The sequence below is a fragment of the Quercus lobata genome, chromosome 4 (assembly GCF_001633185.2).
Source record: "Quercus lobata isolate SW786 chromosome 4, ValleyOak3.0 Primary Assembly, whole genome shotgun sequence".
NCBI classification, from domain to species: domain Eukaryota; kingdom Viridiplantae; phylum Streptophyta; class Magnoliopsida; order Fagales; family Fagaceae; genus Quercus; species Quercus lobata.
In genome coordinates this window covers 9,568,618-9,640,706 of record NC_044907.1, presented here as the reverse complement: position 1 = coordinate 9,640,706, position 72,089 = coordinate 9,568,618, and the positions used below count along the sequence as shown (strand labels likewise).

General features: G+C 35.5%; 6 protein-coding genes, 1 non-coding gene and 2 pseudogenes across 7 annotated transcripts; 7 read left to right on the top strand and 2 right to left on the bottom strand.

Annotated features, from left to right (window-relative positions):
* The first annotated feature begins 2,786 nt into the window (after positions 1–2,786).
* Positions 2,787–4,941, top strand: LOC115983366 (probable L-type lectin-domain containing receptor kinase S.5). Its single transcript, XM_031106006.1, has one exon. It carries the CDS (start codon positions 2,962–2,964, stop codon positions 4,939–4,941), a length of 1,980 nt encoding a protein of 659 aa, XP_030961866.1. The 5' UTR covers positions 2,787–2,961.
* A 10,651-nt stretch (positions 4,942–15,592) lies between these two features.
* On the top strand, positions 15,593–26,710 carry LOC115984552 (annotated as a pseudogene).
* Positions 26,711–29,531: 2,821 nt separating this feature from the next.
* Positions 29,532–33,187, top strand: LOC115987658. The gene is made up of 5 exons (XM_031111249.1): positions 29,532–29,909; positions 30,785–30,862; positions 31,788–31,887; positions 32,178–32,320; positions 32,796–33,187. The coding sequence occupies exons 1-5, from the start codon at positions 29,574–29,576 to the stop codon at positions 33,003–33,005; spliced, it is 867 nt and encodes a 288-aa protein (XP_030967109.1). The 5' UTR covers positions 29,532–29,573; the 3' UTR covers positions 33,006–33,187.
* A 1,175-nt stretch (positions 33,188–34,362) lies between these two features.
* Positions 34,363–34,434, bottom strand: TRNAG-UCC. The gene has a single exon. It is a non-coding gene; the product is annotated as a tRNA-Gly (tRNA).
* A 3,927-nt stretch (positions 34,435–38,361) lies between these two features.
* Positions 38,362–41,493, top strand: LOC115984550 (receptor-like protein EIX2). The gene has a single exon (XM_031107585.1). It carries the CDS (start codon positions 38,362–38,364, stop codon positions 41,491–41,493), a length of 3,132 nt encoding a protein of 1,043 aa, XP_030963445.1.
* A 5,232-nt stretch (positions 41,494–46,725) lies between these two features.
* Positions 46,726–48,084, top strand: LOC115984549 (putative F-box protein At5g55150). Its single transcript, XM_031107584.1, has one exon. It carries the CDS (start codon positions 46,726–46,728, stop codon positions 48,082–48,084), a length of 1,359 nt encoding a protein of 452 aa, XP_030963444.1.
* A 1,514-nt stretch (positions 48,085–49,598) lies between these two features.
* Positions 49,599–50,921, bottom strand: LOC115984548 (annotated as a pseudogene).
* An 8,543-nt stretch (positions 50,922–59,464) lies between these two features.
* LOC115984547 (mediator of RNA polymerase II transcription subunit 15-like) lies at positions 59,465–61,117 on the top strand. Its single transcript, XM_031107583.1, has 3 exons — positions 59,465–59,926; positions 60,155–60,493; positions 60,704–61,117. The coding sequence occupies exons 1-3, from the start codon at positions 59,465–59,467 to the stop codon at positions 61,115–61,117; spliced, it is 1,215 nt and encodes a 404-aa protein (XP_030963443.1).
* Positions 61,118–68,643: 7,526 nt separating this feature from the next.
* On the top strand, positions 68,644–70,622 carry LOC115987887 (F-box protein At2g17690-like). The gene is made up of 2 exons (XM_031111500.1): positions 68,644–68,703; positions 69,119–70,622. The coding sequence occupies exon 2, from the start codon at positions 69,128–69,130 to the stop codon at positions 70,466–70,468; it is 1,341 nt and encodes a 446-aa protein (XP_030967360.1). The 5' UTR covers positions 68,644–68,703; positions 69,119–69,127; the 3' UTR covers positions 70,469–70,622.
* Positions 70,623–72,089: the final 1,467 nt, after the last annotated feature.

Sequence of the window (72,089 nt, the reverse complement as noted above, 5' to 3'; positions counted from 1 at the left end):
CTGATATTAGCTCTTTATCGTCAATTATTTTGTAATGGATTTTGACATAAAAATAATTAATAGTGAATTAATTATAATTATGATATAAAATAAATATAACAAGAAGAAATGCAATAAAAAATACACCTAAAAGGAAAATTTAACCCCCCCCCCTCCAAAAAAAAAAAATCAAATATATAAAGAGTGGGGGAGGTTGCAAGTCAACTATTGCCTTATGAATTCTTTGGCGGGCTAGGTCAATTACCCCCCAACTCTGCTTTTGCCCTTGACTCCCATAGTGGGGGAGTTTAAACCCCTCTCTCCTAAATTCCAAATACTTTTTACTTGGGTGGTATCAATTGAACCATAAAGTTCTTAACAAGATTAATGGTTGATAATGCCTATCAATTGATTTTTAAAAAAATGAATTAAAAAATATTTTGTTTAATTGGGGGAAGATGCAATAGGGTACTGTATTGATAATTTTGGCTAACATTTTAATTAAATAGTTTGTCTATCGAATATCGATTGATAAGTCACATGACACATAAAAAAAAAAATTTATAATAACATCTATAATCTAATTATTTGTTTTAAAACAGATCTAAAATACAACTTAAAATAGAGATTAAAAAAAAACATTATTATCATTATTTAAAAAATATAGGAGGAACTTTGCTCGTGACAGAAAATTCATGTAACCCACTCTTGTTGAGAAGATTTGGGTCAGACTTACCATTTGACCAATGACTTTTAAATATATAGAAGTCCATATGATTATGTCATACAACAGCCTATCTTCTTGTGTGGTGTATTAGTCATATTACCTCTGTTACTGCATGCCGTGCTTAGTGGATAGGGTGTTATTATGGTCATGTCTAGGTGAAAGATCTCAACTCAGGTTACTTTGCTTCCCATTTTTCGTTCATTAAAAAAATAGTCATATTATTGTAATAGTTACTTAAGGCGACATGTTATAAAACTGCACTTTCAAAAAAAAAAAAAAATTGAGAAAGATACAAATGCTGCTAATCTTCTAGCTTAAACCCTTTTACCCCTAGACCCCCAAATATTTTATGCATGTGCATATGCCAATTAAGTTAGAAGACTCTTAGTAACTCAATTTTTTTTTAGGTGCAAAAATTTCAAATTATCTCATTTTCAAAAATTCTAAAAATAAGTGGTACCAAACAAGCTTGTAACTCTGGTGACATTGCTTTCAACAATTCAATATGGTATCTAGTTGATTCTGCTAGAGGAGAGAGCTATGACCAAATTACTATGCATGATTAATTTCATGTTCTTAATTGTTTTTTAAGATGTAATTGCAACAGACAGAATAAAGTGTCACGTTGATACTTAAATAGTAAAAGTTCATGTACTAAAAACACAGAAATAAACTCATTCTGTCTAGAATTTTGGAAAACCTGAACTATATTCTATTCAAAATAGAGCTTAAGGAGATAATGTGATTGAAGTAAGCAACAAAGTAGTTGGAAACATTACCACCAATTAGGTCTCTTATTTTGTGATTAAATCTGGGTCTCACTGCTTATAAGTTATAACCATGCCTATAAAGATCTCACACCTGAAAATACCTCAAAGTATATCTGTAGCAAAGGAAATTTTTTAAATTTATTACCAATTTTAGTATAAAAGATTTACAAATTAGTGTGACTATGAATATAATTGATGTCACAATAACAATAAAATAAATAATTTTGTTAATTAATTTTTTAAGGATTGAGTTCAAGTTACACCTGGTGTAATTCTTAAGTAATATTATATCACTCAATATTTTTTAATTGGATGCGAATTTGGACAAATCCATCATTAAAATACATTATCTTCATATATTCTCTATGCTTGCATATTTTCAAGGTGATCAAAGATTAACAACCATGTCATTAATCAATTATTATTATTTTTAGATGCAATTGATCAATTATTTAAATTCAAATTTTTGTAGTTTAAAATAATGCATAAAAGACGAGTTTATGGATCGAATAGTAAATACCCTCTCCGTCTCAATTTGTTTATCTTGTTTGAAAAGTCAAACTTTTTAAAGGAATATCATTTATTGTCTTGTCTGCCTCATTAAAATGTATAAGTTTACAAAATTACCCTTAAATAAATTTATCGGCTTTTGAAAAAAAAATATTCTTAATGAGGCAACTAAAAAGGTGCCCAATTAGATTGATTTTGTTAGTTTTCTTTTCAAATAGTAACATTAGTAAATTAGTAAATTAATGATTTTTATTTTTAGAAATAGGACAATATATTGGGACATCTCAAAATGGAATAAATGACAAACAAACTGAAACAGAGGGAGTAACATCCAATTGACATGAAAATTGGTAAGAATGTTAAAAATATATAAAACACATAATTCAATGATGAGATTTTCAAAATATTAATTCTATAACAAGTTATTAGGTGATGTAACATTATTCATTTGCATTTTACAAATTGGCGTGACAATGATGGTGTCATATTAATAGCATGATAAGTAAGTTTAAAAGTTTATACATCAGTTTGTAGACCCATATGGTAAGTTTTTCAATAGTTGAAACTTCACTATTTGACAAATCAAATTGTAAAACTTACGTAATTTGTAGTATTTCTAATGTCGTTCATCTTTGAGAGTGAAACATAAAGATTAAAAAAAGACCACCAAGATGGCAAGATGTCACGACTTCATATATGACCACTTCCATTCCATGATTCCATGCTGCTTGAAAGTCATGATTTTCAAAATTTTCCAGCGTTGAACAACATTTAAAACTAATTGTAGAAAGTACAGGTTAATTGCTCTGTTTTAGAACTGTAACACCTTATATCTTCTGTAAACACTACACAATATTTTCTTAAACAAGTTCTGAAACCTTGCCTTCATTTTTCTGAATCAGTGTTCTTAACCTTTACAGAAAAATTGAAATCCTGACACCTATTAAAACCATTTTTGTGTTTTCCATAGGGAGAATGTGCTTTTCACAGGTAGTTTGGTCCCTTTTGTTAGCAGTCCTCTTGGGTGGAGCTCTTACTCAAGTAGGATGCTTAGATTTTAATTTTTCAACCTTCAAAAAAGAAGACGACCATAATCTAATTATCACTAAGGGCACTACAATTTTATTGAATGCAATCCAAGTTACACCAGATGTTGCTAATGATCCTATCACAAATTATTCTGGACGTATCTTTTACAACAAGCCATTCAGATTGTGGAGCAAGAGCAAAAAGATCACAGCATCTTTCAATACCACCTTTGATCTTAAAATCACTCCAGATTTGTCTTCAAAGCAGTCTCCAGTAGGCGAAGGCATGGCCTTTATTTTAGCTGCAGATACCACTCTTCCACAGAAAAGCGAAGGACAGTGGCTCGGGATTGTAAATGCAAGCACCAATGGATCCCATCAAGCAAAAATAGTGGCAGTAGAATTTGACACTAGAAAGAGCTACGAAGAAGATATCGATGATAAACATGTTGGCTTGGATGTAAATAGCATCCACTCAATCGAACAAGTATCTTTAACCAAGTATGGGATCAATCTTTCTAAACCATATTTGAATAGTTCAATAAAGGCAAGGGTTCAGTATGGTGGCAAAGTGATGAATGTCTCTGCTAAGACTAATAAAACAAGTGAGTACAAGCTAATTTTTTCTCTGCCTCTTGAGCTCTGTAGCTATCTTCCAGAGAAGGTTTATGTGGGATTCTCAGCTTCAACCGGCAATGCCATTCAAACAAACTGCTTAAGATCGTGGGAATTCCATGGTTCAAAAATTGCTGATGAAGAGATGTTGTGGGTATGGATCACAGTTCCAGCAGTGCTTATTGTATTTAGCATGATTGTGTTTTACTTTTATTGGCAGAGGAGACACAGAGTGCAACCAGAGGATGCATATCCAAGGATAGAAGACCAGATTCAAGGGTCCTCTATGGCTCCACAAAAATTCAAATTCAAAGATTTGAGAAAGGCAACTCGTAACTTCAACCCCAAAAACAAGCTTGGAAAAGGTGGCTTTGGAACAGTCTATAAGGGATTCTTAGCAAATAAGGAGGTAGCTGTCAAGAGAGTCTCAAAGGATTCAAGTCAAGGCAAACAAGAATTCATAGCAGAAGTCACAACAATTGGTAGCCTCCACCACAGGAATCTTGTGAGACTGATTGGCTGGTGTTATGAAAGGCGTGAGCTTCTTCTTGTGTACGAGTTCATGCCAAATTGTAGCCTAGACAGGTTCATATATGGCAATGAGGAACTAGGCATGGAGGAACCTACACTCGGATGGGAAAGAAGGCACACCATAATTTATGGGGTAGCTCAGGCATTGGATCATCTTCATAATGGGTGTGAAAAGAGGGTGCTTCATCGAGACATAAAAGCCAGCAACATCATGCTGGACTCAGAGTTCAACGCAAAGTTGGGAGACTTTGGACTATCTCGTACCCTTCAACAAAGCGAAAATACTCACCACACAACAGAAGTCATTGCTGGAACACTAGGTTATATGGCTCCAGAAACTTTTCTTACTGGTAGGGCAACTGTTGAAACAGATGTCTATGCATTTGGTGTTCTTGTATTGGAAGTTGTCAGTGGAAGGAAGCCTGGAAATCAGAATGAGCAAAGTGACTACAACAACAACATTGTGCATTGGCTATGGGATCTTCACAGGCAGGAAAGGATACTTGATGCCATTGATTCGAGATTGACCAAGGAATTTGACGAGGAAGGAATGCTGAGCATGCTTGTTTTGGCATTGGCTTGTTGCCATCCAAATCCACACCAGAGACCCTCCATGAGAACAGTTTTGCAGGTACTTACAGGGGAAGTACCTCCACCACTGGTGCCCCCTGAAAGACCTGCTTTTGTGTGGCCAGCCATGCCTCCTTCATTCAATGAGGATGCTGAAAACTTTTCCAGTGGAAGCCAACTTAGTCCATTCACAAAACCGACTGGGAGATGATTCTTGCCAAGAGCTAGAATTGAAATTTATGTGCATTAGTTTTTGGGAAAAATGTCAATGATTATCTACTAGTTAGTTTATTTATGGAGATGTTACCTCTCAAGGTTTATCTTAGGATTATCTTTGTTCAGTCTGGATATGCTATCTCTTAGGATTTTTCTTCTCAAATAGGTGTTATCTTTATTGAAAATCTCAATCTCATAATTTTGAATTTATATTTCAAATTAATAATACTAACAAAGTTGTGGAATACACTAAATGCCTAGCACAAATGAGAGCCAAAAAGAAATTGTGCATGGATAGTACAAAGCAATATAATTAAACATAGGAGAATTGAAAAGCAAAGCAGAAGACAAGTGTTTTTATATATCTATAATTCTTTATATTATAACAAATATATATCTACAAAAGAGTACTGATATTGATAAATCACATTATATCATATACTATACTATATAATAAAAATTGTGCTTACAAGTTATGGTTGCCCCAAGTGTTTTCACCAATTGCAATTTTTTAAATAAAAACAAATAGCTTATTTGTTCTTATCAACAATTGCTTTATCACTTCATGCGAGTTAGTGATGCAGCGTGGGCGTGTAGAAGCAGAATCTGTAACACACAATTACTACAACTCTTCCACAAAACCTAAGTTCTACAAGAACACTAGGCTAGTAGGCAAAATAATAGAGAAAACCTCTCTAACAAGCTTTTATTAATCAACACATAACATCAATAATAAACCCCTCTATAAAGAGTATTTATAGGAATAGAATTTCTCCTACTCCTTTTAGGAAAAGACATAATAAACCTACACCTACTTGAAAAAGGAAAAACAATTTAACTTGGAAAAGAAAAACAATTAAAACCCTAATTCAACTATGAAAAAAGAAAACAACATAAAATATTAAAATATTTTATTCTTCCTTAACGTATCTGCATCATTCTCTCGGGGTTGGGGAAAACTCGTCCTCGAGTTTTGTAGCAATCTTCCACGATCAATTGGAACCCCGAATAATCCTTTCCATCCTATTCTTCTGTGCAATACAAGACGAATCAATATGCTACTTATTAATCTTTTCTCACTCATAATAAATCTTGATGTACGGATTTTTATTCTTGACCTCTTTTGCAACGGTGGGATATATGAAGCAAGTACTAGAAAAGAATCCATGCACACATCCATAAACTTCATATTGCCTACTCCACAAAGATTACTTAATATCACTTGTTCACGCCTCTTGTTGACCTCTATCAATTCTTGTTCAATAAAATCCTCCCAGAAGGGATCAATAACATTTTCCATTAATCTTTCCAAATTGATGTTAACTGTATTACCAAAAAAATTTGAGAGAAGCTCATCAACCCCAATGAAATCATAGTGTCTAATGTGTTAAAGTTCAAGCTTTAATAGATTGAAACTTTGTTCATCAATTGAGAACTCGTCTACTACTGAACAAACTGATTGTACCAACCTATGATTGTAATCAGTAAAATCAATAACCTTTTGTCTTTGAACGTCGAAAGTCTCATCAATGGTGTGAGTTATGGGCTCATCTTGTACGTATATGACTTTATTTTTATCAAGCTCAATCTTGTCTTCTTGGCTAAAATCTTCAGGATAGTCATCATAAATTGGTGGAGAATCCCAATTTATTACACAGACTCTTTCAATGTATTCATCCTCCTTTTTGATATCGTAGTCCTCCTCCTCGACATCAAAATACTCCTCCTCCTCCACATAACATGGATTTGGATGGCAGTTTTGAGGTTGGTTTTCAACGGCTAAGGCGGCGAGCTGCTTTGAAAGTGTATCAAACCACTCCTCTGTTCGTTGAAAGAATGCCTCTAATTGCGCATCGTGTGCAACCTCATCGCATTCATACACGTCATCTATGGCAACAAGTCTTCCCCCACATGCTCCTCTTTGTGCCATGGTAGGAACCTAACCTGGCTCTGATACCAATTGATGTAGCGTGGGCGTGTAAAAACAGAATCTGTAACACACAATTACTACAACTCTTCCACAGAACCTAAGTTCTACAAGAACACTAGGCTAGTAGGCAAAATAATAGAGAAAACCTCTCTAACAAGCTTTTATTAATCAACACATAACATCAATAATAAACCCCTCTATAAAGAGTATTTATAGGAATAGAATTTCTCCTACTCCTTTTAGGAAAAGACATAATAAACCTACGCCTACTTGAAAAAGGAAAAACAATTTAACTTGGAAAAGAAAAACAATTAAAACCCTAATTCAACTATGAAAAAAGAAAACAACATAAAATATTAAAATATTTTATTTTTCCTTAACGTATCTGCATCAGTTAGACTTCCAAAATTGGGAGAAGAAAACAAGCAACGTGCATGCCAAACCATGGATAAGATAAGCTTGTTTAACTTGGATTAGGACTATCAAGTAACAAGTACTAGTATTTTAATAAAATTAGGCATATGTTTGAATTAACTTTATAAAAATGAAAATTTAAAAAGCGTATATATATATATATATATATATATATATTGTTTGTTTTTGCTCATTATTCGCCCCCAAAACGCTATTTGACACCAATATTCACACTTTCATACAAACGGACATACGTAGCCAATAAACCAAGTTCATGCACCCTATCGGTTGAATAGAGAGCAAGCAAAATCCAACACTTTAGGTTTATTCTTTGTATAAAAATCCATCATATTATTATAAAATTGAAAAATTAAAATATTTTTTTCCTAAAATACTGTGGAGATGTATGCTTTCAATTTATTTCTACTGCTTATAAATTTGGATACCTTATGATTTGTTAATTTAGGGCTTTTTGAATGGTGATTGTTATAAGTTTGTTTATATATATATATATATATAATTGAGTTAGCCTGTTATATGTTGATACTAATTTGATGCTTAGATATTAATTCAGATAGATATCTTAGTATGTTCTTGGGAGAACTTGAAGGAAAATATAGTGCAAGGATTGTGCCAAATGAAATTATTGTTATTTATTTGGGGTAGTTGAAACAAGAACTTGATATATATTTATTTATATAATCTCTCGAAATTTGTTATTTATAATTCATTGGTTATAATTTAGATTTATTTGCCTCACATAAAATTAAAAAATTTTAATGAGAAATTGAAAGAAAAAAAAGGGCATTTTTTTTTTTTTTTATCTTATGTTTTATGTTCTACATCATATTATCTATTTTATACCCTCTTTTTTTGGCATGATTTGGCATGGAGTTGATGTGTGTGCGTGTGTTTTGTCTTGGGTTGGTTGAGGAAATTGTGGGGTTATGCTATTTTAAATGGATTGTTGTGAATGCTTTTACTATCTCAAGTGTTAAAATGCCCCTTACAAGTTCAAAAACTTCAATTTAATTATAATATTGAAATGCTTTGTTTAATATATATAATATATATATATATATATATATATATTATATAAAAACTGAAACGTAGCATTTATCGTTGTTACGTTTTAGTTGAACTACATCAGTAGATACGTTATTATCATTTTTTGTTTTCAATTTTTCTTATATATATTTTTAAACATTTTCTCATTTAAGATGACTTAAAAACTCCATCATTTAAAAATTAAAATATCTTTTAACCATTATTTTTGTTATTAATTTTCCAAAACTCTCCCTCCCTTTTACCTTTTCATCTTCCCACTACCTTTTACCTTAATATCATTCTTTCTTTACCTTTTTATCATTCTTTATATTGACTCTTCTTATTCTCAACATCTTACTATAAATTTGACATTTATTTTTTCATTCTATACATAGTTTTCTCACACAAAAAGGTTACTTCTCTCTCTTTCTCAATTTGTTTTTCAATTTTTTTGTTCGATTTTTTTTTATTGCATACATACTTTAAATTGATGAATTTTTGTGTTAATTAGAATTCTACTTTACTAATCCCAACATTGAAGCATTGAAAAAAACTGTCTTGAACTTATATTGAATACAGTTAATACAAATTTTGTAACATTTTCTAATTTTTTTTATAGCCGACCCACACAACTACGCTCATCCATACATAAATAATACACTAAATGTCTACTAAACCAATCAAATGTTTGAATAATTACTAACTTTACTATCTTTTTTTCTTAAATCACTAACTTTATAACAAAAAGTTATTAAATAATAATAATAATAATAACACACACACACACACACACACACATATATATATTGTAGGGACACGATTTTTGTTAACCCGGTCCTGGACGATCAGGCCTTGGCCCAAGAAGCCCCACACAATGAAATTTGTAGAGTATGGGCTGAAGAACTCGGTTCCAGTTGACTCAGACGGTTCGTTGCATGTTCTTAGTGGATGTAGAAACGTAAATCAAGAAAATGTACGTGAAAGTGGAAGTTTTATTCATGGACATGCTTTCATACAATCACTTCTTCCTTTTTCTCCCTTCTCTCCTTCCCTTTTTTCCCGTCCCCTTTTCTGGGGGACTCTTACATATGATATAGGCCCTCTCTTATCATCTGGGCCCTACACCTGTTGATCATCCAAACCCCCACTTGAGCACCTGTTCCATTAGACGCCCTTACCAGTTCTTTGTGAGTTGCAGTGACTAAGGTAACACTGTTCAGGGATCTTCTCCTCATTAATGCGGCCAGAAGAGTAGTTGTGGTGCATTTAATGTGGTGGTGACAGCCTTTACTGGGATATTTTGAGCCTTCTTTCTTTTTATGCGTTTGGAGCGAGGGCTACAGTAACTGGGATGCATCATTGATCTGGACTTTGGGATGTCCGAGGAGGAATTACTCCTCGGACGTGTTTTCTTTGCCCAGTTGGCTTGGGCAGGGATTACGGGCCGTGCGTCTCTTCGGAAAGGATCGTCCTCGGACGGGCCCAAGGCCTAGCCAACTTGTTATTCTGGGCCGGTCCCTACACACACACACACATATATATATATATATATATATATGACTATATATCTACTAGACTTATCGCACATGCTTTGCACGTGCAATAATGCTATTTTTTATTTTATTTTATTTTATTTTATTTTTAGTTTAGTGTTATAATGCTTAAAAGTGATATATATTTAACCGAGTGTATTTTTTTTTTTTTAAGAATGAGGTAAGGTAGCATGGAATAATATTTAAAAATGAGATAGAGAATCGTAAAAAATTGAATCCCAATGGGACATTTGAATTTATTGATTGAGATAAGAAATGTGATAAATAAAAAAAAAAAAATTTGAGATTTGAACAAAAGAAAAATGATATACATTAGTGTGGATGGATGGGGATTTGTGATAATGGTATAGAATTTGATAACAAAAATTTTATAATGTTTGAAAGAATTAAAAAAAAAAACATAGAAATTTTGTGATAAGAATGAGTAGTTTTTACTTCTTACATGAGGTAGATTATTTTTTTGGAAGAAGTAATTTTGTATTTTTTTTATAAAGATAATTGATGTATTTGAAGTCAACTAGATAACAAATATAGATAAGAATCAAATATTTAAATACAAATAGGTGATGAGAATAACGTTTTTTCTTTTTCTTTTGTACGAGAGATAGTATTACTGTTTTAAAATTTTTTGCTCTTTGTAGAAAAATAATTAAACTGAAAAGTATATTATTTCAACATTTTATATGAAAATATTTTGGTACGCCAAAAATTAAAAACAAAATCAAAGAATCCTAGCATTGATAAATAAGACGTACGGTCAAAGCTTGGTCCTCATTTTGTTTTATTTTTTAAATAATTCTATATGTTTACTCTGGTTAATTCGTGAAGCCGAACAGTGATATTGAGAGTTTGGGTCTCTACGGGCCTGCCCAACCTTGTGGGTTAAAGTTGGACTAAATATTTTGAAGTAGATCAAATCAAGTTGGACTTGTGCAACATTGGGCCTAATATAGCTTGCACCAAAGGGAACAGCCCAGGCTCAAAGTGTTCGCATAAGTGCTTGTATAATTGAAAATTTAATATATTTTAGTGAACCAAAGTTAAAATTTACCCACATCAGGTTATGTAAAATTGGTTAAAAATACACAGTTATTATAGTAATCGTATAAATTTAAACTGACACTATTTATTTTACATTTAGTTTTTTTTTTTTTTATTTCTTTATGTATCCTAACTCCAATGAAGGAAAAGAGTGAATAATAATTGTTGTGTGTGAAAAAAAACTATTAAAAAAATAAAGAAAATTTGATATTTTAATAAATTGCAGTGTAAAATAGATAATATGATATGTGATATTTTGAAAAGTGAATATATAAAATAGATAAAGTAAGTTCAAAATAGACAAAAATGTTTAGATGAGCTTATTTAAATGTTTTTATTATTAATAACATATAAGGTTGTTTTGGATTAAAATATATATATATATATATATATTTTAAAGAATATATTCTTAAAACCACACTACACCCTTAGTGTGATAATTACTTCACAAATATAAGTACTTGTGGGATGTGGGGGGTAAAGGGCAGGATTCAAGTTTTCTAGAGAGAGCTTCACATACATATACACTTAAATTAGGTTAGAATAAAATTTCAATATTTTATATATATATATATATAAAGAATATCTTCCTTAAAAAAAAAAAAAATTGTTTAATAATGTAAAAGTTTTCTTGATCCTAGACTCACCAATTCAACTTGTTTACTCAAGTGAACCTCATCCAAAAAGGCTTGGGCATTGCGTCACCCCCAAGATGTTACATAACTTATATAAAATCCATATTTCTCAATGCTCAAACGAGTCAAACCTAGCTTTCTCTATTCTTCTCTACAATTATAGAAGAGTTTGCTTGCTTTTTGTTTGATCAGCCAAGTGGGTATCATAATTCATAAGGACCATTTTCTCATTCATGGTGGGGAGTATTTGTGGGGTTTATAACTTTATGTATCTCATTCATCTCAAAGTTGGCCAATTCGGGCCTTGTAATGGTCGAGCACATTGAGGAAACATCTCACACAACCAAGCCCAAGCCCAAGAGCGAGGAGGAGAACGTTTTACATTGAAATCTTTTTACGAGACCAACCCCTGCAAAAACGGGTCTGTGCTATTGTTCTACATGAAAACTAGCGTGAACAAATTTTTTTCATGAATTTGTCTCTAACATTTGTCATAGTTTGCAAGGATGTCATCTAATTATAGGACAGAAGTATATTCAGACTTATGTTAGGAGTGTAGGACTATGTAGGATTTGACACACACACACACATATATATATATATATATATTTATATATTTTGTGTGTGTATATAAACATTATAGACATTTGTAATTATTCTTATGCAACAATATGTAATGTTTGGAAAAGTCGTTTATTAAAATACTTTATTTTAATTTTTTTTATTAAGAAAATTAAAATATATAGTACAAAGCTAATAGAGGACGCTAATAATTAAGTGCAGGGCCGGTTGAATGGTGGACCAAGAAATGTAGTCGCCTAAGGCCCCAAGTAAAAAAAATGCCTCCAAATTTTAATCAATAGGGTTATTTATAATCAATAAATAAAATATTTTTTTTTACCAGATGAAAATCAAATAAAAAAATAGAGAAAAATACAACGTCCACAATATTTTTCACAACACTTTTATAACTAATGCTAAGTAGCAGGTTGTTACAGCCTATTGTTGATGACAAAAAAATAATTATAGTGATATTTTCAAATAGAAAACAAAAAGCAGTTTAAAATCTAGGATTTGTTGTAAAAAATATTGTGAATGTTGCACTTCTAAAAAAAAAAGAATAATAATAAGAGTTTAGTTAGCAAACTTTTACTAGGTTTCATCTAAGTCTACTACTAACACCACTATTTTACTTGCCACTGTCAATCTACCACATCAACAAGTATGAAAAATTTTGTCAAATTTTTTCTGTCTATAAAATTTCTAAAAAAAGAAAAAATTATACGTAGTTCATGTTAATTAGTAGTAATTTTGCATCTAAAACAAGATGATCAATTTTTGCCTTAGGCCTCCAAATGCATCAAGCCGCCCCTGATTAAGTGATTAGTTATAAGTGGTAAAAAAATAAAAGTCAGTCTATATAAAATGATTGTGTACCACTTACAGTCAACTACTTCGACAAGTTGTGACAAAAATTGCAATTAAAAACTTCACAAATTGAATTTTCGTGAATGGAAAAAAGAGAAGAAGACAGTGAATTTGTTTCTAAAAAAACCAACTAATATAGAAATATAAAATATAACTATAGATTCCAATGTCATTATATTAACATCCAACACTTGATGTACACCTATAATTTCATGTGCGAAGTAGACATGTAAAATGTGTAATGTACAATAAAGAGTATGTAAAATCAATGCCCTTAGTATTTAGAAGTGAGATTCCAAGTAAATCGTTTTTGCTTACTATAAACACTGTTGTCAATTGCATATTTGGAAGCCCTTGCTAGATTGTTTTATCATATATCTTGAAGTATGGCTTCGAATTCTTATAAAAACAACTTAATCAACAAACAGAGAAGTAATGTGACCATTAAGTAATGAGCCTTCCAATCTCCTATTCTTAAACTAAATATAATATCAAAGCTCCTCAAAACATGTTAGCCAAACTTTATGGTTGCATAACAAATGGTTTTCTACACCAAGGGAGAAATCATCTTATGTATCATTTGCTAAAGAACTAGGAAAATAGAGCACGTAATAAGGCAAAAAAAAATCCACAATCACAAATCCACAATTCTTTTAATCATATATGTAGATAAGTATGGTGATTCGGAATTGATGGAGTACTTTGACTTTTGCATTTATTTAATTTGTATCTTTAAATTGTAGTTCTTAAATATAATGTTTTATACTATCTTATAATGCGTATATTGCAAGATAGGGTAATAGACAAATTATTATTTTTTTTAAAAATCAACCTATTGCAACAAGGTTGTTTGTTGTAAGAAGCTATGACATTTTTCACAAAACCTTTGAAGCAATAAGCTATTGCCACAAAGTTATTTGTTGTAATAAAAAAGTTATTGCATCAACTTGTCTGTTGCAATATTTAGGATTTATTGCATCAAGATTTTTTTGTTGTATAAACTTATTGCCTCGGAGTTTATTACAATGGCTTGCAACAACTTTTTCGTCGTTGCAATAATACCTTATTGCAACGACTTTGTAGTTATTGCAACGATTTTTTCCATTTTAATAGACATTTTTTCTTGTAGTGGTAATACCATTAGAATATATGTACATGCCAGATACATGTTAATATCATCAAATATCGTCAAAGTATATGCTAATGATACTTTTTTTTTTGGATAAATACTAATGATACTTAATATGTACCAATACCTAATACATGTAATACCATCAGAATATATGTACAAATACCTCGTACTAATATCTAATATATGGTAATACCTTGTGGTAATACCAGTAGATATGGTAAAGTAAAACTAAGTAATGTACTAAAATCTGCAACTATAAAATGGTATATAAATGGTCTCCCAAAACATGATGGTATGTGGACTCGTGGATATCAAAACCTGCAAAAGAAAAATGAGACAAAAAATAATAGTTAGATGATACGGGATGATAAACATAATGAATATGCAAGCATAGATTACCGTTCCCAACATACTTTAATGATGATTTGAATGATGAACCGCAATAATGTTTTTACAAACCTTAACATGCTGAATCTTGTTTTCCTATTATCACTATATAAAATATGTTTATGCCATTTTTGGAACAATTTAGTATGCTCATGTGTTAGCACGAAATGGCAAACTTAGGTACTAATCAGACTCAACAATGTGTTTAGATTTTTTTTTTTTTTTTTTGAGAACCATGTGGAAATTGAGTTGGTAAAATAAAAAATTCATAAGACAATACTTTATTAGTTTACTAAATGGGTATTTTATTTTGGATTTGATAGTGACTTTAAAAAGTAGAGCCTATAGTTTCAGAAGTAACAAATTAAATAAAATAAACATTGGAGTTAAAAAAAAAAAAGTATAGCCTATAGTTTCAAAAGTAACAAATTAAACAAATATTTGAGTTAGTGCAATGGTGCTCTTAAAAAAACATGTTTTACGCCCTATAAGTTAAGAGGTATAACAAATTGAACCATTTATTTTATAACTATAAATTAAACATTGGAATTTAAAAAGAAACAAAGTATAGCCTATAGTTTCAATAACAAATTAAATATATATATATATATATATATATATATATTTTGTGTTAGTGCAATGGTGCTCTTAAAAAAAATGTTTTGCACCCTATAAGTTAAGAGGTATGAAAAATCGAACCATGTAATTTCATAACTAATAAATTAAACATTGGAATTAAAAAGAAAAAAGAAAAAAAAAAGAAAAAGAAAGTATAGCCTATAGTTTCAAAAGTAACATGAGTTATAGAATTGTGCTCATAAAAAAAATATGTTTTGCACCATATAAGTTAAGAGGTATAAAAAATTGAACCATGTAATTTCATAACTAATAAATTAAACATAAAAAATTTAAAAGAAACAAAGTATAGCCTATAGTTTCAAAAGTAACACAGTTAAATAATGGTGCTCATAAAAAAAAAAAAAAAGTTTTGAGCTCTTTGTCGTCGCTTTCGACTTCGAGCTCTTCATCGACACTTTTGACTTTGACATCTCCGCCATTTTCTTCTTCTTCTTTGCACCATGCGTAGTTGCCTTGTGGAACTTCAAATCGCAGTGGCACCAATACACCGTCTCGCACCATCGGCATTGCTTGGAGTCCTTGCAATGAAACCGACAGTTGTGGGACTCCATTTCCGAATCCTTGTTGAATTTCATCTCATTGCACCGGTAACATGTGAGTAAATTGCCGTGGTGTGAATGGCCACTGCGCTTCGTCGCCTTCAACCGCTTCGTTGCCTTCGACCGCTTTGTTGGTGGCGCCATGAGCAACTGAGTGAGAGCACAAAGTGAGTATGAGAGTAGTGGGTTGAGTTAGGTCTAAATTTGAAAATTGCAACAATTAAATAATCGGTGTTTCTCAATATATAATATGGCGGGAACTCGGTTCCTTCCAGATGATGACACATGTTGGCATATTTATGGATCTAGTTTTACATCAAGTCTATTGACAACAAGGAATTAAGGCCATAATTTAATCAACAAACAATAAAAATCTCTTTTGCACTTTGAGGGTTAAAAACTCAAGATTCTTTGGAAAGAAAAAGACATAATTTCTATATACTGAGAATGTGTGAGAATTATCTTGTTTTTATTTGGAATACTTGTCACTATTTTTATTAGGTCTAATTGCTGTTAAGATACTTCAAATTTTTTTAAAAAAAAAAAAAAATTTTATTATCAAATTGATCCCGTTACTTTTCTTGTGTGTAAAACGCGTTAATTTTATTAGTTTAATTTTAATGAGTGGATCATTGTTGCGTTCAAGTTTTGCTCCATTTTAAATGTTCTTACTTATCATCTCTATAATTTCTAAAAGCTGGAACATAATATTTATGGTTGATTACGCTCCCGCTAAGTCACATCAGAGTAGAATTTTGATCTAATTTGGTCCAATTAGTCCATTTGGTCCACATCGATCACTTTGACCCATTTTAGTATATTTGGTCTATTCGATCCAATCTAGTCCATTGGGTCAACTTAAACAAATATGGTAAAATATATACTAGTTTTGAGCCATAGCTACCCAATATATGCTTCTTACTCTAAACTCTTCATACTCTGTACCCAGCCAAACTCTCTAATCTCCATGCCATGTGCCCTTGGGAGTTTTGTCAATTTTTGTGTAATTACAACCCAAACCCTCATCATCAATGAGAGCACTAAACTGAATGTTCTCACCCTAAGTAGGCCAGTGGTTTTGAAGTGATCCCCATTGCCCATGGAAAGAAACTGAGAAACGGCACTGTTTTCCCATACTTCTTGTACACAATTTGTTTTACACGGTTCAAAAATAATTGGGACCGTGACTTGATGAGGTCATGATTTTAGTTTTTTTTTGTTTTTTTGGATTGTGTAAAACTGTGTAAAACAGTTTGGTGTGTAATAAACACAGTTCGTCATAAAATGTGTCCTTTATTTGAATATTATAGATAAATATTTATATGATTTTTTTTTTTCCTTTTACTAAAAACGCATGTGTTAAAGGTTTTTATTTTTATTTTATTATTAAAAGTCTATGTTTTATTATTATCTTTGTACCAAAGTGGAATAAGATGTGAAAAATTAATTATAGGATATTTTTTCATATAGAGTTTTTGAAAGAATATATAACTTATTGTCGAGGGAGTGTTCTAGATTTATCTTCATCAATAACTGAAATATATAGCAAATTAGTGTGAATTAGTGTTTTTTTTACTATTGTCATATGGCAAAAAGTAAAACCATGCATTTAAGTTTTAACAACAATTACATAGAATGAATGTATTACTTCATTTTCCTTTTTGAACAAAATATATTATTAATTTCCTTAGATTAGCAATACATTACCATTTTTCTATAAAAGAAAACTCTTATGGAACTATAAATATACACTGTAGTAAAGAACCATGCTCCAAAATCATCATCAAACAAAAGTAGAAATATGAAGGAACAACATGAATAGACCAAAAGCATCTCATCCTCATTATGAGTTTCAACTTTTTTTCTAATTACTTTGTTTTTTTATTTGTCACTTTGCACCATCAAATGCACAACACCAAAATCAAACAGTTGGTTTTGGCTATGCCATTAGATCAGTTAAAATTGATCATTCTGGTAAGTCATTGACTGCTTCTCTAAGCCTCATTCACAGCTCCTCCATCTATATATGGACCTGATATTCAAAATCCCACCCTCACTGCCAGGTAAAGTTTATTTTAAACTGATTCTTCTACTAATAAGATTGCATTTTTGTCGTATGTAAACTTTTCAGGATAAATGGCAGTGAATAAAATGATATTGTAATACTTTAGTTTTGTCACAATAATACAATATACATTTCCAACATTATTGTGTTTTAACTTTTTTGTTTTTAATTAAAAAAAAAAAATCTTTATTTAGTGGAGGTTTCTTGTCCAGTGGCATTACTAATTAAATATCTTATATTCTAAAGTTAAAAAAATTGTATTTTTTTGAATTTATAAGATCTCCAAGTGCTGATTTTGATTATAATAGTTTTTTTTTTAAACGCCCTATAATATAGATAATTTTTTTTAAGTGTTACGTTAATAATTCTTAAAAATATAAGATATATGAGAATTTTTTTTTTTTAAAAAAAATTTTGGATAGGAGATATATGAGAATTAATATATCATAAGGTTATGAATTCTCACATTCTACGAGAAATGTAATATTTGTGGTATTAACATTTGAATTCTATCAAAATCAAACAAATAGACATAAGTTGTTATGAATTCTCGAAAATTAACATTTGATCCCAAATTCATGCATATCAAAAGATACCCTAATCGGACTTTTTTATTGTTTGTGTACTAGCTAAGTTTTTCTTACGTTTAAGATCTTCCATAATTATTAGGAACAAGTCCTTTTCCCAAAAAAAAAAAAAAAAAGAACAAGTCTATCGTGTAATTTCTAAAATCTTAATAATTCATTTTGAATTGAATGAATTGGATTTTACCATGATATTTTTTTTTTGAGATCCAAACAATAAAAATTTCATTAATGGCAATCAAACACGTACAAAAAATGGGCCCAGGGAGGAGCCCACAATTGGGTTGGCTACAGTATATTATAGGAAATTACACATGCAAGCACAGTGAAGCAACGTAGAAAACTAGTTTTGTCCCTGTGTGTCCATGAGCCGCTGGTATTCTTCAAGCAGTCCACTCGCCATGTTTGCAATCACCTTTGGGTTAGTTTGGTAGTGTTGGAAGTAAAATTTGTTTCTCACCGTCCATATCGCCCATGCTGTGACAGCCCATTTCTCCAACTCCTGTTGACTGAGCTTTCTCTGCATTTGCCGAAATAAAATGAAGAAGTCGCTGGCCACGTTGTTGCACTTCTGAGTTCGGCCACTGAACAAAGCCCGCACATTTTGAGCGAATGGGCATTCCCATAGGATATGGTGCACAGTCTCAGTTTGTTAAAGGCAAAGTTCGCACCGTGTATCCACATTCACTCGGCGTTGATGCAGCTTGTCCCTAGTTGGAAGGCAGTTCGAACAAGCCTTCCAGAGGAACATCCTGACCTTCGGCGGCACTTTCAAATTCCATACTTTGTTCCAGGTTGGCCCATCATCCCAAGCAGCAGAGTGCTCCGCCCAAGTTTGCGTACTGGTGCGAAGAGTGACTCGGTAACCAAGAATTTTTAGGCCGCATTTTCAGTCCATACTAGCGTGTATTGGGACTGCAAATGGTCGAGTGGTATTGTTAGGATCTCCTCCCTCGTCCTCTGGCTAAACATGGCTTCAAGCTTCCCTCGGTCCCACTGCTTGGTGTCTTCGTCTATGAGTTCGCAAACTCTCATGTCCAACGCTGCCTTTGTCAGTGGTATTGGCTTGTGTGAGAACCATTTATGAGTGTACACCCCAATTGTTCTGCCATTTCCCATCCGCCACCTTGAGCCTCTAAAGATTATGTCCCTTGCTACCAAAAGGCTTCTCCAAACAAAAGAAGGATTGCTCCCTACATTAGCCATCATGAAGGAGCTATTTGGAAAATATAGAGCCTTGTATACCTTGTAAAATAGCGAGTTGGTGTCATGGATTAGTCTCCATGCTTGCTTGGAAAGCATTGCCAAATTAAAGGAATGGAGGTCACGAAAGCCCATTCCCCCCTCCTTTTTTTGTGTGCAAAGTTTCTTCCAATTTATCCAGTGGATCTTCCTTTCTTCTTTTGTTTGCGTCCACCAATACTTTGCCAACAAAGAGTTGATGTTATCACATGTGGATTTGGGCAATTTGAAAATGCTCATGGCATATGTGGGGATTGCTTGCGCCACCGTTTTAATTAGAACCTCACGGCAAGCCTTTGAAATGAACTTCTCTTTCCACCCCATCACCCGTTTTGTAATATTCTCTTGTAGGTCTTTAAAAGTGGTCACTTTTGATTTTCCACTAGCCATAGGCAAAGCCAAGGTACTTGTCAGTTTGTGTCATTATTTTTCCTCCCAACATCTGCTGGATCAATGTTCTAACTTCCAGCTTTGTATTCTTAATAAAAAACAAGGCCGTCTTTTGGCGATTGACGGCTTGACCCGAGGCTGATTCATATTGGTCCAAAATGTAATAGCTATTGCCATTCACCTACTGTGGTTTTACAGAAAAGGAGGCTGTCATCGGTGAATAGGAGATGGGATAAGCATAACCCATGTTGACTTGATAAGATTCCATGTAACACTCGAGTTTCAGCAGCTTTCCTTAATAATGCCGAGAGGCCTTCAGCACATAGAAGGAATAGATATGGAGATAATGGGTTTCCTTGCCTAATACCCCTAGATTGAGTAATGAAGCCCCTTGGTTCACCATTAATTAGGACGAAATAAGAGGCTGTTGTGGCAGTCTCCATGGCTACTTGCACCCATCTTTGGTCAAATCCCAGTTTGCGCATAATATTCTGCAAAAAATTCCAATCCACTCAGTCATAGGCTTTGCTAATGTCAAGCTTGACCGCCATGTGCCCTTTCTTCTATTTCTCATTCTGTGTAATAGCTCATATGCAACTGTTATGTTATTAGTAATAAGCTGGTTTGGCACAAATGCACTCTAAGATTCAGAAACAACGTTAGGCAAAATATATTTTAATCGATTTGCAATAACCTTGGAAATTATCCGCGAGACAACATTACCCAAGCTAATGGGTCTATAGTCCGCTAAGTGTGTGGGGTCCTTTTTTGGGATTAGGACAATGTGTGTACGGTTCATTTTCTTCAACATATGACCCGAGTGCAAAACTGATAAAACAGCTTCAGTGACATCATGACCTACAATATGCCAGTATTTCTGAAAGAAGAAGAGAGACATACCATCTGACCTCAGCACTTTTGAAGGGTGCATTTGGAAAAGGGCAGTTCGGACTTCATCAGGAGTGTACCACTGGGTGAGTCTGTCATTCATTTGTGGGGTGACACGTCTTTCAACTGATTGTAAAACACCTTCAATATTGTCTGTTAGGGTTGCTGCAAATAGGTCCTAGAAGTATGATTCAACCACCTTGGCAATACCATCCTCCGTAATGCACCACCTACCCTCGCTATCGAATACACCAGGGATATGGTTTTTGCATCGACGTTGGTTGGCTCGATTATGGAAATACTTCGTGTTCTTGTCTCCGGCAAGTAGCCATATTGATCGAGACCTTTGTCGCTAGAATAGCTCATCCTGGTGAATTAGGTTGCTAATGTCGGCTTTGAGTTCTTTGATCGAGCTGATACAGTTTGCATTATTTGCAAGCAAAGCTCCTCCAATAATTTTTGTTTTGCCTGCAATTGCATGTTAGAGGACCCAAAGACCTCACGGCCCCAATCAACTAGAGCAAACTTGCATTTTTTTATTTTTTCGAAAGGCCTCGCCATTGGATTGCCAGGGGTCACCTCAGCCTCCCAAGCCATTTGGATGACATTCACACAGTCAGGGTGAGTGGCCCATCTCTCTTTAAAATGTTGTGTGTGTGTGTGTGTTTTTTTTTTTTTTTTTCCTTTCTTTCTGGCTTGCCTCTGGGATTGTATGGTGATAAGTATTGGTATATGATTAGAATACGCTGCTTGTAGGTGAGTGACATGGCTATGAGGGAACTCATCTCTCCATTCCATCGTGGCACATGCCCTATCCAATCTTTCCTGCACATAATCATTCCTTTCACGACCATTATTCCAAGTAAAGAGATTACCTCAGAAGCCCAAGTCCACCAATCCGCAATGTAGAAGCGCCGTTTGAAAGTGCTACATTGGGGCCAGTGGTTTTGGTAGTCGACCTTGCTTCTCTTGTGATTGCAGGATCTTGCTAAAATCCCCAAAGCAAAGCCAGGGTGCTTAGTGTCTAGAGTGGAGATGTTTCAAGAGTTTCCATGAATCTTGTTTTTGTTGCTTCTCAGGCCATCCGTAAAAACTTGTCAATCTCCATGGGTTTGCCGGGTCATCCATAATAAGTGCATCAATATGATTCAAGGTAAAAGTTTGGACATGCAACTCAATTTCCTCCATCCATAATAATGCGAACCCTCCACTTCGACGAATACTAGGTACCGCAAACATACATCGATATGATAAACCAGCTTGAATCTGTTTCATCTCTGATATGGACTGTTTTGTTTCCATAAGAAACAAGATTTTGGGAACTTTTTCTCTCACAAGGTGAGAGAGCACATCCACTGCACGTTGGTTCCGAAGCCCTCGACAATTCCAACTCATGATTTTCATTGTTCTCGGCAGGGCTATCAGCAGCCTCCACCGTTTTGATAGTGATATTTTCTGGGTTACACTCCATGGCTTTACTTCTCTTCTCATTCTGTTTCAGTTCTTCTTCTAGAGGTAGGTGGTCCTCAGGTTAGTTTCTTTTCAAGTTGCGGCTTGTGGTTCCTCTAGGGTCTGTGTGGGTTTAGGTTGTTGTGTGGCGTATTATTTTATTCCCAGAAGTTTTATTTCCTGAGGTACGTACGTGGCTTATGTTTCTTGCCCATGCTTGGTAGTCTCTCATGTGGCTGGTTTAAGTGAGTTGGGAGTGGGTCACGTGCCTTTTGTTCATCATACTTGACTGGCACATTGATGAGGCTTGGGTCCAACGTATCGGATGCAATAACTCCCGACCCATTAATCTCCATTCCCATGATTTCAGGTTGCTTAGTTGTCTGGGAAACCGGTCATATACCCCTTTCCCATCGTCGGAGGACCAACAAGGTATTGTCGAAACTCCAAGCACCGTTGTTCAGTACCCATGTCAGTTGAAACAGCCCCTCTCCCACGTCCACAATCCGCAAATCATTCCCTAGTTTCCACACCGACTGTAATAGTGCTTTTGCCGCTCTCTGGTTGTATGGACGAGTAGTAAGGAAACGGCCTAATAGGGTGAGGGAACAGTCTTCAATGGTTTACTCTCTACTGGTTGACCGAATGTGCACTACTTCGCCTTCTTCCTCCGTGAGTTGAATGTTTTGTAATCGCTCAATGAAATCTTGGTCCATGTTATGTTTTTGTAAGTCCACTGTTTTTACACAGTGGAAAGGAAAGCTCACCTAAGAGTGAGAGAGAAAGCTCCTACGTAGAGGAGAAGTGGATACCCTGTTTTAACGTATATAGAACAGGGGAAAGGTAAGCTCACCTAAGAGTGAGAGAGAGAGAGTTTTTCTTTACTATGATATTAACATCAAATAAAAAGTTGACTTTTTTATATAAAAAGAGTTGATTATTACTATTTTGCTATCCGTTTAAATTATTGATGTTGTGGTGCTATTTACTATTTTCAAAATGAGTGAATAGAATTTTTGAGGTTCCTATTATTCATAACTAGAAAGAAAGCCTTAACCAATTTCCACTGATCACTTGCTCTACTTCTATGCAGCTTTCAAACAAAAGATAGATTGAGAATCAGAATCACAGATTCTGACCAACAAAGATGGGAGATCCCACAAGACATCATTCCCTTGCCAAACCAAACTCACCATTCACCTTCAGACCTTCTAAAACCACCACCCCAAAGCCTCAATATCTCTGAACCCAACTTTGACCTCATCTTCAACCTCCACAACACCACCCCTTTTGGCTTCACTTTGGCCCGACGTGTCCAATTCTAGCACTTTCTTGGTCTTCAAGGATCAATACCTTCAACTCTCTTCCTCACTTCCACTAAACAGGTTCTCCTTGTATGGCTTGGGAGAACACACAAAGAGCACTTTCAAGTTGATTCCTAATCAGAATTTTATGTTGTAGAATGCTGACATTCCTAGCTCGAGAACCGATATCAACCTCTATGGTTCCCATCCCTTTTTCTTTGATGTCAGGTCGCCTACCACGGATGGAAAGGTGAAAGCTGGAACTAGTCATGGAGTTTTACTACCAAACAGCATTGGCATGGATGTAACATATGGTGGTGATAGAATTACATAAAAATGTCATTGGTGGGGTTCTTGATTTGTACATTTTTGCTGGGCCATTGCCTGAAACTGTGTCCAGCAATATACAGAGCTCATTGGCCGCCCTGCACAAATGCCATATTGGTCATTTGGTAAGTTATTCAATCAAGACTTTCTTTTGTATTGTTGTTCATCACTAAGGTATCCTTCGAAAGTCTGTGGACATAATTTTTGTGCTGCAACTTTGATGTAATCGAGTGTGAGTGGTAAAAGAAAAAGCATAAACCCATGTATAAGTGATTGTCTACTCCTCACAATTGACCACATCATAATTGTGACAAAAATTGTAACATAAAGTTGTGATAATAGAACTATTACAGTTATTGAGTTATTTCTTATTTTTAAGTATACTTCAGATATCCTTAGGCTCTTTGTTGTAATTTTTCATACGCATGCTTTATTGACGTGGCCTTAATTTTGGGTTTGGTTTCCTTTCCTAACAATTTGTTTGTGAGGTTAGACTTGAAGATTTTCACTTTTGGTGTGTCATTCTTGTTACTAATATATAATTATCTTGATTTTAGTTCTTAATTCATGCTTACTTATGTTATATTATGTAAAGGTTTTCATCAATGTCGATACGGCTACAAGAACGTTTCTGAACTTGAAGGAGTGGTTGCTGGGTATGCGAATGCTAATATACCTCTAGAAGTAATGTAGACAGACATAGATTACATGGATCAGTACAAGCTTTACGCACTTGATCCTGTCAACTTTCCAGCTGACCAGATGAAAATTTTTCTCGACACACTTCACCAAAATGGTCAAAAATATGTTCTCATTGTTGATCCTGGTATGTGGTAGTAATTAAATACAATCTTTATTTTCATCAGCAAGAACTTCTACACCTTTGTTCTTCTAGCTTCTTTGGTTGTTGTCACTTATTAAAATATTATTTGCGGTACCATTTTAATTCACTGTATTTTGAAAGTATCTAATAATTACTCATCGTTCACAGGTATTTAAGTAGATCTTACTCATATGTATGAAACATACGAGAGAGGTTTAGAGACTGATATCTATCTAAGATGTGATGGTTCACCTTACGAAGGAAAAGTTTGGCCCAGGCCAGTTTACTTCCCTGATTTTCTAAATCCATTGACTAAATTTTTTGGGGTGCTGAGATCATATGATTCCGAGATGTTGTTCCTGTTGATGGTAATTGGCTAGACATGAATGAGATAGCTAATTTTGATACTGCTCCGGCCACTCCAAATTCTACTCTTGATGACCCTCCTTACAAAATCAACAACTATGGCAGCAAGCGGCCCATCATTAGCAATACTATTCCTCCAGCAGCCTTACACTATGGCAACATTGCAGAGTATAATGTCCATAACTTGTTTGGACTGTTAGAAGCCAAAGCAACTTTTGTTAGTTTTGGAAGGTACACAGCACACTGAACTGGAAACAATGCTGCTAATTGGAATGATATGGCATACTCAATTCTTTCCATTTTAAATTCTGGAATTTTTGGAATTCCAATGGTTGGAGCGGATATATGTGGCTTTCTTGGTAATACAAATGAAGAACTCTGTCAACGTTGGATTCAGGTAACATTTTTAGGCACTTTAAATAATGAAAAATCTCATAAATATTGGACCATTTTGTTTTGGTTTACATAGCATTTGCAATCAACATCTATCTTACAAGTTTTAATTTTTTGCTATACAAAAGGACTACATCTTTCTACATCTAATACCATTTGTCGAATGAAGAAACAAACTTTGAAACTTGAAATTGCTATATATTGAATATACAAGACAACATCATTCACCATGGTAACAATATAGGAGATTATAAAAACTAGTTCTTTAAAGTGTGTGAAATTTGTTAGTATTATGGCTGTGAATATTCAATATAATTTGCCATTTTTTTTCCTTTTATCAAAGCTTATTGAGAAAAAAAAAATGTCCAAGGGCAGCTAAGAGCCTTTTATCCCTTTTCAAGGGATCATTCTGACAAACACTCAAATCCTCAGGAGCTCTATCTTTGGGAATCAGTTGCTGCATCAGCTAGAAAGGCACTTGGACTTCGCTACTATCTGCTCCCTTACTTGTACACTTTGATGTATGAGGCACACACAAAGGGGATCCCGATTGCACGGCCTCTTTTCTTCTCAATCCCTGAGGATGTCAACACTTTTGAAGTTCACTCACAATTCCTACTTGGGAAAGGTGTGTTGGTGTCACCTGTATTGAACCAAGGAGCAGTTTTTGTTGAAGCATATTTTCCTGCAGGGAACTGGTTTGACCTCTTTAACTCCTCAAATTCAGTGAGTGTGGATTCAGGAAAGAACATCACACTTGATGCACCACTTGATCATATAAACATTCATGTTCGGGAAGGCAACATTTTGGCCTTACAAGGAGAGGCCAATACAACCCAAGAAGCAAGGAAGACTGAATTCCAACTCTTGGTGGTAGTTAACAATAGTGGAAATAGCACTGGAGAAGTATTATTGGATAATGGAGTTGATGTGGAGATGGGAAATGAAGGAGGCAATTGGACCCTAGTGAGGTCTAATGGAAGGGTAGTTGGGAATAATGTATTAGTTAGTTCACAGGTTGTGAATGGAGAATTTGCTCTAAGCCAAAAATGGGTCATTACCAATGTGACTTTCATAGGCTTGCAGAAGCCTGGTAATGGAACCAATGGGCAATTTAGTTCTGTAGAGATCACAGAACTATCACTTCCACTCGGACAAGAGTTTAAGCTAGAGAGGAGTATAAGTTGAGCTGAAGCACTTTCAATTTTGTTTCAATGAAAGTACTCCCACTTAAATAAAATGCCTAATAAAAGATGGGCTTCTCAGTGAAAACAAATTTTTTTGACATGTTAAGTCTAAGATATTGCACAATCTACACAAAACATATATACCACTTAAAAAGCAAAAATTACTAGTTCAAAGACTACTCCCGATGTATTAATCTAATGATAATCTTTGTTTAAATTTTTACTTAAGCAAGTGGTCACCATGTAGTTAAGAACTTGAGATGATGATTCTACATGCATCATTTTTGGTCGATTGATTTGGCTCGTTTGCTATTAATGCTTATCTAAAGAAAAGAAAATCCCTTTTCAATCCTCTTCCAAATAAAATCATGCACACTATGTTTACACGTATCAATATTTATAAGGAGAAATCATTCAATCCACTAGTACAACGGTTTTAATAGAATCCAATGATCATGAAATTATTCGGCCTACTAGAGGAGTCTTCCCATCCAAAGATATCATGTCATTTGTTTTAATTAATTGAACCATAATCTTGGTCACCGCATCCCAAAAGAACAATTGTAACTCACATGATTCCTAATAGGAAAATATAGGATTCAATTTTGATTTTTTGGATTTGGACTTAAACAAATTTGACAAAGGTAAGAACCTATTGTTCTTCTTTTGATACGATTTGCCGGTGCCAAATGTGGTGGTGACAGAATGGGTAGTGCCATGGAAATGACTATCTTGATATTGGTTATGACATACAAGGGGGAGATGGAGGAAAGAAAGGCCAATGATAACATCAAAAATTCTAGTACTACATCGCTTTATCACACCCTTATATACCATCATCTTATATAGCTAATTGTTAGCGGTGGAGAAAAAATGGTAATCTGAGTGAAAGTGAAAAATGGTGCGGTTATTATTATAGTTCTAAAATACTCATGATATCATTCATATATTCAGCTCTGATTTTTTGGGATTCTCACTACAAAAAAAAGGTCCTCTAACCACGTTTTTAAAACCTTTTTTTAAGCCCCGTTTTTATAAAACGCGGCCCAAGGCCCCCGCGTTTTGTAGTGTCTCTACCAATCCGATCGAATGGTAAGATGGTGGGGGTGACGAAGTCCTATCATGGACTCCTAGTGAATCTTTTTTTTCTTTTTCTTTTTGTTGGATGGAGTGATAAAGATTTTTTTTTTTTTGGAGTTAAATTTTTTATTTATTTAAAATGTCACAATATTAGTGAATGGGGGACCATTAAATATTGCTGACATTTTGACATACGTGTATTGAATAATTTCTTTCATTTGCCAATTTGGCTTTGACATAATTTTTTTTTTTTTTGAAAAACACACACAAGGTAGAGGGAAAGAGATTCTAAGACAAAAGCACACTACAATTTTACTCAAAAGTCATGATAACTTTTAAGGGAGGGTGGGACAAGTTATACTACACATAACACACTCTCTTAAGCATATGGGACAATTACCCTTTTTTTTTTTTTTTTGAAAAACAAACACACACACACAAAAGGGAGAGGGAAATGAGTTCTAACACAAAGACACACCACAACTCTACTCAAAAGTCATGATAACTTTTAAGAGAGGATGTGACAAGTTATACTACATCTTTCCTTAACTATATCTAGATTTAAAAACATAATTTTGACCATGATAATAGCTTTGTCAATTTCTACTATATGAAACTCTTCTTTGACAGTAGGTTCTTTAACTAATTCAATTAGTAAAGTTTTTTTATGTGTGTGAAACTTCCTCTTGGAGACTTGAACCTTGGCCCTTGCCCTCACACCCCACAAACATTTATACTTGTGAAGTGACCACTGCACCAAGGGTGTGCGGTGGGTAGTAAAGTGTTTTATTTTCAAATAAGAGATCTATGATTCAAACAATGTATACATAAAATAAATTATAATTAGTGTTTTAGTTTAATAATGAAGAAAAATTTTATTAAAAAAAATATTTTAAGCAAATTTTCGATCTCAGTTTTGAAAAGCATAATTTCAATTTTACTAATTAATGTTGGAAACCTAACAAATCAATAAATTAAGCATTCCACGCTCAAATGTAACATCTTCTTCTTTTTTCTTTTTTTTTAATCATTCTCAAAAATAAAAATAAAAAATATAACTTTTTAAGGCCACAAAAGGTGAGAAATTATGAACCAATAACTATTGCTCTTTTATCATCAATCATGACAACAATGTTGCTGGGTCTCTGTTAGTAAAGCTCACCAAGCTTCCCTCCAACAGCACGCACATCACATGCCAATTTCGAAAGCAACCACACAGAAATATTGTCAGATTCCGATCATTGTCTCGTTAAAACCCAGAAAGAAGAAAAATTAAGAAAGAAAAAATTGCAGCACAAACATGTGTTCCAATATGTGTGGACCATCTTCTCCTACTCACGCACCCCACCACGCGTGTCATCCCACTTTCCTTGTCAAATTACTGGGCAAAAATTTGCCAAATATCATGTTTTAAAACTTAAGAAAGTCAATTAATTAGATGAACTATTTTGGAATTTGAGTTTGTGCTGGAACTCGAATTTGACAAATTTGAGTTGAGTTCTAATAAAGATTGATGCATACAGTTTGAAACTCGAGTTTTTCAAGTTCAAGTTCCAGCCCAATCTTAAGTTTAACAAACCCAAGATCCGAAGACAGTTTACACTAATTAACTTTCGCAACATGCTATTTACCAAAAGAAATTTCTAGATACTATTTCAAATTTTGCCCAAATTACCGTTATTACCCGCCATCTATCGGTAAAAAAGAAAGAAAAAATACATAGCTTATTCCCAACCAGGACTTTTCCACTTCAAAATATCTCTCTCTCTCTCTCTCTCTCTTCTATGGCTCTCTTCACTTCCATCTCCACTCCACAACTCTCCGTCTCCGTCTCGATCCACCGCGGCGGCCGCCCTTTAAACAACCGCGGCCGCCTTTTGTATCCCTGTGCTTCTTTGAGCTCCTCACCATCATCATCATCATCACCATCTTCTGAGTCAAAACCATCATCACCAACAAAAGAGAGTACCATACTTTCATCTACCACTACTTCTTCATCAAAACCGTTTGTTGTTGAGCCCTCTAGACCCGCAGACTCGAACCTCAACTACGCCCTTGCAAACCCAAATGGCAGCCCGATCTTCCGGTTTGTGAAGGGTGCTGAGTCCAACATTGAGAGGGTATATTGCTAATTCACCACTCCTTTTTTTTTTACTTGTTTTTTTTTTTTTTCAGTTGAATTCCAATAAATAAAATAAAAAATAAAAAAGAAAGAAAATTTGATCTTAAGGGTAATTGTTTTTAGGAAAAGTTTGTGAATTCATGAAGCCAGTATAGGGTATATAGAAACTAGTAGCCATTTATAAAATTATTGGAATTGGGAAGTGACTGATTTGAATAAGATGTGTGAAAAAAAAGCTGTTTATAGTGTTGGGTTTTTGCAGGTTAGTTGCTTGACTGATTGCTGCTGATAAATGATGTAATGAATATAGTTTTACTGTCTAAAAATAAACAAAAGTTTTGGCAAAGCCGGGGAACAAACTTGATCAGTCACTGTCAGCGTCTCAGCACACCCTTCTTGAATAACTGAGATTATAATGTTATTGTAATTTTAGTTGTATTGGTACATGTTATTGGAATGTCTACCTGTGATAAGTTCTTTGAAGATATGTCCTTATCCTAGTGAATGACTTAAGTTCCCTAATCAGAAATCATTGTAATGCTAGTTGCTGCTCGCTCATATGGTCCTTCACTATGTCAATATAAGTTATCCGATGATATATTAGAATTACTCTACCAAAGATTGAGGTTTGATGTATAATTTTCATATATGGCTTCAGATTATGTGATCAATGAAAGGAAATTTTTTTTCATCAATTTAAATATGCAGAATTGCACACTATAAAAAATCTTTCCCCCCTCTTCTTTTGCCTTTGTTGAGTTTTGATGAAGTATCTATGTCAAACTAGTAGTGAACTTCTTCTATATCTTTTCAGATGTTTTATGCATATTCTAATCTTCTAAAAGCATTTCTTGCTTGTTAACTTCTGAGCAGACAATTTTTGACTTCCGCTTCTTGGCACTTCTGGCTGTTGGAGGCTCATTGGCCGGTTCACTCTTGTGCTTTCTGAATGTACTTTCCTTAACCCTATTCTTCAAAATAAATTACGTGACAAACATTATGTTTTGTCAGCAATTTGTGTAAATTTATTTGCTCTTGAGCTTATGATATACGATGGTGATGGTGATGGTGATGGAGGTTCTGGAATTAATTTGGTAGTAAATCAAATTTTGTTGAAAATATTTCTGTAGATTCTACACTTTTGTATGTCTCTTAAACAAGTCACATAGTCTTAATTGGAAGTTCTTGATGACCAAACATAATGACATATCAGATATCTTATGCCTTCGAAGTAACCAACAGAAGAATAAGCAACTCTATTGATTTATAGACATGAGTAATCAAAACATACGAATGATGCCACTGTGATTCAGCATTCTCGGAATTTGTTGTAGACAACTCTGATTCTTCACTGCTGTTTCATTTACAAACAACATTTCGTCTTTCGTTTCCTCAATTTCATGATTCAAAATTGTGGTAAGTGTAGTAGCAGAAGCAAAGGCAATAAGATTTTTCTATAATGGCCCCTCAAACTAGTTGGGTAAGTGTAGGACACTATTCACCAAAAATCATTGGGAAGTTAACTATTCACCAAAAAATTGTTGGGAATTTTACTTTGTGCATAGAGTTATTATAATTCAAATTCTCTGCTAACAATTCCTTGAATAATCCTAAAAACCTGAATTTGTTGCACACCACAACGATTCATTTCCAAGGCATGATACTAGAGCTGTGTAATATTTTAGGGTTTTCTTATAATTTATAGCAGGGCTTGCATACCCGAAACTTGTCTAATTATGTAAGGATATCCATTCAAGTCATACATAGATATTTAATGAATTGCTGAAATTTAGATGCTATGATGCTAATTGTATCATAACATTGGATGTAATTATGTATTTTGTTGTATATATCTGATTACTTTAAATGTTTTTAGGGTTGCGTTTATATTATAGAGGCATATAAAGTTTACTGGTCAAGCTGCGTCAGAGGGATTCATTCAGGACAGATGGTTCTACGACTAGTTGAAGCTATAGGTTAGATTCGCAGGAATTCCCTTCAGCATAATTTTTGTATTATTACTTTATATTATTGGAAGTATATTCTCCAATTATTTAGTTTGTTTATTGAAGAGTGTGTTTCAACATCATTTGTAACATGAATTATACATGATGTTGTCTTGTTTCTAAAAGTTATGTTGTTCTTTCTGCTGAAGAACTCTTTCCACCCACTTACATTTTGGCACAAGCATTGGTTACTCATCCATTCTTAACAATGTAGCTTTCTTTTGGAAACAAAATGATGTGAGAAAATGCAACTGATGCAGATGTTTATCTTGCTGGGACTGTCATGTTAATATTCGGTATGGGCTTGTATGGACTATTTATCAGTAATGTGCCCTCTGATGTGCCTGCTCCTCTTGATCGTTCCCTTAAAAGCTCTTCTTTGTTTGGAATGTTTGCTCTCAAGGTAATCCTAATTCCCTTTAAACAAAAGCTACTCTATTTGCAATTCTCTTGCCAAGATATTTTCAGCACTTGAATGCATCAGACTCAATGAGATTGGTAACCAGGTGATGTAAAAGTGCTCTTTCCATCCTATTCATCAATACCCATGCTTCTTAACTTTTAATTTCCTGGTTAGAATATTAAATCTGACTAGACTCAATTGCATTATGCTTCATCACATGAGGCAGAACAAATAGATAATTTCATTGTGATTAGAACCCATGGAGGATGATATGCTTAGTTTTCTTAACTGATCACTTTCCAAAACATTTACAATAGAATGTAGAACTTGTGTTTATATACTTACTTACATGCTTTTCTGATCTCCTCCCATTAGAACATATAAGCTTTACCTAGATGGCCTCCCCCCCCCCACATTTTTATAATTGTTCTCTTCCTCTAATTTGAGCTCTTAAATGATTCTTATCAATTTGTAGGAGAGGCCTAAATGGATGAAAATTAGCTCACTTGATGAATTAAAGACAAAAGTGGGACACGTTATTGTCATGATTCTTTTAGTTAAGATGTTTGAGAGGAGCAAGATGGTTACAATCTCCACCGGTATGGATCTGTTAAGTTATTCTGTATGTATTTTCTTATCATCTGCTTCTTTGTACATCCTTCATAATCTGCACAGACCAGAGTAGGGATTTGAGATATTTAATAGGAAAAAAAAATGTAATATTAGTTTATGCCTTGGAGCAGATGTTCTTGTTCCAAAAGAATGCTTATGGAGTTTTTGGAAGCTTCTTCCTGATAATTCTTACAAGAGTTGTATGACTCCTCCGTTTTGTATAGCACTTGGGAAGTATATAATCACATTGTGGATGGTTTTGCAAAAGAACATAGCTGCCGTCTTATGAAATACAATACATAGCTAAAATTATTTCAACAGAAATGAATACGAATTTCATACAACCAACTCAGCAGATGGGCCACTTTTCTTTATTGACCTTAAATTGGTCGGATATATAGGATGAAGTGATTCCTGGAATGCAAATGACTTATCAGAGTACAAATAGACTCAAACTACAGCAAAGAGTACAAGCTTCACAGCAGATATAAATAGAATGCAACATTGAAACTACACCAACATAACTAGCAGTAATCTAACAACAAGAAAAGAAACCAACAAAGCTAGCTACCTTGGCTCGTATTGACGAAGATAGAACTGGGTATGCTAAGATTGCTATATTGTCTCCAAGTTTGTGTAGAGACCTTCAAATCCTGCAACATGAGATTCTATTTCTGATCACTTCCTTTGAATGTTGAAGCATAGACTTCTTCACATTTATGCTAGCAGAGTGACACCGATTCCTTTTCAAATCATATGATGAGAAAGGAGCTCATATACATGTGCATGGCAGTTTCAACATAATAGTGTACCAGCTAAATGGATCTAGTTTAAACTTCAATGATTCAATTTCTTTGATGAAAAATTCGTATCAACTTAAGCCAAATAGCTAGCAGGATTTCTAATCTCGTGTCCAGGTTGCTAGCAAAAAGAATCCTACAAGCACACATGAAGAAAAGTAGGCATTTTCGCTGCTGCAGACTTGCAGTTGTTGCATTGGAAGTGATTATAAAGTAGTAGTAGCACTAGGGAAATACAGACAACTACTTCCCAGCTATTGACTTATGGAAAAATTAGCACAATTAACAATTGACTTATAGTGATTAAAAAAAAAAAAAGTCTTATTGGGTAAAGTATTGTGCATTGCACTAATACAATTTTACTTTCCAGATATTGACTTACGGAAAAATTAGCACTATTAACAATTGGTTTGTGGTGATTTAAAAAAAGGCTTATTGGGTAAAGTATTGTGCATTGAACCAGTACAATTTTACTTTTCCAGATATTGACTTATGGAAAAATTAGCACAATTAACAATTGGTTTATGGAGATTATAAGAAAAAAGCTTATTGGGTAAAGTATTGTGCATTGCACATTTGCACTAGTAGAATTACATAGAGACATAATGAAATTTGGCAAAACAATACCTTTGCGTTTGCCGGGAGTCGAACCCGGGTCTATTGCTTGGAAGGCAATTATCCTAACCGTTGGACTACAAACGCTTGTTGATGGGGAAGCCATAAATTATAAATATCTTTTTTTTTTTGGTTCCAAATAATAGCTTTATCCTATTTTTTTACCATTTCTGAGATCATTATTTCCCCTTTTTGTTACCACTTCTGAGATCATTATTTTTTATTTTTTTACCATTTATGAGCTCAATCTCAATATTGCTCCAATTGCAACCAACCTGTGCATGACACATCAAAATCAAACTTACCATTATAAAGATCTATATGGAATTAATTTGTGTAATGCTAGATGAACATTTTTTTAAAGGACAAACATTAACATTTTCTTGTCAGAGTTATACGCATCTCTGGCTTTTATTATATTTATGGTGCGTCTTAAAAAAAGTATAGATGCATCTATACTTTTTTTAAGATGCACCATATGGAACTTTTGTGGGTGAGGCTTACAATTAAGCTTCTACATATAAGTTAGATATATCAATGGAAAAATATAATATAAAAAAAATTTATAAAATAAGAATTTGGCTTCTCACCATAAGTCAAAGTAGAGATGACAATAAAGTGGGATGGAATAGGGTTATTGGATCAGGGATATTACTTGTTTTTGTCTACTCTATAAGGCAAGATTGGGGCAAGTCGGGTTTGGGGTTAAAAGCATTTTGTAATTTTTAATAAGGTGATTTCAACATTAATTAGGCTACAATGAGAGAGAGAGAGAGAGAGAGAGAGAGAGAGAGAGAGAGAGAGAGAGAGAGAGAGAGAGAGAGAGAGAGAGAGAGAGAGAGATGTTTTGAAAATGTTTATCTTTTTTTTTTTTGTGTAAACTTTTTCTTTGTTTTGAAAATAGTAAACTTTTATTAATACCAGCACTATTGATGAAATATTATTTTATTAGTGTTGGACTTGGTAATTGTTTGGTTTAGCTTATTTTTATTTTAGAGTATAATATACACAGTAATGCCTCACTTTTTTCCTAAGGAGTAAGGAACAACTATACTTTTATTCGATTTATTTTTAAATAAAATAAACTAGTAAACATAAAAATAAGTTATTTTAAATGCACACCTATATTCTCAAATCCCTCTCACAACATTTAGCATTTTTTGACATTTTTATGCCAATCATCCCTAAAACTTATGGGATATGCCATTGTATTAAAATAGTCTAGTTAATCTTTCCAACCATTTTTTATTACACTTCTTCAAAACCTTATTCTCTTGTTAGGATAATTTTCATTTAAAATCAAATGATCTATTTGATAATTCAGATTAAATATTATAAATTCAAAAGTCGAGTATCAAGCTAATTAAAATTTTAAATTTAATTAATTTTATGTACACTATTGAACCCATAAAATATAATATTAATATTAATCTTAAAATGAACATGATCTTTCTCCTATTTAGTTCATCATTTCTAAAACGTATTTTCATTAAGGGTAAATACTTTTTTCTTTTTCTTTTTCTTTTTCTTTTTTTATAATTCAGATAATATTATTAAAAGGGGAGGCCTAAGCCCCAAAGAGGACAAAAACATAAGGAGAAAACCGGCCCATCAACTTTACTACAAAAGACCCACTAGAAAATGAAATAGATGGGTTGGGTTAGGTTAAAGAAAAAGATGCTCCTTATCAAAAAAAAAAAAAAAACGCTCAATAGGTTGATCATATTGAAATAAGTTTTCAAAACATAATCTTGTATAGATTTTAAATGTGAAAGATGAAATTTAAATAGTTTGCAAATGTATTTCTTTTTATAGTGTTTGTTAAAAAAAGAAAGATAAAATCAATTTTAAAAACAACAAAAAACATTTTATTTTAAATAATAATAAAAAAAGATGTATTCAATTTTGAATTATGTTTACACAGTAAATTTGAATAACCATTTTTAAGTTTGGTTTTCAGAAAACAATTCACCTAACATTTGTTTTCCCCTTCAAGAGCCCGACTACAATTTGTTTTAAAATGAGAAAAACAGATTTTTAAAATGACTAACCAAACAAGCCGTAAATGACTCATCAAAAAGCAACGTTATTTTGCTGCCTTTTTTTTTGGGACGTCCAAAACGACGTGCTTTGGTAACCCCCTCTCTCTCAACTGGGACTACAATTCCTGATTGTTCACATTACAAGGACAGCTTCAATGGTAAAAATGGTAACTACAAAAACATTTAGTAACATGCACATAACCTGTGTTGTTAAAACTCCTGAGTGTTCTGTTTTTATTAAAAAATCTCACTTTGTACAATGTTCTTATCGCAAGTTTAGTACAACAATAACAACAATAATAATATAGCCTTTCTCCCAAATTTTTTTGGGGTCGGTTATGGATTCTCAACAAACTAATTAGGATCAGCCACATGTAATATTTTCAATTGCATGTTTAATACTTCATATTGTTGGGTTCTTTCTCCATTGGGTTTTTTCAGTTTATTTACTTACTCTATATTTTCTTTGTGTTTGTGTGTAATGTACTTCTTGTTAAGTTGTTATAGAATTGATTTCAATTTTCAATCTTTATTTAAATAAAAATAGGAGCTTGGCCAAGACAGAGCTTACACCAGTGCTATGTTCACCTTCATTTGTTTGCTATCTTCCATATACTTCTCCTCATAGTTGCGTCTTTGACCAATCTTCTTTTTTCTTTTCTTTTCTTTTCTTTTTTAATTTTTTTAATTTTTTATTTTATTTAAAGAGCAAGCTTTTGTTTATATTAGAAACTGCAGCTTCTATGTTTGTTTGTTTGTTTGTTTTTTTTTTTTTTTTACTTGTGTCTTTAAATATTTTTTTTTGAGAAATGATATGTCCACAATATTTTCACAACATTTTTACAATAAATCTTAAGTGGTAAGTTGTTACTGGTTGTTATTGTTAGAGCAAAAAAATAATTTTAGTATTAATTTCAAATTTGAACCAATAATAACTAACCACCGATGATTTGTTGTAAAAATGTTATGGATGTAGCATCTCTTTTGTTTTTTTCATTCCCAGACTCCCAGTTGCTCTCTCTCATTGTATGCTTTGTGTAGGTTGATCTTTATGATATGTTGCTAATGAACTAATTTTTAATATCTAATCATGCATTTGCTACTTTACTTTGACAATTAAATTAGATTATTTTTCTTTATATTCTTTTTTCTATATATTGATCTTACTTTTCAAGACATTTGAGATGTATTGGCAAATTCAACATTTTGATTGGATGGCTCAATAATAATGACAAAATTTATAGCCAACTTCAGGATGAAAATTGAATGATATGCCTGCAAAATTAAAGTGGAATGGAACTTAGAATATAAAAAGGTAAGAATTTATGCTTACATGTAAAGTTTTAAAACTTCTAACACATTTGTGAACATCGATATGTGTTTTATTCCAATCACAATCTTCAACAAAGTGAAACTAATGTTGTATAGAAACAAGATCATACCCTGGGTGAATATTGTTCCATGAAATATACATGTAATGATGTAATGCATGCAAAGTTTCTGGTCTCTTTCTTAAGGGGACCAGACCTTAAAGAAATCGATTTCGTGTAAATGACTAAGATGATAATTTTATACAAAATAAATCAGTTGCTTACAAAGAGAGGATCTTGCTAGCTTCAACACAGAATGAGATTATAACATTGCTTCATGTGAAACCAAACTGATTCCTCACCCATTATTTTACTATAATTTGGAATGTGCTTGCCATCTTTTCAATTTGTCTTGTAAACCACCGTTGACTTTTGTAGCCGTTGATTTCATTGCTTTTATATTCCTTAAACTCTGTCTAATCTTATCCATGAAGAAATGAAGACTTTGAGGAATTTGTTGAACTTCGAGGAAATGAAGACTTTATATATATATATATATATATATATGGTTTGTTAAACTTCGAGGAATTTATGCAACTTTATATATATATATTGGAATTCATGGTTCATGGCTTTCATTCAATAGCTGCATAATAGAACTAATGGAAAAAGTTGCAGTTTTTAGATTGTTAATACCTTATCTCTGTTTGATAGCAAGATGGTTTGTTTCTAATGGCGTTGCACAGTCAGTGAAATGTCTGACATCTGATCAAGAAACTCTTATCAACTTCAAAAATGGTCTTCAAGATCCTGAGAACCATCTTTCATCATGGCAAGGAAGCAACTGCTGTCAATGGAGTGGAGTTAGCTGTAAAAATAGTACAGGAGCTGTTGTTGCAGTTGATCTTCATAACCCACATCCATCTGGTTATGATTCCTCTGGCAGGTATGGATTCTGGAACTTGAGTGGTGAGGTTAGACCTTCATTGATGAAACTCAAGTCTTTGAGATATTTAGATTTGAGCTTCAACACCTTCAATGGCATCCCAATTCCTATATTCTTTGGATATTTGGAGAATTTGCAATATCTTAACCTATCAAATGCTGGGTTTAGTGGCAAAATACCTCCGAATTTGGGAAATCTCTCTAGCTTGGAGTATCTTGATCTCAAGTTTTCAACTTTAACAGTTGATAATCTTGAATGGATGGCTGGTCTTACCTCTCTGAAACATCTTATGATGAATGGAGTTGACCTTTCAATGGTAGGATCTGACTGGGTAGGGACAATACAGAAGCTACCAGTTTTGATGGAGTTGCATCTATCTTCTTGTGGTCTATCTGGTTATATTCCTTCACTTGCCTTTGTTAATTTTACTTCCCTTGCTGTGATAGATCTTAGCTTTAACATGCTCAATTCAAAGATTCCTGATTGGCTTGTAAATATAAGTACTCTTGCATATGTTGACATTAGCTCCAACAAATTGTATGGAAGAATTCCACTTGGTTTTAGTGAGCTACCAAATTTGAAGAGTTTGAATCTTGTATCGAATAGCAATCTTACAGCAAGTTGTTCCCAACTATTCAATGGAAGGTGGAAAAATATAGAAGTCCTTGATCTAGGTTACAATAAATTACATGGGAAACTTCCTACTTCCTTTGGAAACTTGACATCTCTCACTTATGTTGGTCTCTCTGCCAATAATATTGAGGGTGGCATTCCAAGCTCCATTGGTAAACTGTGCAATTTGAAATTTTTTGATTTATCTTTCAATAACCTAACAGAATCTTTGCCAGAAATCATAGAAGGAACAGAAAACTGTCTATTTAGAAGTCCTCTGCATGGTCTACAACACTTGAGATTGAGCCTCAATTACTTTCATGGTACATTACCAAATTGGTTGGGTCAGCTTGAAAACCTTATTGAACTTGATCTTGGATATAATTTGATTCAAGGTTCCATCCCTTCTTTTTTGGGGTCATTGCTACATCTTACTCAATTGGGACTAGAGGGGAATGAACTCAATGGGACTCTCCCAGATAGCTTAGGACAACTTTCTGAGTTGTCCAGTTTTGATGTTTCCTTCAATCATTTAACAGGAATAGTCACTGAATCACATTTTTCAAAGCTCACTAAGCTGAAGATCTTGCACTTGTCTTCCAATTCATTCACTTTGAATGTTAGTTCCACTTGGGTCCCTCCATTCCAAATCCGAAATCTTGATATGGGTTCCTGCCATTTGGGCCCTTCAATTCCAGCTTGGCTTAAATCACAGAAGGAGGTCATGTATCTAGACTTCTCAAATGCTAGCATTTCTGGTTCCATACCAAGTTGGTTTTGGGAAATTTCTTCTAATTTGTCGCTTTTAAATGTTTCCTTCAATCAATTAAGTGGTCAATTACCAAATCCATTAAATGTTGCTCCGTTTGCAGATGTTGATTTGAGCTCCAACCTCTTTGAAGGACCCATTCCTCTTCCAGTTGTTGAGATCGAATTGCTAGATCTCTCAAACAATATGTTCTCTGGTCCTATACCAAGGAATATAGGTGCATCCATGCCTAATCTGATCTTCCTCTCTCTTTCAAATAATGAAATAACAGGAGATATCCCTGCTAGTATGGGAGATATAAATTTGATTGAAGTCATTGATCTTTCGAGCAACAACTTAACAGGCAACATCACAGCAAGCATAGGGAATTTTTCTTTATTAAGGGTTCTAGACCTCAGTGGCAACAACTTATATGGGGGAATTCCATACTCCTTGGGTCAACTAAAATTGCTTCAGTCACTTCACCTGAGTGGCAACAAGCTCTCTGGAGAGCTCCCTCTGTCTTTTCAAAATCTGTCAAGTTTGGAAACTTTGGATCTTGGAAACAACATGATGGAAGGTACCATTCCGCCGTGGATTGGAGCTGGTTTTAGATATCTTAGACTTCTCAACTTGCGTTCAAATTCATTTTCAGGAGAACTTCCCCCTAAACTTTCAAATTTAAGCTCATTGCAAGTCCTAGACTTGGCAGAAAACAAGTTGAGTGGCACAATTCCTGTTAGCTTTGGTGATCTAAATGCTATGGCTCGAGTGCAAATCAGAAACCAGTATCTTTTCTATGGCAAGTACAGGGGCGTCTACTACAAAGAAAGCTTGGTTGTGAATGTGAAAGGCAGTGCTCAAAGGTTCAGCAAGACTCTTTCCCTTGTGACTAGCATAGACCTTTCTGGAAATAACTTACAAGGAGATCTTCCCCAAGAACTAACAAAATTAGCAGGTTTGGTGATTCTGAACTTGTCTAGAAACCATATCAGTGGCCAGATTCCTGATCGCATTTCAAATTTGCGTCAACTTTCATCTCTTGATCTCTCAAATAATAGCCTTTCGGGTCCGATTCCTCCAAGCATGTCTCTGTTATCATTTCTGGGGTTTTTGAACTTGTCATACAATAACTTCTTGGGTACCATTCCTTACACTGGTCATATGACAACTTTTGAAGCATCATCTTATGCTGGGAACCCGGGTCTTTGTGGTGCTCCACTGGTTGTAAAGTGTCCAAGTGAAGAAACTCCTGTAGGGGGATCTATTGAAACTTACAGTGAGGACAAACTCATTGATACTTGGTTTTACTTGAGCCTTGGGCTTGGATTTGCAGCAGGTATTCTAGTTCCTTATTTCATTTTAGCAATTAGAACATCTTGGAGGAATGCCTACTTTGCTTTTGTTGATGAAGTTGTTGACAGATTATGCTGCATGAGACTCAGAAGAACAACACATCTTGGAAACAGAAGACGTCATCTGCATTAGTTTTATTGTATTTTTTAAAATATACCAGTATTATGTATGTGTGATGCACGGTTTAATCAATAATTATATGTAAGCTAGTTCCTGGATTTTATAAAGAGTTTTTTTTTTTTTTTTTTTAGTTTTATCATATTTATCATAATCTTGTCTATAACTTTTTTTTCCATTGTTATATATTTATTGGTAGATGATTTGCATAACATAGACATTAAATAAGAGGTAGAATTGTTCATTATAAAATTTTCCAACTTTGTTTCTAATATAATTTCTAAATTACTGAAGAACATCTCATTTATAGTTATGATAGGAAATATAATTTCCCTAATTAGAGTTTGACTAGTTTTAAGTTTAAATTTTGTATAATTATATTTAATTGTTGATTATTGATTTAATTAAGTGAATGTAATGGTTAACTTTATTGTACTATAAAATTTTCAATGTCCTCTGTAATCTGTATAGCCATCTCTATTTTATTTCTTACTCCTCTAACCATTTTTTATTTTGCAAATAATAGTTATTCATTCACGTTTGATTTCATTTTTTTTTTCCTTCATTTATTCTTTATTACTTTGTATGTTCCCTCACTAGTTGTAAATTTTGTAGTTATCAATAAGAAATAAATATCATAGATGACTTAAATAGTTATAGATATAGTTATGTTAGTGGGATGTCAAAGGTTTTTTTTTATTTTTTTATTTTATTTTTTTTTCTGAATTTTCAAGGAAATATGAAAGGCATTTCCCTAGTTTGGTCTCAATCAATTAAGATATCCATAATATCTTAATGGAAGTAATAATAAGCCTTTTTTTTTTTAATGTATGAAGTGGTTAGGTTAGTGGTATGTGAAAGTTTTAAAAAAAATTCCAAGGAAATGTAAAAGGCCTTTAAAAAAAGAAAAAAGAAATGGTGACCTTTTGAATTGTAGAAATATAATTGTTTTAATTACATTGTTTATAGATTTCATTCTTAAGTTATAAACATCTAAATTAAAGTAGATGAATATATAAATGCAAAATTATGTGTAAAGTTACAACCGCACAAATTAAATATGTATAGATTTTTTATTATTATTATTCATGAATCATTATCTCATTGTTTACTTATAAATATCTAAATTAATTTTTTTAAAATCTAAATAAAAATAGGTGAATATGTAAAGGTAAAATTATATGAAAAGTTAAAAATACTCAAGATGAACGTTTAACCACCGGTAGATATGTGTTTTTTGAAGATTGCTCTAACTGGAACTATATAACCATACAAATATTGTTGCAAGTGGTTCCATCATTTGCAAATTATCAAGTTTGGTGGCCTCACAAAATAGATATTTCATTTTGCAAAAAACTTTATATGAACTCCTCTTTTGTAACAATTTTTTTTTTCTTTTTTTTTTTCTTTTTGCCAAAACAACTCAAGAATATTAAGACTTAAGTTAACACATGTGGTAGTCATAAAAAACGTCAGTGATATGAAAAATAGAATGGTTTAAATATTTAAAAAGCATTTTAGTAGATTGTAATATAAAGCATATTTTTCTCAATATTTTTTGCAACTTTTCCCATAAGATCAATATTGTTGACATCCTTTAAAAATGATACATAATAATTTTTTAGAAGAAGAAGAAGCAGAGATGATGCTAACACATAATATAAAATTATTAAGTCTGTGTGATTTAAATTTGTGGCAAAAAAAAAAAAATTAATGTATCTATGATAAAAGTTTTTATCTAAATGAAATATAGTAGTCTATATTTTTTTTAGTCTTGATTCAAAAAGTCCGTTCTCAATAGCCTTTTAAGTCTACAAATTGCTCAATCTATAGGCCTAAACGCATTCAAAGAGTGTTATCTAAATTATAAATTATATGACCCTTTATTACACAAATATTTTGATTCCCCCAATGTATGGTAAAGGAAGGCAGGTTTATGTCTAGCCATTTTCTTGATTTGTACTACATAATTTAATATTATAGAGGGTGTGATTGAATTTAAATGTTGAATAAAATAAGATAAGAAGAAAAAAGGGTAAAAATAAAATATATAACAATAAACATGAAATTATCCAAGTCATTCTATGTAATATAATAATATTATATTATTATATACTATATGTATAATGCAGTAGGATAATATTTAATCAAAGAGAATAAAAAAGATAATAACTTAAAACTCAAAATTAAATTGTATCAACCACTAGTTCAAATTTTATACAAATTTCAATTTAATACAGTTTTTGTGGTTTGAGTTTTGACATTTAGTTTTAAGAAAAGTTTAAAATATTTTTATAAAATCAATGAAAAATAGATAATAACAACTACATAAAAAATGTCATACAAACTTAAGAAAATAATAATGAACTATCTTGTAATGATTTAAAAATATAAAAACTCAGAGAAAGATATTTTAAAATTTCATATATTTGGGTGTGTGTGTGTGTGTTTTTGGTCGATAACGCAATATATTGAAGTTTCTTTTTTATTAATTTAAGTTTCTTAATAATCCCCATTGAAAAGAAAACTGCCACTGCGATTTTAATGATAAAATGTCAAATCAAATTTTACTGAATTTTAAATAAAAAAATCCCTTCTTCAGTTTATTTTTATGTCACGTAATTGTGTTATAAAGAACTTTCAAATTACGTGAGATTTACTTGCAAGTTATTGTTTTCTTCATATCTTAGGCAATTGGATTTTTTTTTTTTTTTTTAATGAGATAAAAATCATATTCTAACCTGATATAAGTATACACATATGCGTGAAACTCCTATTTAGAGACTTAAATTTAGTCCCCCATACACCTCACAAGACTTAAACTTTATGAGTGACTATTACGCCAGTGTTTGCGGTTGTGCAAATCAAGGTTTCTTAAGTCTTACAAAAGCATTTAGTTATGGTTTTAAGGTTTTTTTTTTTTTTTTTTTTTTTTTTTTTTTTTGTGAGAAACAAACACACATACATAGGAGAGAGGGAAGAGAGAGAAAGGGGTTCTAACACAAAATTATAGGTTTAAGTTGAATATGATTAAAAGTAAAATTCTAGAGGTGACTAAGTTTTAATTGTAAAAATTATGTGGTAGTGTCACAATAGTAATGATGAATTCGGTTAAGACTTGCTACCTAATTGGACCTGTTGTAGGAAATATTGCATAGAATAGTTCATTCTTGAGATTTCTTGAATAAAAACAATAAAAGTAATCGGATAAGTTTGATAGAATAATTGAAATATTTTAAAAGCAATTATACCTAATAAAAATAGTGTCGGGTACTCTAAAAAAACAAGATAATTTCTCTTAGGCAAAGTTTGATTGCAAACTTAGTTGTAGTATTAGGCTACAATTCCTACTAAAAAATTTAACTTTGTTACATAATTTGAAAATTTAATTGTTGAATTGCATGTTTTTTTTTTAATGTTTTACACACGCATGTAAAATTTTGTACTAATTAGATTTTGTATATCATTTGATCTATAAACTTATTTTTTATGCATAATTTTTCACTACAAAAACTTGAAATTTAAACATCTGATTGATGACATATCAATTAATTTTTGATCTTATGGAAATTTTGCAAACATGAAAGATATAAAAAAGAAAATATAGTCCAACCATAAATTTGTCAAAATTGACATCGAATAAAACGATATTGAGTGGAATTGACCTTAGGCTACAACAAAGTTTATTGCCAGACTTTATCAATTTTTCTCCCACTCTCAATATATAGAAATTATGGTTTTTTTTTTGCAAAGAATCCTAAGTTCCAACCCTCAAAGCAAGAAATAGATTTTTATTGCTTGTCGATCAAATTATGGTCATAGTTACAAAGAACTAGAATTTCCTTGTTACCATTGAAGATAATGAAGATCCTCAAGAACTCGATCGTTAGATATATAGTCAAGGTTCTACCAGACACACCCCTACCCATCCAAACCAAGCTACATAGATGTGGGATGGGCTCTTTTTGTCCATCCAACTCCCATGCACATTTGATTTGAACTTAAACCTCATAGTTTTAAAATTAAAATATTAAACTTCAAATTCTTTAAATAATCCTTTGGTTGGGTTGGGCAGGCTCATAAAGAGAATCAAACCCTGAATATCACTATTAGGCTTCACGAAGTAATCAAAAGTAAAGGTTTCAGTAACATATGCATTAATAAATAATTTTAGAATTTTTTATGGAAAAATAAAAACAAAATAACTAATTTTTTTTATAGCTTTTTCAATTCTCTATAAAAAATTTCATAAAATGGTACTTTTAGAACATGAAAAATAGTGTTCACTTCTCTCATATTCATAGTAAGGTTCATTCATTATATTCATAGTAGGTCCACCATGAATATAAGAGGAGAAGAGAAAACACTATTTCTTGGTGTCCAACAATATCTAATAATTTTTCATTAACCAGACCTAGATTTCTTCTTATTTAAAAATAAAATAAAATCTTATATAAAAAAATAAATAAATAAAAAAAAGACCCGAGCTTGAAAATAAAGTAATATAGGCCCAAAACCTGGGCTGATAATTAGTGGACGAAATATGGTAAATTCTAACCAAATTAGGAATTATTATTATTATTATTATTATTTTAAAAAAGTTTATCCTAATACTAGTGGAACTTGGATAAACGACCTGTAAGTAGAGTTACAGAGCAGATCTAACAAAACAAATATAGAAGAACCGAAGGAAGCCTTTCTCTATTTCTTCAACGCCGACCGGGTATGTCTAAATTCAATTCTTTTCTTTTTCCACACTGCTATGTCTAAATTCTTTTCTTTTTCTTCAGCATTATTGTTTTTCTGTTAGTTTAATTTCTCTAAAACAAACATGTCACTTCGGTTCTACAACTATAGACACACACACAGCTACTGTCCTATCTTTGAACTCTTTTTGGTTTTTCACAAAAACCATGTTTGCAATTTTTTGTTTTTGTTTTTTGCAGAACATTGTGTATGCAAAAATTCAATCTTTCCCTAAAAAAATACCATGTAAAAATAAAAACTTGATGCTAAATATTGCATTTTACTAGTGTTATGTACAAGTGTCTTGATTTGATAATTAAGAGAAGTCCAAAAGTAATGACTTTTCTTAATAATTTTTTTCAATTGGAGATGGGTTTTTAATTATATTTGAAGATGCAAACCTTAATCGTAATCTTAATTATATTAATGTATTTCTCTTTCAGTTGTAGACATCCTTAACTTTTTTTTTCTCTCTGAATTCCAGATTACCTATCTATTGAGATGTCAAAGTGGGCTGATCTTCCCGGTGATGTCTTCTTCCAAATAATGCGTCGACTATTTTCTGATGATATCATCATCTCCAGTGCTGTGTGCAAGTCATGGCACTCACTCCTTAATTCAGTGGAGAAACTCCCATTACCTCCTAGTTGTCCTTGGCTTATGCTTGCAGAGGAAAATGAACAAAGTGAAAAAAGCAATAACGAAGAAAGTAGGACTCGGACTCGTGGCTTCTTCAACTTACGAAATGCTAAAGTTCACAATTTCGAGCTTCCTGAGGTTGCTGGAAGAAGATGCTTTGGAACATCTTTTGGATGGTTGCTCACTATAGGAACCGATTTACAAATCAACCTCTTGCATCCGATGTCTAAACACCTATTATGTCTTCCACCCCAACCTACCTTTAGCTGGCAGTATGATTCTGATCTCGAGCCTAAAGATATTATTGGAATGTTTCTTAAAAAGGTTGTTTTGTCAAGGAGTCCTTGGAACCCAGCAACTCAAGAATGTGATTGTGATTGTGTAATCATGGTAATCTATGGTGAATATCGGCAATTGGCCTTCACTAGACCAGGAAATAAAGCTTGGATGGATATAAAAAGTTCTCGAAGAAAACGGTATGCTGACATTGCATTCTACAAGGGTAAATTTTATGCCGTAGATTATGATGGTGCACTTGTTGTTTGTCGCATTGATGATAACAAAAAGCCTAGGGCTAAAGCTATTGCCCCTCCTCTAGAAGGAATCACTATGAGTTTCAAATGGAATGTCCAAAAGTATATTGTTGAATCATCGGGAGGCCTTTTGTTGGTTACACGCTATCGAGGAGGTCATATATATTCCGAGCATAATGATTACTATGACCGGAGCTATGATTCTGACTCTGACTCCGACTCTGGACAAAATGAATCCAGTGATGAGGATGATATTGAGAATGATGACTTTGAGGATTATGTTGAGAATGAGGATGATGTTGAAGATGAGGACCCTATGGATGAATCTGAAGAAGAACGCTACAATGAAGCTAGCCCCTATGTGACAATTGGGTTCATAGTTCAAAAATTAGAAAGATGTCATCAAGGGGGAAGTAAATTCAAATATAAATGGATGAAGGTTGATAGCTTGGGTGATCAAGCGTTGTTTGTGGGTGACAATTCATCATTGTCATTGACTGCATCGAGCCTTAATGGAATCAAACCTAATTGTATCTATTTTACAGATGATGATTTACGCGTTTTTAATTGTACCCGTAATGGTGGAGGGTCTGACATGGGCGTGTTTAGTATGAAGGATGCCGAAATTAAGTCCCATTACTCCGGTCAATCCCTTTCCTTCTTTTGTACCCCACTTTGGTACATATGAAGTGTATCAAATAAACTAGTGAATGTGTGCAAAACTTTTTGTTGTAAGATGTGTTTGTGTTTCTGTAGTTTGAAGTTTAGAAGTTATGTTACAGTGAAGAGCATAGTTATGTAACAGTGAAGGGCATGCCGTAGTTTATCAATCTTTTATTTTTCTATTTATTGAAATGCACTCTTCATGTTAATTTCTACAATCTATAGGTTCTTTTCACTTTTATGTTTTTAATGAATTATTCTCATTGCACTGATATGTTGGACAACAGGGCTAGTCAATTTGAATTCTGTCTATTGATGCAAAAGGCATTAATTATCATTTTAATTATTCAAATAAAAAAAATGATCGGGATACTTTATGCTGGGCTTAGTATATATCATCTTTAAAAAGTTAAGAATCCTTCTCCTACCAGACAGAAGACAACTGGACGGTATATGGCAGTGCCAGTATATAAATACTGTCCTTAAGCAATTCAAATTGAGAAGACAAAAAATGAAGCCCTTCTCTCCATCTTCAACAACCCAAGTTCTGCCTCCAGCAAGGTCCTCTAACCCCGGTAAGTTTGTTACCAGTAAAATTCTTTTCTTTCCCTCAGCTTAATTAATTTCTTAGAAATTAACCAAACATGGTTGTTCTGGCATACATACACAAAGTGTTCTGTGCAAAACTTTAAAAGTTACTATATTCTTGTTCTTATTGTTTAATATATCGTGTTACATACATTCTTTTGTGAAAAGCATAAATGACGAGCTCTTTTTTTTCTATGAAAATATTGTTTGATATTATTATAGAATTTTTTTTTTTTTTTTTTTTTTTTTTTTCTATCTAAAGTAAATTTTGGCCACAAGAAGAGGGTATTTTTATGTTGCTTCTAAACCGAATGCGAGCCTAGGCCATCTCCCCCTTCTGTCATTATTTCAGGTTCATGATCACATGCTTTGTTATTTAATTCTATAATATAGAATCATGTTGGAAAAGGTATATTGTATTATTGTGACAAAACTAAATTATTACAATTTAATTCAATTCATGGCCATTTATCCACAGAAGTTTGTATATGACAAAAATGCAATCTTATTAGTAGAAGAATCACTTCAAATTAAAAAAAAATTTAAATATATATATATTTTTAAAAAATAAAAAACTTTACCTGGCAGTGAGGGACTGAGGGTGAGATTTGAATATCAGGTCCATAGATGGAGGAGCTGTGAATGAGGCTTAGAGAAGCAGTCAATGACTTACCAGAATGAACAATTTTAACTTATCTAATGGCATAGCCAAAACCAACTCTTTGATTTTGGTGTTATGCATTTGATGAAGCAAAGTAACAAATAAAAAAAAAAAACAAAGTAAGAAAAAAAGTTGAATCTCATAACGAGGATGAGATACTTTTGGTTTACTCATGTTTTTCCTTCTCATTTCTACGTTTGTGTGACGATGATTTCATTACCACTATCATTCTCACTGGTTTTCTCTGCTTCATATGCTTCACCTGAACAGTTTTTAGCCAGTGGACCACCTCAAAGCTCTGGGTTCCCAGCATAAGATGATGCTTGAAATGTTGTAATATGACCAGTATAAGGGATGGCGCCAAAGAAGTTATTGTTTGACAAATTAAGAAACCCCAAAGAGTCTAAAGCTAACATGCTTTTGAGGAATTGGACCAAAAAGATTATTGCTTGAGAGATCAAGATATGAAAGTTGCTGCAAATTTGAAATACTCTCAGGAATCTGGCCACTGATGTGGTTTCTATTCAAGTTCAGAATGATCAAACCTGCCAATTTCGTTAGTTCTCGTGGAAGATCTCCATGTAAGCTATTTCTAGAAAGATCTATGCCAGTCAAAAGAAAGAGTAAAGTGGTATACTTTCGATCCAGGCCTTTTATATTCACAACCAAGATTTCTTTGTAGTAGAAGACCATAGACAAGTCATTAGATTTAACTGTATTTTACACTTGAGCCATAGCTTTCAAATTACCAAAGCTAGCAGGAATAATACAATTCAACTTGTTTTCTGCTAAGTCCAAGACTTGCAATGAACTTATACTTGAAAGCTTGGAGGGAAGTTCTCTAGAAAATGCATTTGATTGCAAACTAATAATTTTAAGAGATGTGAAACTTTCTCCAATCCATTGTGGAATGCTACCTTCAGCATCTTGTTTCCAAGATCTAGAGTTATTAAAAGTGACAGATTTTTAAAAGATGATGGGAACTCTCCAATGAGATTGTTATCACTTAGGTGAAGTGTCTGAAACTAATTCAGTTGACCCAAGGAAGCTGGAATTTCCCCCAATAAATTGTTCATTTTGAGGTCTAGAACCGTTAGCAAAGAAAAGTTCCCAATGCTTGAAGGAAGCTTTCCTGTCAAATTGTTCCCTGAAAAATCAATGACTTGAATGGATGGCATATTTCCTATACTGGCAGGGATATCTTCTGTTATTTGATTACTTGAAAGAGAGAGAAACCATAGTTTTGACATGGAAGCACCAATATCCCCTGGGATAGGACTGGAAAGCGTATCGTTGGAGAGATTTAGGAATTCAATCTCACCAACTAGAAAAGGAATAAGTCCTTCAAAGAGGTTGGAACTCAAATCAATGAATGCATTGGGAGCTACATTTAGTGGACTTGGTAGCTGGCCATGTAGTTGATTGAAAGAAACATTTAGCAGTGCTAAATTAGAAATAGTTTCCCAAAACCAGCTGGGGATGGTACCTGAAATGCTAGCATATGAGAAGTCTAGATGCTTGAGCTTCTTCTGTGATTTAAGCCAAGCTGGAATTGAAGTACCCAAATGACAATTACCCATATAAAGATCTTGGAGTTGGAATGGAGGGACCCAAGTGTAAAGATTTCAGCTTAGTTAGCTTTGAAAAATGTGATTCTGTGAGAATTCCTGTCAATTTTTTAGAAGAAACATCGAAATTGACGAACTCAGAAAGTTGTCCTAAACTATCTGAGAGAGTCCCATTAAGAAGGTTACAGGCTAGATCAAGATCAACCAGATTTTCAAGCTGACCCAACCAATTTGGTAATGTACCATACAATTGATTAGATGGCAATGCCAAGTATTCCAGACTAGACAGTGGGCTTCTAGAGAGGCAGTTTTTTTTTTTTTTTTTGATATATCATTTGACACAATTTAAGGACATTAAAATAATTAATGCATTGAGTTGAAAAAAAAAATTAAAACATTTGCTCTAAGTGTAATTCACTTGACAAAGTTTCAAAGATTAAAATTCTAATTGTGAATTCTTCAAAAAAAATTTTCAAATTGTGAATAGGTTGATGAGGGTGGTTTAGCTTCATGTTAGATGATTTGTGTTACATATTTAAATATTTTTATAAAAATTACATTATTTCATTTTAAATATTGATTAATTGCTAATTTGAGTGAATTAATCAGTTTTTCTTTTACTAAAATTGGTAAATTCTAAGTGCAAAAATTACAATATTTTATCCGTAAAAGACTCTAAAAGTTTTGAGTTGAGTTATGATGTGCTTTTGTAATAAAATCTCTTTCCCTCTCACTTACATGTGTTTGTTTCTCAAAGAAAAAAAAAAAAAAAAACATTTCGGCTTTCTTGTAGAAATCAGTTACTTTATCTTTAATGGCATTAGTATTCATGCATGACTTTCCCTTATGAGTTGGCAGACTTTAGTGGCCAATAAAAGTGTATGATATAACACGAAGAAGATTCAATATTAAATTTGACGAAGTTTACTATTCAATTATAATTCAACGTTAACTTTACTAGGTATAATTCATAGTTTCATACATATGTGATTATTAATGCATTCCCTTAGTGCAATAGTCATTTTACAAATATAAGTGCCGGTGGAGTGTGGGAGGCAAGAGTCAGGGTTCAAGAATCAAATGTCCAGGAATGAGCTTCACATACATGTACATTTAGATTAGGATAGAGTAAAAATTATTTCAAATTATCATTCCCATTAATCATGAATTTTTAGGTGGGATTCTTTAGCCTATATATGCAGCCAACATGTCCAGCTATATATATGGTGGTGAAGATCAAATTTCTTACAAGTACCATTTTTATGTAAAGAAAACTCCAAGACTCCCTACATACTAATTTAGTCAAAATTTTACTTTCATGAAAATAATTTATCCTTCTATATATATATATATATATATATATATATATATATATATATTGTGGGGACACGATTCGTGGCGGACCGTAACAGTGTTGGGTTCGCACGTAAGGGGGCCCCAACAATATCATTTGTAGAGCGTGGGTTTGAAAGGCTAGGCCTTGATCGTTGAGCGGTGGGTTTTTCGTGGTAGTCGCGCGTATCTAGGTTACCTTCACCCATGGAGACTTTCTCCTGGAGGTGGGCTGGGAGGCTCTGGTTTTTGGCCATTTTTCCCAGCCTCTTCTTTAGGTTACTGATTTTTCCTTTTATATTCCCTTGTGTTCATTGTCCTTCGTCCACGTATAGGGTCAGCATTTCCAAGGTTGATATTTGTCCCATCAGCTTTCACTCAAAGTCGTTGGGGGTGGTTGTAAAAAGTCTAAGAATGCGGCTCTGTCAGGTTCAGAGCATTGAATGGCAGTAAGGGCGGCTTTCCCTTGATATTTTAGATCTTTCTCCCAAGTTTCTGTCCTATACCGTTCTTACCCTCCTCTCTGAGGGGGGACTTTGGGGTCTGCCGAGGACTGAACTGCCCTCGGCGGTATCCATAGGCCACCTTGTCAAGTTTGGGCCATAGCCCTCCTCGGCTTGGGCCTTTGGGTTCTCCCCGGGTAGATGGGCCTAGCCCATAAATCATTTGGGCCCCACAATAGCCCCTCAAAACCCGGCTGTCCAACCTTCTGGTTGGAAATGGGGGTTTTGGCAATACCACGCCCCTTCCCACGGCCCAGTTAGTTCAGCCTATTTAATAATGTTGGCGGCTCCTCATCTGCCCAAGAAACGCACCGGTCTAAGAGACAGTTTTTTGATTTCGCGCTCGATGCGTCCTTGCCGTTTGGATACCCAAAACGCGCTTTTAATGGCCGCTACTTACGAGACTGCTTTTAATTCGGCGGTTTGTTTTGACGGGGTGGAGAAACGGAACCGGTGTGTTTGGGGTTGCAGAGTCCTTTGGAGATCTGAACCTATTAAATGCTCCCCGCTCCGCCCTCTGTATAAATAGGACAGGAGGAGGTTACTGTTTTTGCAAAAAATCCCTTTTCATCCCTCTGAGATTTGAAATACTCGACCTTCCCTAGGGTTCATTTTACCCACTGGTTTACACACTAAATCGTGATACACTTTATTATAACAACGAGCGATGCAAGAGCAAAAACCCTCCCATAAACGCCACGTTCCAATAAAGCTCATAATGGCTCGATCGGGACAGGGGTGGCGAAGACTCAAAACCAGCCTCGCCCTTCTTTCAGTCAAAATCCGAAGCAGGGACTCATCACGTCACACTTTCGGCGTGACTGAGTCGAGAACATCCATCATCGGTACCAACCGCTCTCCTATGAGTATACATAGTATGGCCCCAGCGTGTTAGGAGTCAGGACCGAGGCAGAGACTAAGTGTCTCTGCTTCTTCCTCCCTTCGCTCACTGGTGGCCCTCTCCGCCTCCCTTCCCTAGTCTTCCCAGCACTAGATTCATCCTGGTGTTTTCACTTCTCCCTCTTTTGCTCCTTATTCTTTCTTTTCACCCCTTCTCTCTTCTTCTCCTCCTTCTTTACTCATGTCCTCCACCTTCTTCATTCATCTCCTCCATCTTCTTCGTTCATCTCCTCCATCTTCTTCGTTCATCTCCTCCATCTTCTTCATTGATTTCTTCCTTACTATTTCCTTCTCCGTCGTTTTTCTAAAGGAAGGTTCTTATCGTAATATGAGCAGCATTGAGGCAGAGATTGAAGAGACTTTGAAGACAACTTTAAAAGACGCCTGACAGTTTACTTACCTGCACTACGGTTGTAATTGTTGCTTGGGCAGTTTATTTTGTATAGGCTCGTTTGTGCCCTTTTTGTATGTTGTAATAATTTTTCATATTAATAAAAATTGTTGCTTATCTCATTTCGCATTTTATGTCTCTAAGTTTTTATAAACTTGCAAGCGCTGCTCGGCACAGTAATATAGCATCTAAACCAATGATGATTAAGACCAAAATACTTGATAATAATAAAAAAGATATCGCCGTAACTTTAATAGAAGTGCTTGGCATGATAAGGCCGACCAGTGAAAAGTAATACTTACCCCATGCTCGCCGAGGAGAAAAACGAAGGTTTGATGCCGTGTGAGGAATAACTGTTTGGAGATATATCGCTCACTAAATGAACAACTCTCTTATACGGCTGAATGCTGGGGCGTTGCACCACCTTCCTTATACCTTTATTGGCCTTAACCTTTTATGGTGTTTAAGCCGTGGATGAAATGACCTGAGCTTTCTATCGGGTAGCCCATCTTACGAAATTCAAAACCCTTCTGTCTCTTTTTTTTTTTTTTTTTTGTTTTTCCAAGTATTTTGGTTTCCCCATAGGCTTGGGTCCGAGGACCATACAAAGTCTTGGTTCTGCCCAAAACTTGGAATAATTATAATCCTTTTGTACTTGGCTTTTTCCATAGGCTTGAGTCCGAGGACCATGCAAGGCCTTGGTTCTGTTTATCCCTTTTTTCAGGTATCTCACCAGTTGCCGAGCAGGAGGTTGCCCTCGGCAACTGTTATTCCCCGGCGTGGGCCGTAGTCTGAGGACACCCATGCAGGACGGGCCCAGGCCGCGATTTTACTAGGCCCACAAATTAGGAGATATTTCCATAGTCTTTAGTCACGCGGTACCTTTTGACGTCCCAGTGTTCGAGGTGTGACTTTCCCAGACTCCTTTAATCTCATGGTCGCAGCTGACGTTGGAAATCGAGCCGGAGATATTTTGTTTGTAGCGCCTCTTGGGACGCTGCGTGAATTAAATGCCCCTGCCTCATCTTTCCAAATAAATAGGAGAGAAAGTTACTTTGCCTATGCACAAACCCTTTAGCTTCCTCCTTTAGGAAATCATGTCTGAGGCGAGGGTTAGGGAAAAAGAGCTCTCTTCACCGCGGAAACGCCGTGTCCTCCCGAGACTCGAAGGAGTGATGTACGGGCCAAGGATGCATAAATTCAAGAGAAATTTCCACTTCGACAGAGGAAAAAGGATGTTTCCCCCTCTTCTAGTCAAAATCCGAAGCAGATTCTGGTCATGCCAGATTTTTGGTATGTCCGCAAAAGGAGTTTCCACCATCAGCACTGTCTACCTTGTAGCCGGCAAATTTCTGCGGGGGCTCCCCAACTTCCGGCTCCTTGCACCTTTTCTGTAGATGGTGTTAGCCTGAGGTCAGGTTCCTTGGCTGCCTGAGTTATGGGCATGTAGAAACGTCGAGGAATAGTTTCCTCAAACGACATCCTGGGACAGTAGCCAATCTCTCCTCTGAGCCATCTCCTCGGCTTTATCTTCACTCTTTCGTACTTTTCTTTTGCTTACGCAGTTAGCTCTAATGTAAGCTTGTTTCAGCTTTTTACTGTACACTGTACTATTCCTTTGTCTTAATAAAAGATGTGTTCATTTCTTTATACATGCCCCTCCTTTTTTCTTTTTTCTTTTTTTAACTATTACTTTGTGCATGAATATCGAATCTAAGCTTGCCCTTAATGATATTTCGGGCAGAAAAATGCCTTAACACAGATTCCCTCCAGTTTACACGCACAAGTATTATCAAGTATAACAATGGTAATCCTTAATAAATTGAACTCTTGGAACTAACCGGGATAACTGCTGAGCGCTGCGCGATGCACGCCAAACCCACTTCCAAAACTTAGCTTTCCCCATCCAGGTAGTTGGTTTCCCCAGAGGCTTGGGTCCGTGGACCATGCAATGCCTTGGTTCTGTCCAAAACCTAGTTTTCATTACATCCGGGTAGTTGGTTTCCCCAGAGGCTTGGGTCTGAGGACCATGCAATGCCTTGGTTCTGTCCAAAACCTAGTTTTCATTACATCCGGGTAGTTGGTTTCCCCAGAGGCTTGGGTCCGAGGACCATGCAATGCCTTGGTTCTGTCCAAAACCTAGTTTTCATTACATCCAGGTAGTTGGTTTCCCCAGAGGCTTGAGTCCGTGGACCATGCAATGCCTTGGTTCTGTCCAAAACCTAGTTTTCATTACATCCAGGTAGTTGGTTTCCCCAGAGGTTGAGTCCGTGGACCATGCAATGCCTTGGTTCTGTCCAAAACCTAGTTTTCATTACATCCAGTAGTTGTTTCCCCAGAAGGCTTGAGTCCTGGGACCATGCAATGCCTTGGTTCTGTCCAAAACAGTTTTCCATTACATCCAGGTAGTTGGTTTCCCCAGAGGCTTGAGTCCGAGGACTATGCAATGCCTTGGTTCTGTCCAAAACCTAGTTTTTTCATCCAGGTAGTTGGTTTCCCCATAGGCTTGAGTCCGTGACCATGCAATGCCTTGGTTCTGTCCAAAACCTAGTTTTTCATCATCCAGGTAGTTGGTTTCCCCATAGGCTTGAGTCCGTGGACCATGCAATGCCTTGGTTCTGTCCAAAACCTAGTTTTCATTACATCCAGGTAGTTGGTTTCCCCAGAGGCTTGAGTCCGTGGACCATGCAATGCCTTGGTTCTGTCCAAAACCTAGTTTTCATTACATCCAGGTAGTTGGTTTCCCCAGAGGCTTGAGTCCGTGGACCATGCAATGCCTTGGTTCTGTCCAAAACCTAGTTTTCATTACATCCAGGTAGTTGGTTTCCCCAGAGGCTTGAGTCCGTGGACCATGCAATGCCTTGGTTCTGTCCAAAACCTAGTTTTTATTGGCGCTGGAACTTGGTTTTAAGGGAGTTAGCTCCTCGGCCAAGCCCCTAGTGCTTATCCATACGATTAACTCTACCAGGCGCCTAGTTCGCTCTTCACGGGGGACCTGGGCCTTGTGGGAGTTAGCCCCTCAGTCAAGCCCCTAGTCAAGGAACTTAGTCCCTAACGAGACTTTATACTAGAACTTTGTAACCCACGGTTAGATAAAACGCCGGAATTCTCTCGACCCACCGCCTATACCAACACACAAGCCTTTCCCACAGACGGCGCCAATTGTGGGGACACGATTCGTGGCGGACCGTAACAGTGTTGGGTTCGCACGTAAGGGGGCCCCAACAATATCATTTGTAGAGCGTGGGTTTGAAAGGCTAGGCCTTGATCGTCGAGCGGTGGGTTTTTCGTGGTAGTCGCGCGTGTCTAGGTTACCTTCACCCATGGAGACTTTCTCCTGGAGGTGGGCTGGGAGGCTCTGGTTTTTGGCCATTTTTCCCAGCCTCCCCCCTTAGTGCCCTTACCTTTTTATTATATAGTCGGTCTTGGCTGATCCTGTCCCTCCACTTGTAGGTCAGGTAGGAGTTTATTTCTGTGTCCATCCCATCAACTGTCCCGCCTAACTTTCTATTAGTTGCATGGATCGAAGCTGACACCGTCCAAACGTCTTTTCTCATTAATCAGTTCTGGGTATTGGCAAGGGCATTTATTGAAGAGGGGACGCATTTTCCTTGGTCCAATTCTCACTCCCTGCTTCCCTATGGGCCCCATCCCGTCCACATCCCCTTGAGGGGGCCGCTTGGGGATTACCCCCACCAAAATGTCGGTCTCTCTACTGGAGCTTTGGAAGGCCGAGGACAGGGTAAGATCTCAGCTGTTCCCCCTGCTGCCCTGGCCACTGGTCATTCGTCCTCGGCACGATGCCTCCTCGGCACGGGCCCTGGGCCCAGATAGAGTTTGGGCCGGATTGCAGATCTTTCAGACCCACAATAGCCCCTCAAAATCCTGCTATCCGTCTCCTCGGACGGATAGGAGGGTTTTGATGATGTCAGAGATCCGCCAACTCCTATCAATCCTTGTCATCTATCGATTCCCGAGGTTTTTCACCTGCCCAAGGCACGTTCCTGGAGCCGTTGGAAGGCGAAACGTGGCCTCATTAAATACGGGCGGCTTTGTGCTTCCCACGTTCAACGGTGTGATGGAAATCGAACGGTGGTGATCTCCTGGCCCATTTGGGCGGGAAAAGGGCGTGCAGTAACCCTAGAAAGTATAAAAGATTTTTCTGGGGATGGATCCGTCTCTCCAGTTCTGTACTTAAGAGTTTTAGTGCGTGTATCCTGCGTTCATCTGAACTTCCGTCCAAATTCAAGTCTATCTCAAGCACATATAGCCCATCCGAAGCGTAATTCTCTTTTTATGTAAGTTCCCTACCTTCATTGACTCGTGTTTTTTTCCTTTTCTGAGTTTATTTCTCTTCGGCTCCCTTTCTTTTCCATCGCGGGTTAGATTTGTTTTAGCAAATGACAAAGGCGGCGAAATTGAGATTGAGGAAGTTGGTCGATACCGAAGAGGCGATGAATAAGTTCATCGTTGATTATAGGATTCCCCCCAACGTAAGTCTAGAACACTGTAAGATGGGGGAATGGCACTATAGGAGGGGAGCGGGTGCGGTGGTGATTCCCGTCCTTGCCTTTGTTGAGGGAGGCATGAGAATCCCCATGGGGCCGGTGACGAGGGGTTATCTCAGACATTTCCGTTTAGCCCCCACCCAATGTGCCGGCAATATATTTAGGATCCTGGGGTGCGTGGACGCTTTAAATGAGAAGATGGGGTTAAGACTGACCCATCATGATGTGAACTGGTGCTATAACCTCCAAAAATTGAAAGGGAAAACCTACTACATGAGGTCGAGGGACGAAAGGGTTCGGTTGATCTAGTGCCTCCCTGATTCCAACAAGGGACTGAACAAGGATTTCCTTATCGTCTCTGGGGAATGGCACGATGGTCTACCTTGCTCGACAGTAGAAGGAGAACCAGGTGGGGTACTAGGAATGGAAGGGGGGTAACCCTTTACACCATTCCAATCTAATGCTCGTTCGATAGCTAACCATGCACATGTGTTTGTTGTTTGTTTTTTTGTAGATGAACACGCCTACGCACGGCATTTTCACTTAGTTAATCGGGCGGATTTGGAGACCGTTTTACAAGCGGCGGTTTTTGTGAATGACAGAGATGGCCAAGTCCGAGCAGCTCACAAAATATTAGGGTACCCTCCTGTTCAGAAGTCGTTTGGGGACGCAAGGCACGTGATCAGTGCTCACCGTCCTTGGCTTCCAAAAATCACCATAGTCGAGAAGGGATTTTTAATCTCCCAGGAGCCAGCTATCCCCGAGAACATCCCCCAGGTGGGCCCCTCTTCGTCTCATCAGGCAGCAGAGGACGAAGGTGAGCCAGATCAGCCGGAGGAAGGGTTCGGGGTATTTGACTTAGTCTACCAATTCGAGGACCCTCCTGGTGACCTAGGTGACCCAGCCTTGTCCGAGGCGGAACTGTCATTAATAGGCACCTCTTCTCAAACCGAGATGGGAGTTAAGAGAACACCTTTGACCCCCCTCCTCCAACTCCTCGAGGGCCAACCAGGGCAGGATACACAGGAAATACCACAACCTGATGCTCCTCCCCCACCGCCACGGCCCCTTACCATCCAAACTCGGTCATCCTCTACCAAAGCCCAACCACAATCCACTCGCCCTGAACCTCCCATTTCCTCCCAGCCAGCTCGGCCTCCTCGACCTGAAAGTGCTGAACCCAAGAGAAAAAGGAGCCCCAAGGGCAAGGATGTTGTGGACAAGGGAAAGTCCCAACCTCCTAAGGAGAAGGATGAGGCTCCGCGCACGAAACAACTGAAGACCGGATACCAGGGCAAGGGCAAAGAAGCTGAAGCCCAAACCTCTCAAGGCAAAGGAAAAGGGATTGAGTCCCAGTCCCTACCGAGCGCCTGGCTTCCTGCCCCGATGCTTCACGGGGGTCCACTGCTGGAAACGGCCTCTCTGAGGGACCTTGGAGATGGTGAGGGTGGCTACGTGGCGGACGCATTAGGGAGAACCATGTTACTCCCTAATGACATGGATGAATTGAGGAGAATGAGGATGCAGGAGGTCTTTCTCAGCACTAAGAGATACTTGGGCATGGTAAGATTTCTCGAAACCTAATACTTCGTTTAGCTCTTACCACCGATTTATCATTAACTACACGTTCATCCCCCTTGACAGGCTCTCCAGGCGACCTACAGGATGGAGGAAGAGGTGAATAACAGGAGTAAGGCGGCCGAGAATGAGCGCAAGAAGCGCATTACGGCCTCGAAGACTCTCGAATCTTCTGAGGAAGAACTTGCCAAAGTCAAGGCCGACCTAGTAATAACTACCCGCGAGAGGGATAACGTCTCGGCGGGTCTAGCTAGCGCCCAAAGACAGGCCGAGGACCAAACAAAACGTGTACTGGAAGCCGAGGACCAGTTGCGAATAGCCAAAAGCCTGATTGAGGATTTAAACAAGCAGCTGGCCGCGGCTGTGCATGAAAAAGGAGTGGCCGAATATGCCCGTGATGAAGCCGTACGGGCAAAGCAGGAGGCCGAGTTTGCTAGAAACGACGCAGAGGCTGCCAAGAATACGGCTGAGGATGACGGTTACAACATGGGAGTAGCCGAAACCCAGGCCACCCTTAAGGCGCAGATTCCTGGAGTGTGCAGGTTTTATTGCTCCCAGGTTTGGGAAGAAGCATTGAAGCAGGCTGGGGTGGATGCTTCATCCACTTTGTGGAAGGCGGAGAGCATATTCTATCCGGCGGCCATCCGCGAGGTCTCCTCTACCCACTCCGTGGCTACGGAGGATCAACCCGAGGAGGAGATCACCCCGTCGGAAGACTTACAGGCCAGCGGCTCCGCTGGCAAGGCGCCCAAAGAGGGAGAATTTCAGGATGTGACAGTAAAATCCCAGCATACGGGTCCTGAGGCCCCTAAAGAGGTTTCGGAGCCCGTGGCTGGCATTCAGGTGCCTAGTACAGAGGAGCCAACCACACTTGCACAGCCGCCACAGGCCATTCCCGTTGCTGTGGTCCCTCAGAGTACCGGTGCTGGCCCTGTTCAGCCTTCCCCCGAAGGGACCATCCTTCCAGGCATCGAAGCTGAGTCTGTTCCCTCCTCTCAGGACGTGACTGACGAAAAAGCAGAAAAGTAGAAGACTTAGTTAGGCTTTTGTACCCATTTCTGTTTAAATCGATTAACTTGTTTCTTATCCTTTCGCAAATTTCCTAATTTACTGACGGTCTACAAGCATTTGAACATGTATATATGGAATCTTGTTTTTCCTTTTTCCTTCCGGTTACATCGTTAGCCGCCCTCGTTGATACGCACTATTTGTTTATGAACTTCCGCGCTGATTCACTTTAACATGTACAAGTAGTTATGCATGCAATACATTTATCATTATGTTCCCCAAACCCTAATTTACTTGCACCCCTAGAGGCTTTGGGTTCATTTCTAACCTTCGTTTTGCGAAGGTATAAGCACCATTTTCGACGTCCCGCATAGTAGCTAAGTCTCGCTTAGTGCCTAATTTTCCTGACCCAGGTAGTTGGTTTCACCGTAGGCTTGGGTCCGTGGACCATGCAATGCCTTGGCTCTGTCCAAAACCTAGTTTTACCCATCCAGGTAGTTCGCTTCCCCATAGGCTTGGGTCAGAGGACCATACAATGCCTTGGTTCTGTCCAAAACCTAGTTTTCCTCACATCCAGGTAGTTGGTTTCACCGGAGGCTTGGGTCCGAGGACCATGCAATGCCTTGGTTCTGTCCAAAACCTAGTTTTCATTACATCCGGGTAGTTGGTTTCCCTAGAGGCTTGGGTCCGTGGACCATGCAACGCCTTGGTTCTGTCCAAAACCTAGTTTTCCTTACATCCAGGTAGTTGGTTTCCCCAGAGGCTTGAGTCCGTGGACCATGCAACGCCTTGGTTCTGTCCAAAACCTAGTTTTCCTTACATCCAGGTAGTTGGTTTCCCCAGAGGCTTGAGTCCGTGGACCATGCAATACCTTGGTTCTGTCCAAAACCTAGTTTTCCTTACATCCAGGTAGTTGGTTTCCCCAGAGGCTTGAGTCCGTGGACCATGCAATGCCTTGGTTCTGTCCAAAACCTAGTTTTCCTTACATCCAGGTAGTTGGTTTCCCCAGAGGCTTGAGTCCGTGGACCATGCAATGCCTTGGTTCTGTCCAAAACCTAGTTTTCCTTACATCCAGGTAGTTGGTTTCCCCAGAGGCTTGAGTCCGTGGACCATGCAATGCCTTGGTTCTGTCCAAAACCTAGTTTTCCTTACATCCAGGTAGTTGGTTTCCCCAGAGACTTGAGTCCGTGGACCATGCAACGCCTTGGTTCTGTCCAAAACCTAGTTTTCCTTACATCCAGGTAGTTGGTTTCCCCAGAGGCTTGAGTCCGTGGACCATGCAATGCCTTGGTTCTGTCCAAAACCTAGTTTTCCTTACATCCAGGTAGTTGGTTTCCCCAGAGGCTTGAGTCCGTGGACCATGCAACGCCTTGGTTCTGTCCAAAACCTAGTTTTCCTTACATCCAGGTAGTTGGTTTCCCTAGAGGCTTGAGTCCGTGGACCATGCAATGCCTTGGTTCTGTCCAAAACCTAGTTTTCATTATCCAGGTAGTTGGTTTCCCCAGAGGCTTGAGTCCGTGGACCATGCAATGCCTTGGTTCTGTCCAAAACCTAGTTTTCATTACATCCAGGTAGTTGGTTTCCCCAGAGGCTTGAGTCCGTGGACCATGCAATGCCTTGGTTCTGTCCAAAACCTAGTTTTCATTACATCCAGGTAGTTGGTTTCCCCAGAGGCTTGAGTCCGTGGACCATGCAATGCCTTGGTTCTGTCCAAAACCTAGTTTTTATTGGCGCTGGAACTTGGTTTTAAGGGAGTTAGCTCCTCGGCCAAGCCCCTAGTACTTATCCATACGATTAACTCTACCAGGCGCCTAGTTCGCTCTTCACGGGGGACCTGGGCCTTGTGGGAGTTAGCCCCTCAGTCAAGCCCCTAGTCAAGGAACTTAGTCCCTAACGAGACTTTATACTAGAACTTTGTAACCCACGGTTAGATACAACGCCGGAATTCTCTCGACCCACCGCCTATACCAACACACAAGCCTTTCCCACAGACGGCGCCAATTGTGGGGACACGATTCGTGGCGGACCGTAACAGTGTTGGGTTCGCACGTAAGGGGGCCCCAACAATATCATTTGTAGAGCGTGGGTTTGAAAGGTTAGGCCTTGATCGTCGAGCAGTGGGTTTTTCGTGGTAGTCGCGCGTGTCTAGGTTACCTTCACCCATGGAGACTTTCTCCTGGAGGTGGGCTGGGAGGCTTTGGTTTTTGGCCATTTTTCCCAGCCTCCCCCCTTAGTGCCCTTACCTTTTTATTATATAGTCGGTCTTGGCTGATCCTGTCCCTCCAGTTGTAGGTCAGGTAGGAGTTTATTTCTGTGTCCATCCCATCAACTGTCCCGCCTAACTTTCTATTAGTTGCATGGATCGAAGCTGACACCGTCCAAACGTCTTTTCTCATTAATCAGTTCTGGGTATTGGCAAGGGCATTTATTGAAGAGGGGACGCATTTTCCTTGGTCCAATTCTCACTCCCTGCTTCCCTATGGGCCCCATCCCGTCCACATCCCCTTGAGGGGGCCGCTTGGGGATTACCCCCACCAAAATGTCGGTCTCTCTACTGGAGCTTTGGAAGGCCGAGGACAGGGTAAGATCTCAGCTGTTCCCCCTGCTGCCCTGGCCACTGGTCATTCGTCCTCGGCACGATGCCTCCTCGGCACGGGCCCTGGGCCCAGATAGAGTTTGGGCCGGATTGCAGATCTCTCGGACCCACATATATATATATATATTTTTTTTTAAACTACGGGTTTCAAAGGAAAACTTGAGTCTTCTATGGAGAAAAACTTGAGCAGGGATTTTTTTGAAGTTCCCAAAGGAACTCGAATTGGAGAGTCTACTCTAGTTCTTCACATTCGAACTCAACTCTTAAAATCTCAAGTTCCAAATGAAGCTAGATAACTAGTATGTTTCATTTGGGCCATATGACGAATAAGTTTGTGAAAATGGAATAATGGGCAAAATTGAATGCGGTGGAGGTGGAGCCGAAGACATTGGATGTGGTAGACATTGGAGCCGAAAGCACAAATTAAAAAAAAAAAAAAAAAACAATTTTTGTTTCAATTGATAGCTCAAGTGATTTTGCTTTCTTTTTTTCTTTTTTCTTTTTTTCTTTTTTTGGTCTCAAAGATAAACAAATTAATACTATAAAGTAAGGGGGAAAATAATAGGTTAATGAAAAAATATTTGAATGCTTTTTAAAAAAAAAAATTTACACGTGTACTTATCAAAAAAGATTATGAAAAATATGTTTTGCACCCTATAAGTTAAGAGGTATAAAAAATCGAACCATGTAATTTCATAAATAAATTAGATATTGAAATTTAAAAAGAAACAGAGTATAGCTTATAGTTTCAAAAATAACAAATTAAATATTTGAGTTAGTGCAATGATGATCTTAAAAAATGTGTTTTGCACCCTGTAAGTAGGGGTGGCAAAATCAACTCAAACCTATTTGCCAACCCAAACCTATTTGCCCACCCAAACCCACCCACTTAAATGAGATTTAAACCCACCCAATTATTAATTGGATTAAATGGGTATAAACCCATTTAACATTAATGTTTATTGGGTTTTAATTGGGTACTCTATTAGACCCAATTATGATCCAAGTATCATTTCTACCAATCACCCAACTCTAAAATACTCAAAACCACTAAAATTACCAAAATACCCCATCAACCTAAAAAATGACCAAAATAACACCCAAATCTAGAAAAAGACCAAAATACCCCTTTAAACCTAGAAAATAACCAAAATACCCCAAAAACTTGAAAATAACCAAAATAACTCCAAAACCTACAAAATGACCAAAATACCCCCGAAACTCAAAAAATGACCAAAATACCACCCAAAACCCAAAAAATGACCAAAATACCTCCAAAACCTAAAAATTAACAAAATACCCCCCAAAATCTTAAAATTACCAAAACACCCCCAAAACCTGAAAATGACCAAAATACCCCCTAAAACCCAAAAATTACCAAAATACTTCTGAAACCTAAAAAAAGGGCCAAAATAATCCTGAAGCCTAAAATTGACCAAAATAACCCCAAAACCTAAGAAATGACCAAAATACCCCCAAAACCTAAAAATGACCAAAATACACCCGAAACCTAAAAAATTGTCAAAATACCCCCGAAACCATGCATTGCACATCAGGAAGTTATTTTTTCTTCTTCAATCTATTTTGCATACTTCCTAAAGATGCTAATAATGCTTTACTAGTTTTGCGTTACATTAAATAAGGAGATTAAATTCAATAAACAACAAAAATTGTACAAATTGATGGGATTATTCTCAGCATAAAATTTTACACTATTTTTGTTTTACATAATCACTTTTCAAAAACATTTACATTAAATTATCTATTTTATACTATATTTTACTAATCAATATTATATTTTTATCAATTTTTTTATTACTCTCTCTAATTATCTCTCTTTTTATACATGAGTAAGGAAAAATATATTAAAAGAAGATTTGCATGTAAACAATAATCATGTAAATATATTCGGTCACTTTAACAACAATGTAAATATTTACACAATTTTGCTTAACTGATGTGTGTGAATTTTTTAGGTTAGATGTATGAAATTTAACCTAATGAGTGTCTTTACACCCTCTACTTGGAAAATTACACTTAGAAATACTATATTTTATTCAAATAAACAAAATGTTACAGTTAATATAGTCGAGCTCTTCAAAAGATATAACTTGAATATTTAAATTAAAAAAATAAAAAATAAAAACCTAACAACCTAACTAAAATTAAATCTAAAATATGCAATGGAATTTGGGATAATTTTAAGCGAATTTTTGCATCACCTACCCCTCTTCACAGTTCACAAATAGAGGGCTAGAGAAAGTTAAGGAAAAAAAAAGGGAAATATATCTGACACATGACACAATAACGATAACAATAGTTATAATACTAGCTTGTTACCATGGCGAAAACACCATTTTGATCCATACATTTTGGGGTTAGAGTTAATTTAGTCCTTATATTTTGGTAGCAATCAATTTGATCCTTGTTATTTTTAACTTGCAATTAATTTGGTCTTTATCGTTAAGTCACTAATGAAAAATGCCTATATGGCAAATGGTGTGTTTTGTTGTCACGCTTGAAGCTGACATGGCAACTAAAATAATAATTTTTTTTATTGACATTAGAAAAATGCCACCTTAGATTTGTCAATATTAGAGAAAAAAAACATAAATTCAAATTTGAGAAGTGGGAACATAGATTGAATATGAACCCAAAGAACATAAACCCATAAAATATAATAAATATAAAATTTTACCATAAAACATTACTTCAATTCATAACAAATTATTCATGGTTTTAGACTTTAGCATCAATTAAAAGAAAAAAAAAAACACAATATAAAAAATATAAAGCTTTTGTTCATTGCATACTAAGAAAACAAATAATACTAATAAGTTAATGCAAATAAGTTACCATTCTTCCCTTACAAAAATTCAAAAATTACAAAACTAAAAAAAAAAAAAAAAAAGCTTTTTTCTGTATCGGCCGGTACCGGCCGATATTACTCGAAATTGGCCGATATGGCTGGTATTTAAACCAGTACGAAACATTGGCGTTTCGATACTAGTATACATACTAGTACGGTACAGCCGGTACCAGTACGGCATCAACTACACTGAGTCTCACACAATATTGTTTTGAAATTTTCTTTCAGGCCTTAAATACCGTGGTTTTTTTTTTTTTTTTAAGAAATAATTACCGTGGTTGATTACTACAAGGGCAATGCTTAATTATTTGTTGACGAATTTGCGTCACTTGGATTGGAGGTTCATTGTGGTAGAAATGTCCCTTGTGTGGGACATTTTCTTAATATGTATTTAGCAAGTTCTTAAGAAATACACAGTGAGAGTTCCAGGGAGGGTACTTGGTATTTGGGGCAAATGATATATTTCTTACTATATTTGGACAGATAATGTATATTAGAAGCTTTAAGGAGGCTGAAAACTGAAAAGTCATTATAGATGATTCATTGCAGTTTTGTTAATGAGTTGAACAAAATGGTGAGATATCACCCTTTCATTTTCTTATATAAAGATGGTTGTGGTTAAACAAAAATATCATTCTCTTGGACTCTATTTCATACCGAAACAATGACTATGAAATTTTTTGTTTTGGGCATAATTTGGTGGTTTACATACAAGACTCTATTTCTTCTAAATTATTTCTTAGAAGAGAGACACAAGATTAAAAAATGTAGCAAGTTGCTAAAAATTGTTAGCTTGGCATCACTGATAAATAACATTTGAGGTGTTTGAGGTGTTAAATAGATTTTTAGCTATTTTAACACCTCTACTGTGAATGCTCTAAGACTTCATATGTATGGGAACTTTAGGAGTAGGGGGGGGGGTCTAGCATAGATAGAAAAAGAAGGAAAATAAAGAATTATTTCAAAAAAAAAATTTTAGAGCTAGGCTCTGCATACAAAATTATTCTTGACATAGAACAAGAAGAACGCCTTACAAGTTACAACCCAAGTTTTGGGACTTTTTTTTTTTTCCATTATTATGTTTTCCAAATTTATTCGTTACATGGCACATACTAGTTATGTAGCCTCATTTGGAACTCGAATTTTTAAGAATTGAGTTTGAATGTGAAGAACTTGATTCTCTAATAGGAGTTCCATTGGGAGCTTAAAAAAAAAATTCCAACTTAGGCTTTTCTCCATGAAAGACTCAAGTTCCCCCTTGCTCGTAATTTAAAAAAGTAACCTATTAAACCTTAAAATTTTAAAATAATACATTAAAAGAAGTGCACCATGATATATCAAAGGGCCCTCATGTTGGAAAGCTCCGTTAGAGTACTCACATCAGTACTTATATAGTAGAAAAAGGATCACACTTAGCTAACCAAGCTCAAAATTCACCCACACTATGCAAAATTGTGTAAAAATACATGGTTACTACAATAACAATGTAAATTTATATTGGCACTATTCATTTTCTATTTAGTTTTTAATTATTATTTTACATACCTAAGGGATAAAATGAATAAAGTAGATGATAGTTGTTATGTATAAAAAAAAGAAACAATTAAAAATTGATATTAATGAAATGTAGTATAAAAAATATAATCTGATGTAGGGGATTTTGTAAAGTGAATATCTAAAATAAAAAAAGTAGGATCTTATACTAAAATAATGAAAAAAAAATTGAATTTAAAAAGTAAAAAATTAAACCCAAAATTTTTTGAAATAATAATACATATTATTAAAAGAAGTGCACCATGGGTGGCTTCATGGCATACGAAGGGCCCTTTTGTAACAATATGATGGAGACCTTGAATATATTACTGGGCTGTAGCCGCTGTACAATCTACCAGAATTGAGACCAAACCTACTGGGCTTTTTGAGAGTTCATCTTATATAAATATATAGGCCCAGATCTTGTTGAATGATCCGACCCAAATTAGGAATCCTAATATCCTAGTTCGACCAGAACTGTGAACTGAACACGCCCTATAAATACAAATACAGTTGCAGCAGATCTAACCAAATTACCAAAAACAAAACAAATCTGGAACTCAAAGATCAAACTCCTCTCTCTTCAACGAAACAAAAATTCAGAAGTGGGTATGTCTAAATTTCTTTTCTTTCTCAGTTTTTCCTCAGTATAAGTATTCTTGTTCTTATGTTAGTTTAATTTCAATCTTTCTCTCTAAAAATAAAAAAAGAAGGAAAATCGTGCTATGCAAAAATAAAGTCTTTATGCCTCAGAAGGTGGATTTAACATGGTTATAGGAAAATAATTGTAGGATTCAAGTAATCATCTGTTAGTTTGTACTACATATACGCACAAACAAAATATTAATGATAATGAAGCTCTATTATTTGATGTTTTTAGAACAATATTATTATCAGCCTTCCATGCAAGGCAAACTCTATTGATCTTTTAAAATATTTTTCATCTTTACTTTGAATGTTACTGTATTTCTTTTTTCAGTTGTAGACATCCTTAACTTTTCATTATTGTTTTTCTGTATTCCAGATTAGCAAGATGTCAAAGTGGGCTGATCTTCCATGTGATGTCTTCTTCCAAATAATGTGTCGACTATGTTCTGATGATACCATCATCTCCAGTGCTGTATGCAAGTCATGGCACTCGCTTCTTAAATCAGTGGAGAAACTCCCATTACCTCCTAGTTGTCCTTGGCTTATGCTTGCAGAGGAAAGCGAACAAAGTGAAAAAATCAATGATGAAGAAAGTAGGACGCGTGGCTTCTTCAACTTACGAAATGCTAAAGTTCACTATTTCAAGCTGCCTGAGGTTGCTGGAAGACGATGCTTTGGAGCATCTTTTGGATGGTTGCTTACTATAGGAACCGATTTACAGATCAACCTGTTGCATCCGTTCTCTAAATACCTATTATGTCTTCCACCCGTCGCTACCTTTCGCTGTCAGTATGAATTCAAAGTCACGCCTGAACGTCTTCGTAGAATGTTTCTTAAAAAGGTTGTTTTGTCAAGGAGTCCTTGGAACCCAGCAACTCGTGAATGCGATTGTGATTGCGTAGTCATGGTAATCTATGGTGAATATCAGCAATTGGCCTTCACTAGACCAGGATATAAAGCTTGGGTGGATATAACAAATACTCGAAAACGCTATGCTGACATTGCATTCTACAAGGGTAAGTTTTATGCTGTACATTTTGATGGTACGCTTGTTGTTTGTCGCATTGATGATAACAAAAAGCTCAAGGCTAAAGTTGTTGCGCCTCCTCCAGAAGAAATCAATTTGAAAATCCAAATTCATATCCAAAAGTATATTGTTGAATCATCGGGAGACCTTTTGTTTGTTACACGCTTTCGGGGAGGTCAATTTTATTCTAGGTTAAATGACTTTTCTTATGAAGAGGACTCCGACTCAGACTCTGATTACAGTGAAAGTGAATCCAGTGATGAAGACTCTGAAGATGATTTTGAGAATGAGGACTCTGAGAATGCTATTGAGGATGAGGACTCTAAAGATGAATCTGATGAAGAAGGATTTGCTAAAAATGATAACCCTTATGTGACAATTGGGTTCACAGTTCATAAATTAAAAAGATGTACTCAAGAGGGAAGTATATTTAAATACAAATGGGTGAAGGTTGATAGCTTGGGTGATCAAGCATTGTTTGTGGGTAACAGTTCATCATTGTCATTGACTGCATCGAGCCTCAATGGAATCAAACCTAATTGTATCTATTTTACTGATGACGATTTAACCCATTTTAATTGTACCCGTAATGGTGGAGGGTTCGACATGGGCGTGTACAGAATGGAAGATGCCAGTTTTATGCCACATTACTCAGGCCAATCCCTTTCCTTCTTTTGTTCCCCACTTTGGTACATGTGAAGTGTATCAAATAAGTTAGTGAGTGTGTGCAAAATTGTTTGTTTTTAAGATGTGTGTACGTAGTTTGAAGCTTTGAAGTTATGCTACAATAAAGGACCCACCTTAGTTTCTCAATATTTTATTTTATTTAGTCCATAAAATGCACTCTACATGTTAATTGCTACAATCTATAGGTTCTCTTCATTTTTATGTTTTTAGTGAATTATTTTCATTGCAATGAAATGAAGGATGATAGGGCAAGTCAATTTGAATTTTGCCTATTGGTGCAAAAGGCATTAATTATCATTTTAATTATTTAAGTAAAAAATTGTTTTTATTGGGATAACTTCTGCTGGGCTTAGTATAAATCTTAACAAAACTATGATTCCTACAAATAGATGGTATATTGCAGTGCCAGAATATGGATATGCAAGACTACTGGATGCTATATTGCAGGGCCAATATATGGATACAGTCCTTGAGCATCCCAAATTGAGAACATAAGAAATGCAGCCCCTCTCTTCCTCTTTAACAACCCGAGTTCTGCCTTCAACAAAGTCCTCTTATATGTGGTTAAGTTTCTGTCACGAGCAAAATTAGCAAAATTCTATTCTTTCCCTTAGCTTAATTAAGCTCTTATAAATTAACCAACCATTGGTGGTTCTGGTTAGTGGATACATACATACACAAAAAATTGCTCTGATATTTTGTGTCCCTAGAACAATATTAGCTTTGAGGCAAACTTTATTGATCTTTTTATTGTTTTCATCTATACTTTGAACGTTACTAAACTCCTGTTCTTATTTATTTTAATTTATCGAGAACATGTATTCTTTTTTGTGAAAAGCATATATGAATAGTATTCTTTTTAGTTTACTATATAGTGTGATATTGTAATATATATATATATATATATATATATATATAATTTTTAAATAGTCAATTTTGGCCACAAGAAGAGGGGAAAGGGAGGTCATTTTTATTTTAGGATAAATAAGTACTATAAAGAGTACTCCAACGGCAAGGAAAATGAATCCAATGAAGTTGATTTTGAGGGTGAAGTCTCTAAAGATAATTTTGAGGATGAGGACTCTGAAGATGATGTTGAGTGTGAGGAGACTAAAGATCAATATGATAAAAAAGGAGTCAATGATAATGATAACCCTACGTGACATTTAGGTTCACAGTTCTAAAATTAGAATGACGTACTCAAGAGGGAAGTGAGTTTAAATACAAATGGTTGAAGGTTGATAGTTTAGGTGATCAAGCATTGTTTGTGGGTGACAGTTCATCATTTTCATTGACTGCATAGAGCATCAATTGCATTATATCTAGTTGTATCTATTTTACACAAGGCATTTTATACCTTTTTGATTGGAGGGTTTGACATGGGCAGTGACTTTATCAAATAAGCTAGTGAATGTGTGCAAAATTGTTTTTCTTAGGATGTGCTTATGTAGTTGTGGAGCTAAGAAGTTATGATTTAGTTAAGGACCTGCCTCAATTTCTAAATCTATCATTTTACACTTTTATTGAATCCAAAATTTTGTTTGTATATAATTATTTTTCAGCCTTGTACAGCATAAAAAACTTATTAAGATGTCTACATGCGCTGATCTTCCACATGATGTCCCCTCTGAAA

Bases quoted from the DNA above. Each gene is read 5' to 3' on its own strand.
- LOC115987887 (XM_031111500.1), top strand. From the start codon at position 69,128: ATGTCAAAGTGGGCTGATCTTCCATGTGATGTCTTCTTCCAAATAATG.
- LOC115984549 (XM_031107584.1), top strand. From the start codon at position 46,726: ATGTCAAAGTGGGCTGATCTTCCCGGTGATGTCTTCTTCCAAATAATG.
- LOC115984547 (XM_031107583.1), top strand. From the start codon at position 59,465: ATGGGAGTTAAGAGAACACCTTTGACCCCCCTCCTCCAACTCCTCGAG. The intron at 59,927-60,154 runs GCCTCTCTGAGG...CCCCCTTGACAG, and splicing joins GGGGTCCACTGCTGGAAACG to GCTCTCCAGGCGACCTACAG. The intron at 60,494-60,703 runs GTACGGGCAAAG...ACTTTGTGGAAG, and splicing joins AATATGCCCGTGATGAAGCC to GCGGAGAGCATATTCTATCC.
- LOC115983366 (XM_031106006.1), top strand. From the start codon at position 2,962: ATGTGCTTTTCACAGGTAGTTTGGTCCCTTTTGTTAGCAGTCCTCTTG.
- LOC115987658 (XM_031111249.1), top strand. From the start codon at position 29,574: ATGGCTCTCTTCACTTCCATCTCCACTCCACAACTCTCCGTCTCCGTC. The intron at 31,888-32,177 runs GTTAGATTCGCA...CAACTGATGCAG, and splicing joins ACGACTAGTTGAAGCTATAG to ATGTTTATCTTGCTGGGACT. The intron at 32,321-32,795 runs GTAATCCTAATT...ATCAATTTGTAG, and splicing joins TTGGAATGTTTGCTCTCAAG to GAGAGGCCTAAATGGATGAA.
- LOC115984550 (XM_031107585.1), top strand. From the start codon at position 38,362: ATGGAAAAAGTTGCAGTTTTTAGATTGTTAATACCTTATCTCTGTTTG.